The sequence below is a fragment of the Vulpes lagopus genome, chromosome 11 (genome assembly GCF_018345385.1).
Source record: "Vulpes lagopus strain Blue_001 chromosome 11, ASM1834538v1, whole genome shotgun sequence".
In the NCBI taxonomy this organism is placed as follows: Eukaryota; Metazoa; Chordata; class Mammalia; order Carnivora; family Canidae; genus Vulpes; species Vulpes lagopus.
The window spans coordinates 26180527-26248254 of record NC_054834.1 but is presented as its reverse complement, the minus strand read 5'-3'; the positions used below and the strand labels follow the sequence as shown (position 1 = coordinate 26248254).

The 67728-nt window shown below is 40.5% G+C and overlaps 7 protein-coding genes across 7 annotated transcripts; 6 read left to right on the top strand and 1 right to left on the bottom strand.

The window, feature by feature from the left end:
- Positions 1 to 8440: 8440 nt before the first annotated feature.
- On the top strand, positions 8441 to 9394 carry LOC121471519 (olfactory receptor 6N1). Its single transcript, XM_041722334.1, has one exon. The coding sequence runs from the start codon at positions 8441 to 8443 to the stop codon at positions 9392 to 9394; it is 954 nt and encodes a 317-aa protein (XP_041578268.1).
- Positions 9395 to 18759: 9365 nt separating this feature from the next.
- On the bottom strand, positions 18760 to 19719 carry LOC121471518 (olfactory receptor 6K6). Its single transcript, XM_041722333.1, has one exon. It carries the CDS (start codon positions 19717 to 19719, stop codon positions 18760 to 18762), a length of 960 nt encoding a protein of 319 aa, XP_041578267.1.
- An 11420-nt stretch (positions 19720 to 31139) lies between these two features.
- Positions 31140 to 32054, top strand: LOC121471517 (olfactory receptor 6K3-like). The gene has a single exon (XM_041722332.1). It carries the CDS (start codon positions 31140 to 31142, stop codon positions 32052 to 32054), a length of 915 nt encoding a protein of 304 aa, XP_041578266.1.
- A 10763-nt stretch (positions 32055 to 42817) lies between these two features.
- Positions 42818 to 43975, top strand: LOC121472287 (olfactory receptor 6K3-like). The gene is made up of 2 exons (XM_041723533.1): positions 42818 to 43718; positions 43926 to 43975. The coding sequence occupies exons 1-2, from the start codon at positions 42818 to 42820 to the stop codon at positions 43973 to 43975; spliced, it is 951 nt and encodes a 316-aa protein (XP_041579467.1).
- A 4057-nt stretch (positions 43976 to 48032) lies between these two features.
- LOC121471516 (olfactory receptor 6K3-like) lies at positions 48033 to 49031 on the top strand. The gene has a single exon (XM_041722331.1). The coding sequence runs from the start codon at positions 48078 to 48080 to the stop codon at positions 49029 to 49031; it is 954 nt and encodes a 317-aa protein (XP_041578265.1). The 5' UTR covers positions 48033 to 48077.
- A 4988-nt stretch (positions 49032 to 54019) lies between these two features.
- On the top strand, positions 54020 to 55503 carry LOC121471515 (olfactory receptor 6K3-like). Its single transcript, XM_041722330.1, has 2 exons — positions 54020 to 54028; positions 54520 to 55503. The coding sequence occupies exons 1-2, from the start codon at positions 54020 to 54022 to the stop codon at positions 55501 to 55503; spliced, it is 993 nt and encodes a 330-aa protein (XP_041578264.1).
- A 9201-nt stretch (positions 55504 to 64704) lies between these two features.
- LOC121472304 (olfactory receptor 6K2-like) lies at positions 64705 to 65670 on the top strand. The gene has a single exon (XM_041723567.1). It carries the CDS (start codon positions 64705 to 64707, stop codon positions 65668 to 65670), a length of 966 nt encoding a protein of 321 aa, XP_041579501.1.
- Positions 65671 to 67728: the final 2058 nt, after the last annotated feature.

The following is a 67728-nucleotide window of genomic DNA, read 5'->3' as shown; positions in this document are numbered from 1 at the left end:
TATGAAGTCATAAAAGTTCCATATATATGTATGTATGTACATTTTTTATATAATTTATATATATTTATATATAATTAATATATATGTTATATATATTATATATATATAACTTTCACAACTTCCACGGAACAAAGAGGGAGGAAAAATCATGACTCTCCTTTATGGATGAGACTGCATCACTATTTCTTTACCTATATTTTAATTTCTCTTCTTTTCTATTTCTGCATCCATTTTTATCTCTATATTACTGAATATTACAACTATTATTTATCCATAGGGTCCTTAGACATATACAGAGAGAAGAAAGCTTTCACACTATGTCTTCCTACTCTCTACTTCTGAGAAAGGCAACATATTCCTCTTCTCTCATCCCTCTCCTCCATACTTTCTTTAATTGTAGCAGAACTGGAATTTCCATGGAAAACAGCAAAGCATTCAGAAATTATAGAAGGGAGCATTTACCTGTCTTTTGTCTTTTTTCCCTTTTTATTTTGCACCCTCCATATGATTTGCACCCTCTATATGATTTGTTTTATTCTACTTCATTCTAATTTATGCACTTTGTGTAGCTATTATTTTTGGAATCACAACCCTTTATTACACAGAACCTACAATTCGGCAAAGAATTGAAAATGTGTAAGCTAGAGGGTAACTCTCGATCTTAGAAGATACTGAAATATCCATACAAAAACTCAGTGATGTGCAACTCAGTGAACTTTCACAGGTTAAACCTTTATGTAAAGAGCATTCAGAACAAGATGTTGGAAACATCTCCAAAATTTTCCCCATGATCCCTTAAATCCAACACAACCCATCTCCTGCCCCACATGTGACCAGCAACCTGACATATAACACTGTGGGTGGATTTTATGTGTTTTGGTATTTTATATAGATTGATTGTTTCTGCTTCCTTCAACATTATGTTTATGAAATTAACCTCTACTATCTTATTTTGTCGTAGTTCTTTTCCTTTCATGGCTATTGTAGGATATACCACAATTTCATGGTATTTATATACTTTATGCCATTTCTTACATTCTTCATTTCTTTGTGTAGTTTGAAATTTCTATATAGTATTATTTTTCTTCTACCTGAAGAATTTTCTTTAACATTTCTTGTAATGCATGTCTGGCAATAATTTCTCTTTTTCTGAAAATGTCTTTATTTCACCTTTTTAAAAATGTTTATTTTTTATTGTGATATAATTCGCATGCCATACACTTCCCTATTAAACTGTGTAACTCAATGACTTTTAGTATATTTACAGAGTTGTGCAACTCTCACCACAATCCACTTTTAGAATATTTGCATCATCGTATCTTTCCCCAATCCCTTATCCCTAGATATTTGCCTATTCTGACCATTGAACATAAATGGAATCATACTATATGCAGTTATTTTTCAACTAATTTCTGTCACTTAGCATGTTTTTAAAGTTCGTTCATACTGTAACATAGATTTTAATCCAACCACATCGATACTTATGTTGAATGTTTCCATTTAATGCTAAATAATATTCCATTGGATAGAGGGATATACCATATTCTATTTATCCAGGAACCATTGATGGACATTTAGATCCTTTCCACTTTTTGACTACTATGAACAGTGAGTCCATGTACGAGTTCTACTTCCATTCTCTCGGGTAGACATTCCTAGGAGTAGAATCGTTGGGTTGTTTGGTGATGGTATGTTTAAAATTTGAGAAACTGTTAAACTGTTTTCCAAAGTGACTGCACCATTTTACATTCTCATCAGCAGTACTGAGGTCCTATTTTCTGTATCCTTCCCTCCACTTGTTATTGTCCGTCTTTTGATCAGGTCACCTCAGTGGGTGTGAGGAGTCTTATGAGGCAAGTAGTATCCTCTCCATATGAAATCCAGGAAATCAAAACACTCCGTTGGGTAGCCAATGTCCCATAAATGGTTGGAAGAACAACTGAGATTTAAGTCCAAGATCCTGAGGCAGGGCTCTTTTCAGGTATCTTTTCAAGATAACAGAAGAGTAAAGGGGTGGCTCTTGTGTGTAAGAGAAGATAAAGCCACTGTATGTAGGAGCAACAGGCAGGATTAGGAGTCCGTATTGACAGTGTTGTGCCCTTGGTCTGTCCCTGTCCTCAGACAGGGTCCAAGAGGCCAGTCACGTTTTAGAAAACGCTAGTATCATTGGAAGGTATATGCTTTATCACAGGTCCCACAACACAGGAACCCATCTGAAACTCAGGCTCCTACCTCAATTATTGTATTGTGTTGAAAAAAAAAATCATTGCCCTGAGAGATGTTCTATCTCAACCAGGGCAGATAGTTACTATGGTTGAAGTGAACTCACAGGTGATGAAGGACCACTGGTTGATGAACTTCCTGTGCCTTGGTTCCCTCCCTGAGAGAGCACTTTGGCAACCCCAGGAGGGCTGCTCCAAAAGCCCAGGGGCTTCTGCCTCTATGAGGACCTATCAAGGCCACAGGCCACGGGAGAGGAGTCTGCTATGGTGCGATGAATTCCCACAGGCCCTTCAAAGTGCTGCACTCCCTTCCAGCCCCAGAAGTGCCCAATGTGACTGTAAATGAGAGGGGAGAAGTGATCAGAGAGTCGCTTCCAGCTCCAGACTCTGATCGGTGCTTGGATTCCTCACTATAAGCTCCGCAGAGCCTTCCCCACCATCGAGCACTAGGTAAGGACATTGTCACTCAGGTCCTTTTACCTTCTTATTTCTTTCTGGTTGGAGTATTGGGAAGAAACTGAGCATTCAGAAATAGGGAGAGTATAGAATAATTAGGTCCCACAGGCATATCATTCAGAACTCAAAAATATTTAAAATAAAACACAAAAATATTCTGCTGTTCTAAAGCTATCATAGAGTCTGGGTTCAGGACGAATAAACAGGCTATGTTTTAATTAGTGTGATCCTGAGCAAGATCACTAGTGTGATATCCCATCTGGGTCCTAGTTTTCTTCTTTTGCACAAGAAAGATACAGAACGAAATGATCTAAAATTGCATCCCCTCCTAACCCAGCTCTTCAGTTCTATTCCTAAATAATTAGGCAATATGGATAATGCAATTGTGGGAACTAGAAAATACATTTAAAAAAAATTGTTTTGAAAGTGTTCTTGAGTAAAGGGAATGCAATATGGTTGCAAAGGACTCAAGTGAGATAAATGTTAATTTATACATGCATTATTTTTTAGAAGAGCCCTGATTCCAATATCAGGAGATCAATGGGAGGAGATGAGTAGTTGGTGAGCTAAGGATCTGGACTAGTCATCCTGATTATCATCATTTTTTTTTCATTTTCTATTCACAACTGTGAGGCATCCAACACTGGACCAAGTACTATGGGAGGTGGGGCATAAAGTGAGATTTCTTTAATTTCAAAAACCTCACAGAAAGTTGCTTTGGAATGATAAGACATATGAAAGGAAAATATTGTAGCACCATGACAGGGTAGAGTTGGAAGCAACGTGGAGAAGGACTATTGAGAATTCAGACATGGGAAAGATTGGTGTTCACCATGGGTGGTCAAGGAAAGAAAGTAGGGACTTGAGTCCCCAAATTGTTGGATGTCTATAGACAGACTTAGGAGGAAGTGTGTTCTCAGGAGGGTACATTTCAAACAGAAGGGTCAGGACTAAACACAGAGACTGGCAAGCAGTGACATTTCTATGATGATGAAAACAGTGTTTAAAGCATGAATCTGGACCAGAACCACAGGGATTTTCCACAAAGAAGAACCAGGGATAGTAGGTAAAACTCAGGAAATTCTTTTCCTTTCCTTTCCTTTCCTTTCCTTTCCTTTCCTTTCCTTTCCTTTCCTTTCCTTTCCTTTTCTTTCTTCCTTTCTTTTCTTTCTTTCTTTCTTTCTTTCTTTCTTTCTTTCTTTCTTTCTTTCTTCCTTTCTTTTCTTTCTTTCTTTCTTTCTTTCTTTCTTTCTTTCTTTCTTTCTTTCTTCTTTCTTTCTTTCTTTCTTCTTTCTTTCTTTCTTTCTTTCTTTCTTTCTTTCTTTCTTTCTTTCTTTTTCTTTTCTTTCCTTTCCTTTTCTTTCCTTTTCTATTTTGGTGGTGGCTTTAAAAGATCTTTTATTTTTATGAATTGATGGGGATATCTATTACTTTTACAATATTGTTAATGATCCAATGAAACCCAAGATTATGGGAGTACAAAGAGAATTGATATTTCCTAAAGTTTCTTCCAACACTGATTCAATGTCTGTCAGTGTTGGAAAATGAATTACAATAGTAATTAGAAATAGTAAAAGAAAATGAAGTAAAAAAATGGACAATGTGAGGGGAAAACCATCAGTAATTTCCTTTTGACCCTGAGTGGGGGGAGTGTAGTGGCCAGAATCTCTGAGAATTATGACCTGGGGAACAGAGAGGGTGCGGAGAACTAGTTTCAGGGGGGAAATAATGCTTGACCTGGCCACACTGCTTTTGATGTGCCAGGTAGAGAATCCAGGGAACAAGGGCCAGCAGGACATCAGTGAGCAGAGAAGCAATGTACGGTAGCCCCCTTGTCTGTAGGGAATGCGCTCCATGATGCCCAGTCATTCCTGAAACCATGGATAATACCAAACCCTACATATACTATGTTTTGTCCTATACATACATACTGATGATAAAGTTTACTTTGTAAATTAGAGTTAAATTCTTAATTATAAACTAGTGACAATTACCAAAAATAACTAATAATAACAAAATAATTATAACAATATGCTGTAATAAAAGTTATGTGAATGTAGTTTTTCTCTCTCTCAAAATATCTCACTGTATTGCACTCAAACCCTTCCTTTAATGATGTGAGATGATAAAATGCCTCCAGGATGAGACGAAGGAGGCGGATGGTGCAGGCACTGTGACACAGCGCGAGGCTACTCCTGACCTTCAGATGATATGTCACAAGGAGGGTCGTCTGCTTCCAGACTCCAGTTGACTGCAGGTGGATAAGAGGGGCTACTCTATAGCTTGAGACGAGGTCTTTGGAGTCCTGTGGGAGCCCTACCCTCTGGGGAAGGAAAGGGTAAGACATTGCCGTCCAATGTTAAACCTTGAGGCCAGGCCCCCGTACATCTGGAAGTTTAGTCAAGGTCCCCGGACCACGCATCTGTGACTGCAGATGGAGCGGCAGCCCCGGGAATTCAGCTTTATATTCATACCGAGAGGGGAAGGGATGTAAAGCATCTTAGAATAAACAGGATCTGAGTTGGATAGAAATGTTGAGATAATCTTTTACAGGAGGCATGTCTGCACCTACGATTCGAAGGAGGTAGAAGGCAGAGGTGGACAATTGATAGACACGGATTTGAAGTGAAGAGAGTAAGGCAAGCGGGAAGTAGCTAATATTAAGATGGTTATTAAGGTCTTGCTGAAGCAAGAGCACTCATGGATCCTGCCCAGAAGTGGCCACCTGGCATCTTAGGAGAGAAACATCCTATCTTCAGACCAAGAAAACTTTTGGTATAAGACCAGGTTCTGGGGTCTGGGTTCAGATGACAGTGCAGCCAGGAGTGAGCAGAGTCCAGGGCGGACCTGGAAGCCATGAGAGGCCTCGGCAGGGGAAGAAGAGAAGCCCCTGGGCAGAGAGGACCCTGGAGGTCTTTGTACTGCTTTGCCTTTATGCATGTTTCCTTGTGCCTGGAATATCTTTTCTTTCTTTCTTTCTTTCTTTCTTTCTTTCTTTCTTTCTTTCTTTCTTTCTTTCTTCTTTCTTTCTTTCTTTCTTTCTTTCTTTCTTTCTTTCTTTCTTTCTTCTTTCTTTCTTTCTTTCTTTCTTTCTTTCTTCTTTCTTTCTTTCTTTCTTTCTTTCTTTCTTTCTTTCTTTCTTTCTTCTTCTTTCTTTCTTTTTTTTTCCCACCTGGCAAATTCTGACACTTCCTTTAATACGTAAAATAAAAATGATGTCTTCTGTGAGGAGGTCCTGCCCTCCGCTTCCAGGCTCCTCCTGCTTGAGCAAAGAAGCCGTTATCCTACCCAATTTTCTTATTCACTTAGCAAATAGTTATTGACTCGTTATCATGCTCCAGTCACTGTGGAGCTGTGGGCACGCGGGAGACCTGAGTGGCTGAGCGAACAGAGCTCACGGTTCCCGCGTTTCCCCAGACGACAGATCTCTGCAACAACAGGCAAGGCCCCCGCGATGTGTTAGGGCACCCTGTGTCCTGTGGAAAGGCCAACGGGGGTGATAGAGGCCGGGGCTGGCACAGGTGGGGCTGCGGAGGGGCTCTGCACGAAGGCTCCGAAGGAATGGAGAAGCTACCCGAGTGGAAATTTAGTGGGAAACAGTTCGAGGAAGAAGGAGCCGCTGCGGCAGAGACTATGACTGTCAAGTCACTGAAGAGGTTTGAGCAGGGACTTGACTTAGCATCAAAAGCCCAGTGTGGCTGCTGGGTTGGGATCAGGCTACAGACAGACAAACAGGGACAGTCTGCTAGGAGGTGATGGCAGTGATGGAGTTGAGGGAGGTCAAGGCTCTAACCCAGTGAAAATAGAGCCTGGATTTGAGAGAAAGACAGAAACAAGGGCTACAGGGAGGATTTGGGTCCATGAGCCTCAAGACCATGACTGCCCAGGTTGGAGAGGGGGCACTTGGGGGCACCCGCAAGAGTGGGTTTGAGATGGCCAACAGACGCCCCCAGGGAGGCGGGACCAGACAGTTGAATGGATGCATCTGGAGCGGGGAGAATTGATTTAGAAGGTCATCAACACGTATGCTTGTTTTCAGCCATGACATGGGACGGCATTGACAAAGGGTGAGTTTACAAAGCAAAGCAAAATGAAGAATCAGCACTGAGCTCTGTGAATTAGAAGCAGGACAGAGAGAAAGAGCGACAAGGCAGCTGAGGAGGAGTGACCCCTTGGGTAGGAAGGACCTGAAGGCTGGTGCCCTGAGAACCCAGGAGGAGAGCGTGTCAGGAGCCAGAACAGAGACCCCGCTCAGGGTTGGCTGATGGGCCGGGCAAGCCAAGGGCCGGGAACTGGCAGCTTAGCAAATCATGGATGACTGGTGTGAGCGAGGAGGGGCGATTTGATGGGCTGGAAGGTGGTGAAGGTCTGACTGCAATGGTTTAAGAGAAAACGGACCAGGAGGAACCAGAGGCCATGAGTGGAGGCAGCTCTTTGGGAGGGTGTTGTTGCAGGAACAGGAAAGGAAACAGACCAGGGGCCGTGGGAGAAATGAGTCAAGAAAAAGAATGGAGGAGGCGAGAGGGTGCTTGTTTTTTAATTGTTTAATAAGTGAAAATAGGAGCGTGTTTCTTTGACGAGGGAATGTTCCAATACACAGCTGGAGAGCAATCAGTTGCTTCTCTATTTTCTCTATTAGAATATTTGCATCTTCACTTCAGGTCCTCTGTATTACATAACTGTTTAGCTCCTGTGCTAAGAATAATGCCTCCAACACAGAAAACGTTCACTGAAGTTTTGTTACCTTGACCTCACAGTACGACTTAAATATTTACTATCTATGAAGAAAATAAATCTCAAAAGTGCCCGAGGTCAATGGAGGCAGAGAGGAAGTGAAAGAGGGCCACAGTTTGGCATAGAAATGCAAAGAGATAGACTGGCTCCTTGTTTTCTGTGACTCTCAGATTTACTCAACCCCCCTTCGCCTTGACTGAGGTTCACACCAGTGTCCAAAACGCTGAAACTCTGACCTCCGTGCCCCAGGAGGAGGCTGCTACAGCTAGGTCTCCATCAGGACTTGGGAAGGAGCCCAGTGGGGGGAGGACTGATTCTTGGTATCCAGAAAGTCGAAGAAGGAAATAAATGGAAATTACAAATAAAAATATACAATTGAGGGCAGCCCGGGTGGCTCAGCGGTTCAGCACCGCTTTCAGCCCAGGGCGTGATCCTGGAGACCCACACCTGTGGAGATCCAGTCCCACGTCGGGCTCCCTGCATGGAGCCTGCTTCTCCCTCTGCCTGTGTCTGCCTCTCTCTCTCTCTCTCTCTCTCTCTCTCTCTCTCTGTGTCTCTCATGAATAAATAAATAAAATATTTTTAAAAAATAATAAAAATAAAAAAATAAAATAAAAATATACCATTGAAATTATGTAATCTTGGTCCAGTGCACCACCAATACTTTATCACTATAAAGGATCATTTATACCCGAGACAAGGAATATAGATAAATAATAAGATAAACCTTAGCCGAAGAACACTTGGGTTTCTAAAACCTACTTAGTTTCCACGAGGCAAGATAACTGGGTTACAGAAGGGATGGTAGGGGCCAAAAATTGGGCTGTGAGAGCAGAGAACTGGTGACAAGAGCAGACCCTGTGAAGGAGGCTGCCGGCAGGGATCGAAACGCTGGCCTCTTAAAGCCCTTGCCGAGAGCACTTTACTCTGGAGGTGGTGGAGGGAGGACAGAGGTGCTCTGAGGGTTCCTGCTCACCTTCTGTGGTCCGACTTTCTTCGTTGTCCTTCCCTGCCTCACATCCAGGGACATGAGTGGTGAGCCATGGACCCCTGGGAACTGGAGCTGGGTGACAGAGTTCATCATCTTGGGCTTTCCTCATGTCCAGGGGGTGCAGGCTTACCTCTTCGTCTTGCTACTTCTCATTTACATCACCACCGTCCTGGGAAACCTGCTGATATTCCTGGTGGTGCGCCTGGACCCCCGGCTCCACACGCCCATGTACCACTTTGTCAGCGTGCTCTCGCTGCTGGAGCTCGGCTACACAGCGGCCACCATCCCCAAGATGCTGTCGAACCTGCTCAGCGAGGAGAAGACCATTTCCTTCTCCGGATGCCTTCTGCAAATCTATTTCTTTCACTCTCTTGGGGCTGCTGAGTGCTACCTCCTCACAGCCATGGCTTATGACAGGTACTTAGCCATCTGCCAGCCTCTCCACTACCCCACCCTCATGACTCCGGCGCTCTGTGCCCGGATTTCCATTGGCTGTTGGTTGGGAGGCCTGGCTGGGCCGGTGGCTGAAATTTCTCTGGTGTCCCGTCTCCCTTTCTGTGGCCCCAATCACATTCAGCACATTTTTTGTGATTTCCCTCCTGTGCTGAGCTTGGCCTGTACAGACACATCTGTCAATGTCCTAGTGGACTTCGTTATCAACTCCTGCAAGATCCTGGCCACCTTCCTGTTGATCCTCAGCTCCTATGTCCAGATCATCCGCACAGTACTCAGGATTCCTTCAGTTGCGGGCAAGACAAAGGCCTTCTCCACCTGTGCCTCTCACCTGACCGTGGTTCTCATCTTCTACGGGAGCATCCTCTTCATGTATGTGCGGCTGAAGAAGAGCTACTCACTGGACTATGACCGTGCGCTGGCTGTGATCTACTCGGTGCTCACGCCTTTTCTCAACCCCTTCATCTACAGCTTGCGCAACAAGGATATTAAGGAGGCCGTGAGGAGGCAGTTGAGGAGGTCAGGGATACTGCGATGAAGGTGGGGAGGGCAGGCCAAGTGTGAGGCCAACCTAGGGTGGCCCTGGGGGTCGGCAGTCCCCACCGATGAGATATTGGGCGTTGAGTGCTTTTCTGCATGGGACACAGAACTGGGGCAAGTGCTGCTCGGCTCTCAGTGCCAACTCGACCACCATACTCTCTGCTGGAGCCGCATGCAGCAAGCCACCAGACTGGAATAGACATTAGTGCGGTGATTTTCAAATCTTGGATATTTGTATACCACACATGGGATTTTTTTGTCAAATTTGAGCTTTACTATAAATAAATAAATAAATAAATAAATAAATAAATAAATAAATAATAAACGCAGTAAATTTGATACGTATTTAGTTGTTTCTGAACAATAATATTTGTGAAATAAATTTTAGAAGAAAATTAAATGGCTTTTCACATGCTGTTTACACTTGAATGGTATTTTATACCTACTGGTTGTTTATGGATCACCATGGGAAACACTGGCATAGTAGAGGAAAGCATGTTTTTATGACAACATAAATCCGGGTTTAAATCCAAGGTCATTCAGTTACTTATTAATTGCATGGTCTTTAGAAAGTAACTCAAACCCTTAGAGTCTTAATTTCGCCATTTGCTAAAAATACTTTCTTAAAGGTTGTTTTGTGAATTAGTGATAAGGTCTGTACATCACAGACAAATTGTCTGGCATGTAACTGATAGCTATATGTGTATATATATATATATATATATATATATATATTTTTTTTTTTTTTTTTTTACTTTTATTTATTTTATTCTTCCCCAAATCTCTCATCATTGCTCTGGGCCTTAGAACAAGATCCAGGAAAATGTAACTATGCAAAAATACTTCCCAGTTACTCCCCCAGAGGAAAGGAGTAAGGAGCCAGAGGGTGTACTTGAGAGGTGAGCCAGCCGTGGTGCTCGGGTTCCCGAAGTCTGCGTGTTTCAGTCTTGGCGGCCTTGACATCCGTTTTCTGTGATGGTGCAGGAGTTGTACCACTGGCAGGAAACAGGATTGCTCTTTACATTGGACTGCCTCTTTATTATGTTTCAAGCTAGTTATGTCCTTAAACCTATGAAAATATATGAGAAATAATCCTATAACTTAGCATATGAGATATGTGGTGATTTAGTTATTAGTTGGTATTAGGGATTATCATGAACCTGAATATGTACTATGAATAGAGAATCAAACACTGAGTATAAGAAAATTTGCAATTTTATAGAACTTTCTACAAAAATCCCCAAGTGTTTCTATTCCAACCACCCTATAGATACCCATTCACCCATCCATTCAGTCCATCAAGCACATGTTTATTTAGCTCTAACTCTGTATCAGGTGCCATGCAACAACCTACATAAAAGGATGAGCAAAACAGAATCAGTCCAGTTCCTGCCCTTAGGCTAATGGTTGGAAAGATTGAGAAGATAGATATTAACATCATAATTAATTTATACTTAATTATAATTACTTAATTAAAACTGGTAATTAATAATAAAACACATGCACTCTCTTCTGGAGGAAATGACATTTAAGCTGAAAACTCACAGAGAGATCAAAGTTGGCCATTTTATGAAAGCAATTTCAAAAAAATTGGAAGTTTAGACCCAAGTGAAACAGCTTGCCAACGTTACAGGGCAAGTCAGTCAGGGACTCTGATGAAGAAAACAAAGGCTTCAGCTTCCCAGCTGGGTTCCTCTAGGCTTTATTTATTTATTTATTTATTTATTTATTTATTTAATAAATTTATTTTTTATTGGTGTTCAATTCCTCTAGGCTTTAAAAGGTCCAGGAAAGCACGAGGAAAAGGAAAAAAGAAAAGATGAAAATACCAGTTAAAGCAGTTGATGACTAGGCTATGGGTCTGGAATGGAGTCGGCAGTGGCAGCCAGGGCTTGGGCACCTGAGGACTTGCAGAGGCAGGTGTGAAAGTGGGACTCACCTCCAAGAGAGTGAAGGACAACTCGCAGAATAAGAAAAATGATCTGCAAACCATGTATCTGGTAAGGGACTTCTATCTATCATATACAAAGCACTCTTACAACTCAGTAAGAAAAAGGCAAATAATACAATTGGAAAATGAACAAAGAATCTGGGTAGGTGGGATCCCTGGGTGGCGCAGCGGTTTGGCGTCTGCCTTTGGCCCAGGGTGCGATCCTGGAGACTCGGGATCGAATCCCACGTCAGGCTCCCGGTGCATGGAGCCTGCTTCTCCCTCTGCCTGTGTCTCTGCCTCTCTCTCTCTCTCACTGTGTGCCTATCATAAATGAATAAAATTAAAAAAAAAAAAGAATCTGGGTAGGTGCTTATTCAAAGAAGATATGCAAGTGGCCAATAAGCACATGGGATGATGCCCAGCATCATCATCCTTGGGGAACTGCAAATCAACCTCACAGTGAGATTCCACGTCACACTCCCTAGGATGGCTGGCATCAGAGGGCCAGGTAACCACATATGCTGCTGCTGGTGGAGGTAAACCAGAACCCTCACACACGACTTGTGGAAATGTAAAGTGATGCAGCCACTTTGGAAAACAGCCTGGCATCTCCTCAAAAGATTTAACAGAGGGTTGTCACATGACCCAGCAATTCTATTCCTCGGTATGTATCCGAGAGAAATGAAAATATGTGTCCACGCAAAAGTTTGTACGTGAATATTTACGGCAGCCTTTCTCATGGTAGCCAAAACACAGAGGCCATCCAGATGTCTGCTGATGGAGAACTGAGTGAACTACACGTGTACATACCTAAACAATGGAATGTAGTTGTACGTAACAAGAAATGAAGTCTTCATACATACCACAGCATGGATGAACCTTGCAAGTATTGTTCTATGTGAAAGAAGCCAGACCCCCCCCCCCAAAAAAAAAGGCCACCAACTCTATGATATCATTCACACAAAATATCTGGGATAGAGAAATCTGTAAAACAAAAACTGGATTAGAGGCAGAAGTATGTGTGTGGGGCAACTGGGTACGGGATGGTGAGAGGTAAAGGATACAGAGTTTCTGATGAATCAGTAAATTCTATCCCTGAAACTAATAATTCACTATATGTTAACTAAGTTGAATTTAAATAAAACCTAAAAACAAAATACATGAACCTAAAAAAAGGATGCAGAGTTTCTTTATGAGGTGTTTAAATGTTCAGAACTGATTGTTAATGATGGTTGCACATGTCCGTAAATATATTAAAAGCCATTCAATTGTACACTCTAAATGGATGAATTGTTGTGGTTTGTAAATTGTATCTCAGTAAAGATGTTTTTAAAAGCAGGGCTGAAGTAAGGCTAACTTGATGACTATTTGCTTTAAAACTGAATGCACTGCACTGTCTGGAGTTTTATGGGAAGCTCTGGGCTTAACAGGTGCATGACCACAGTCTCACCAGAACATGGCTAAGTTGGCCAGATAGACTTTGTTCTAGATGTCTCCACGGGGAAGAAGCCTTAATTTATTCGTTTATTATTTTTTAATTTATTTTTTTAATTTATTTTTTTATATTTTTTAATTTAAATTCAATTTGCCAACATATAGTATAACACCCTGTGCTCATCCCATCAAGTAGAGCAGGAGCCTTTAAACATGAGTTTTAGATTTAGGGAGACAGATAGATATGAAATGGGGAAGGGGAAAGACGAGGAGGGTAAGAGACTGTGAGAGAACTATTCTAAATTAAAAGACATCTAGAGGGGATCCCTGGGTGGCTCAGCAGTTTAGCGCCTGCCTTTGGCCCAAGATGTGGTCCTGGGGTCCCAGGATCGAGTCCCACACCAAGCTCCCAGCACGGAGCCTACTTCTCCCCTCTGCCTGTGTCTCTGCCTCTCTCTCTCTCTCTCTCTGTCTTTCATGAATAAATACATAAAATCTTTAAAAAATAAAATAAAAGACATCTAGAAGACACAACAATCAACTAACATGGATTTTGATTCAAATAAACCAAATGGGAAAGGACGTTTATGGGGTGGGTGAACACTTGACTATGGACCAGGTATCAGGTGCTTTTGAAAAATTGTTGAATCTTTAGAGCGTGACAGCCCATTGTGGTTAGTGAAGAAATGTGTTTAGGGGGAAATATCAAGATCTTTGGGATTTATTTTAAAATATTTTTTGGGCACCTGGGTGGCTCAGTTGGTTAAGCATCTGCCTTCTGCTCAGGTCTTGATCTCAGGATCCTGGGATGCAGCCCCTCATTGGGCTCTCTGCTCAGTGGGGAGCCTGCTTCTCGTTCTCTCTCTGCTTCTCCCCCAGCTTGTGCTCCCTCTCTCTCTCTGTCAAATACATAAAATCTTTAAGACATATATTTTTAAAAAGATGAAGTAAAAATAAAACTATTTTATTTTTGTATAAAATATTTTGTTTTATTAAAATTTGAGTTCTATGGGCTTAGTATTTTCTATACTTTCATTGATGTTTACAAATATTGCATAATAAAACATTTTTTAAGAAAACAAGGAAAAAAAGGCATGCTTGGGTGGTTCAGGGCATTAAACATTTGATGTCAGGGTTGTGGGATCAAGCCCCATGATGGTCTCTACACTTAGCACAGAGTCTGGTTGAGATTATCTTCCTCTTCCCTTTCCCTCCCCCCACTCATGTACTGTCTTTCTCTTCCTAAAATAATAAATAAATAAATATTTAAAATAAAAAAATAAATAAAAAATAAGGGAAAAGGATAATCATTAAAGGAGAGTCATTATCTGTATATTCAAACTAGCAGAGAAAAATATTTGTAGGAAAAAATTACTAAATTCTATCAATCTAACTAGAAAAGGAAGGAAAAAATTCAAGAGAAATGAATGAAGAAAGCAGGAGATACAAATATTTTGGTAGAAACACTTCCAAACCTATTTAGACCACAAAATACGTAAATGGTTAAGTGCACATGTCATATTGGATCTTTTAATCCAGTATTTGCTGCTTATAAGGGAATTGATCTAAACATACAGACACACAGATAACGCCTGGAAGGAAGGAGAGAGGAAATGTTTGATGTGGTAATATTAATAAGAAATAAAATAGAATTTACTATGAAGGAGTATTAGCAGCAACACAGAGAGGAACTCTTAAGATATTATAAAGAAAACATTCATTCTGATCAGAGTTACATCTAACAAATAGCTTTGAAGCATGTAAAATGACAAAAATATGGGAAGAAACTAATGCTTTCGGACATTTCTCTGAAAGAAATCAAAATAATTATACTAAAAAATAGTAAGTGCAGATATGGAAAAAGCAAACCAAAGCTTAAGTATATAACATATTATGTATAATTAAGCTTTAGTTGTCTACAACATATAAGTTAGATACATAAATAGAGAAGTTATATATACATTATATGTAAAGTTATAAAGTTCCAGGTGTATATGGGTATATAAATAAATAGATCCTACATATTAAATATATAGAGGAAATCATACATATGCAGCATTTATAGAGTTGAGATAACTTGTAAAGAAATCCTGTTTTGGAATATAGATATCTTAGTGACTACTTTCTCTGAACATAATGATTTTAGGTAGACAAAGATTATTTAAAGTAGAGAAATGCATCAAAATAACTATTACTTCCATGATTACTGTACTTTACAATAATTCCTGCATGGGGCCTGCTTCTCCCTCTGCCTGTGTCTCTGCCTCTCTTATAAAACATGGGAGTTGATTAGTCCAAAGATATAAGACACATGGAAGGTGACCTAGTGTAGCAAAACAATAAAACTTTTATTTTTTATAGGAAAAATATGCATGCAATTGTGGGGTATCACTGATTAAAATGACACAAACCAGGGGTTTGTGTGACCCGTACACGTGCCTTAGCCAGGCTTGGTGTTTCGTTCCTCGTGGTTTCTATCCCTGTTTGGGGAAAGGAAATTTAAACTGGGGTGAGAATCTTCTATCCTGGTCTCAGAGGAGTAGTGTTTCATCCCACGTTCTGAGAATATCCAACTCTTTTGCTAAGGGATTTAGCAAAAATCAGTCTGATCATTTTCTACTTTCAAAATAAAAAAAAACTATGTCTCATGAAAGATAGTTACTTTCCAACATGGGGAAACACCGTACATCCTAAACAGGACTCTGTTACCTACACGTGCAAAGCATTCTTCTGTTTCGTGCCAAAAGTCATAAAATGATAACTTTTGGTCCTGTGAAACCTAGGGGGTTCAGCATTTGCTCCTGGGATTCCAGAAAGCAAAAAGTAAAGATTGAATGGTGTCCCCTGGAGTGGTATGACATGAGGGCCCTGGAAGTAATTTTCAGCTCAGAACAGTAATAAAAATAACAAAAACGTTAAAAAATAATTAATATCTGATAAATATTATAGGCAGTGTGCTCAACATTTTATACACAATTACAGCATTTAATCTTCAAAATCCTCAAAGATCCCAAGTGACACACAGGCACATTGAGGCACGGGACACTTGTGTTAGTTCTCCAAATCATATTTTTGGAAAGTATGAAATCCAGATTCATGTTTAGACAGTATGACCTAGAGTCCTCAGCCTTAGTGACCATCCTAAGTTCACTCCAGTAAGGAGGAGCTACTGATAACCACCTGACTTTGTAGGAGACCATCTGGGTAAAGAGTCCAAGCAGAGCCTAGGTTACGTTTTTTTTTTTTTTTTTTCAGAAATGCTGAGGAGAAGTTCCCACATCAGGTGTAGAGATGATAACTGATGTCTCCCAAGGGAACTTCAGGTTTAGAACAAATGGTGAAAAGAGATATTTTCTAAAAGCGATGAGCTTACGCAAAAAGAAAAGGTACTATTATGCATAGGAGAGGCTCCTCCTATGAGCCTGGGGCCGGGGCTGGGGAACGAGCTGGATCTGGGGCTAGGACAAGATCAAGGAAACAAAGCAGCTGCCAGATGGACTTATTAGCTTAGCCTGGTTCCCTGGGATCCTGCCTCCACACAGCCCACAGAGCCTCCCTCCAGTGCTTCTGCTTTTGCTGCCTTGGGCAGATATGGAGCCTGTCTGTCATTGTCACCAAGACTCTTCTTTCTGCTGCCTTTGCTCTTAAAGGCCTCAACCCACCTGTAAGATTAGTTGGTCCACAAGTCAAGAAAAAAGTTGAGCTGGTTGACAGCCCGTCAACGGAACCCTGTGCTGAAGGCTGTGGTGTTAAAGACGAGGGACCCTTCTTCCTGCTGTCTGTGTGCCCTTAATCCAATAGGAGGCATGGGGGCAAGCAGGAAAGCAGAGAGAAGCAGAGGATAGAAAGCAAGTCTCACTCAAACAGGGCCCACGTTGGTCCTGACACCGGTGGTGGCGATATTAGTGTGAGGAATCTTTCTTGATGATTCCGATACTTTGGATTAATGTTGGGAAGTAGGGGACGACAGCGGCAAAAATAATCCCATAGGTTAAGGATGTCCTCGTGAAGAGAATCAATGCACCGAGTTGATAGAGCAAAGAACACAAAAGGGTGTGTATTCAAAGAGGTGTGGAACACAAGTAGCACATTTGGGAAGGTTTAAAGGAAGTAAAATAAGAGAACAGTGAGTGTACAAGGACCATTGCTTCTCGAGCCAAGAAAACCAGAGAATTCGACGGACAATGACGTTCTTATCAAGAGCAGCTACTGAATCGCGAGACTCTGAGGTCTCCAAAGGCCAAGCCACCTGTGTAACAGTCGCTAATGGATCCTCTGCACCTAGCACAGGACTAACATAGAATTGCTACTCAAAAGTTTTTTTAATAAATCAATCTTGAAATCTGGAGGAGCAAACCCTTATCAGCACTTCCTGGATAATACTTAGTAACCACGTTTCCTCTTCCTGGGTTTTTACAATTGGTTTTGGGATGAAGGCTGCGTGAAGCCAGCCCGGATTACAGTGAATAGGCCCTGGCTCTGGGGGCAGCTGCAGTTGTGTTTCTGCCCTGGATTCCTAATCATTAACTCCATGCGTTCGGACTCGTTATTGAAATTCTATGATTCGCATTTCTCATTGGGAGAAACCAGGGTTAATATTGCTTCCACAGGATTGTCATGAGTACACAAGAGACAGTGCGTGTAAGATACTTACCACAAGCTCGGGTGTTATTAAAAAATGTCAGCCCTTATAAATATGCAAGGGCCCCAGGGCTGGAGATGATCTTAGTGACCAACTCTGACCCATCCTCAGAAAGTTCGGGTCAGCTTTTCAGAAATGCAAATGCAGGGGCAGCCCGGGGGGCCCAGTGGTTGAGCTTCGTCTTCGGGCCAGGGCCTGATCCTGGAGACCCGGGATCAAGTCCCACGTCGGGCTCCCTGCATGGAGCCTGCTTCTCCCTCTGCCTGTGTCTCTGCCTCTCTCTCTCTCTCTCTGTCTCTCGTGAATAAATAAATAAAATCTTAAAAAAAAAACAAAAGAAATGCAAATGCATGCATGGGCTTCACTTTCAGATTTTCTAAATCATAAGTTCTGATGACCAACTGGTTTTGGGGAATCGCTGATCTGATCCAGCCAGAAGTATTACAGATACAGAAACAGCACAACTTAGTGGCAAAACAAGGTATAAAATCTGGTTTGGACGGTGTTTCTGTGATGCCACAGTCACCCCAGTGAGGACTGGAAGCCCGTGGAGGACAGAGTCAGTGACTCTTACAATCAGTGACTGGTGGGTTTCATGAAATTTTGGGGAAAGACATTGATTGGTATAATGTCATTTCTTTTTCTCTTTTTTAAGACTTTTTTATTTATTTGAGGGAGAGTATGAGCATGTGCAGGAGTGGGGTGGGGGGTCGAGGGAAAGAGTCTCAAGCAGACGCCCTGCTGAGCACAGAGCCTGACCCTGGCCCTTGATCTCAGGACCTGAGCTGAAACCAAGAGTCGGACGTTTAACCAACTGAGCCAGCCAGGCGCCCCGGTATAATTTCATTTCTTGAACACCAAATAGATCAAACAAAACTATGTGTTTACTGAGGACAGAGAATAAAGTAGAGCCCTGAGGTTGAAACCACCTCTCTCTCTGGACAAGGGGAGGGATGGAAAGAGGACTTGGGGCAAGTTGACAGTAGCAATGATCAGAACTACAATGTCTTTCTCATCCCTTTCGTCCCGCTGTCCGGCCTCACCAGCATGTGGGGCCGCAGAAGAGAAGGGCAGGAGCCCGGCTGGCCGGGCAAGGAGGAAGCCAGCCTGTGCCCAATAGCAGTAGAAGCCACGTGTACCGCTACGGTGACACAACACAGCAGGGGCACTGACACAAACAGGCCATGACATTGCCGCCCACAACCTGGACGAGGCGGTTTTTTTGTTCTTATTTGCAACAATAGAGCGAGTGGTGTTATTTTTCTGCAGTAGAAAAAGATCATACTCATGAACAAGTCAGGAAATGGTGAAATGCTGAACTTCCAGGAGGTTTTTCAGAGTCCAGCCTCCAGGTCTACCCCCTGACCCCACCAGCCCTCCTCCAACGGCAGAAAAACCTTCTAATAGCATCTTTCATGTCCTTGTTTCTCAGGCTGTAGATAATGGGGTTGAGGAAGGGAGCAAGGATTACAAAGCTGACAGCAATTGCTGTGTCCCAAAACACTGAGTAGGTGGCTGAGAACCGCAGATACATGACAGCCACACTGCCGAAGAAGAGCAGGAACACAGCAAGGTGAGCGGCACAGGTGGAGAAGGCCTTGCGGCGGCCCTCGGCCGAGGGCATCCCCAGAATCACCACGATGATCCGGACGTAGGATAGGGCGATGGCCAGGAAGGAGGCCACGATCTCCACTGCGTGGATAGCGTCCACGATGACCACCAGCGATGTGTCTGTGCAGGCCAAGCTCAACACAGGTGTGAAGTCACAGAAGATCTGCTGGATCTGGTTGGGGCCACAGAAAGGCAGGGTGGCAATCCACGCGATCTCAGGGAGCACAAGGAGGAAGCCACAGAGGCAGGACCCAGCTGTTAACTGGGTGCACAGCTTGGGAGTCATGATGGTCGGGTAACGGAGAGGACTGCAGATGGCGATGTACCTGTCAATGGCCATTGCTGTCAGCACACAGCCTTCCGTGATGCCCAGGGAGTGGAAGAAGTACATCTGCAGGAGGCAGCCGGCCAGAGAGATGGTCTTCTGTTCACTGACCAGGCTGGAGAGCATCTTGGGGATGGTGGTGGTGGTGTACCCGACCTCCAGGAAGGAGAGGACACTGATGAAGAAGTACATGGGAGTGTGCAGAGCCACGTCCAGCTGGACCACAATGACTATCACCAGGTTCCCAGTGATGATGAATCCATAGGCGAGAAGCAGGGGGATGAAAAACAGGAGGCCACCTTGATGCAGAGGTGGGAACACAGAGAACAAGAACTCAGTCACCATAGTCTGATTCCCCAGGGTCTCCAGCTGTGTCATCTGCAAGGGGAAGAAAGGAGACAAACTCCTGGAACGGGGGTGGTGCCCAGCCACTGAAAATCGCCCCACTCCTTTTCGCGGTCAGCTCCGTAAGCTGACTCTGGGGGGCCTAGATAGGCCAGTTGGAAATATCTCTCAGCTGTAGCTCCTGCGGCCAGAAATATCTGGAATATTTGCTTTGAGGCCCCTCAATGCATCTTTTGTAAACATCTTCGGTGGATGCCAAGAAAACACAAACCACACAACAAATTAATTATCTGGACATATTTTCTGGAGGTTCATTAATTTCTTGGTTCTTCCCCCCTTACCCTCTGTCCCTCTGTGTTTAGCTTTAAAATGTGTACTTTTCTTCCTTCTTCTTTTTTTTTTTAAAGACTTTATTTATTTGAGAGAGCGTGCATGCACGCAGGGAGGGCATGAGCGACGAACAGGGGAAGGGCAGAGGGAGAGGGAGAAGCAAGCTCCCTGCTGAGCTGGAGGCTGGACTCCGACTGGTGGCTCCATCCCAGGACCCTGAGGTCATGATCTGAGCAGAAGGCAGACGCCCAACTGATTGAGCCACCCAGGTCCCCCCAAAATGTGCACTTCTCTTTTCAACTATTCCCCCCCTCCTGTTCTTCAGAGTGGTTTAAAAAAAATACAGAGACGCTGTCAGGAGCCCTGGTCTCAATAATTCCTCCCATGGCTTTCCCACCTTTTCTGGCCCTCATCCACGATCTGAGCTGGCTGAATAGTCATCTTCATCTCTGCCCCATTTCTGTTCATTTCATGGTGACATCTGTTTCTTTTAGATGCTAAGTGCCCAGATGTTAGGAAATACTCCTCCTCACATTCCTTTGCTTCTCCTCCCTCTCCTCTCTCTCAGTAGTTGACATGATAGTTGCTCAGGCCAAGAGTCTCTCTAGAACCACTGTGCCTGTTGGTCACTGGATGTTGGACAAGCATATAACTCCACCTCGCACATCCCCCCCTCCTGGGCCACACCTACGGGCCGTGGAATTAAAAAAAAAAAATCACTTCTAACATAACTAAGACTGTCTTGGGAAGGAGACATCACACAATGCAGCTGCAGTAGAAATCAGACCCACATCTACTTGTCATCTACTAGACTTTTTGCAAGGTGAATTAAGGTTCGTGATAGTCATGTACAGTACCTCTCACCCTTGACTATTTTAACAACTTTTTCATGATTTTCTTACCTCCAACAAGCCATTCTGCAGATGAATGTGCCTAAGTATGGCTTTTACTGTCCCTGTTCTTTTCAAAATTATTCAAGGATAAGCCCCACCGATCTTAGCTTGATATTTATTGTCTTCTCTGATCTGATTCCAATCAAATTTTAGAGCCAAATATTTTTCTACATACTCATTAGCTCAGCCAAACGGGACGCATTTCCTGTGTTTCTATTTTTGCTTATGTCGTTCCTTCCCTCCATTCTCTCGCTCTCTTCCTATTGGAATCCTCGTTGCCAGCGTCCAACAGACACTCCTATCATCTTGCAGCTCTCATGGATCTGCGCCGCTGGAAGTGAACACTCTCTCCTCCGACCCCCATGAGTGCTTGGTATTCTCCTCTTTCGTGACTTCTAAGCTTCTCACACTTCAAATATTTGTGTATCAGCAGTATCTCCCCACTCCTGCCCCCCAACCACGGCCTGAAAGCTCCACAGGAGGAACCATAAAGGATGAATGAGGTAGTGTTAGTGAAGAGTTCCCATGTGATGGTCATGATAGCAGGCACATTACATATTTTATCCCATTTATTTTTACTATGACAGACATATTATTATTATTGTTTTATAAATAGAAAAACTGAGAACCAAAGATGAGGAACAACTTGTTCAAATCCACATTTCTGCGATCCAAAACAGTAACTGGAAGCCTGGTCTGTAGACCTTAAAATTCTATTATTATTATTATTATTATTATTATTATTATTATTATTATTATTTTAAATTCCACTATTAGTTTTTGCACCACAGTGGGAAATTTAGATCAGGAGCCACCAGTCACCCTGTCTACTTCCTACTCTGAGTACCACTATATTCTCAGGACTACCCCAAATCTGAAATGAGAGAGTGGAGGTTTGTTTTGTTCTTTTCAGGTCACAAGCAGATTAAAATAAATGCATTGCAGGTTAGGAAAATGAATTCCTATAAAGTGCTTCTTGCCTTGAGGAAGGCTTTGGGATGGAGGAAGCATCAGTGCTTGGCAGAAGGGCAGAGCCTGCATGGAGACAGGCGTGAGATCAGAGTGCCCTCGGGCTGAAGCAAGCACTTCTCCGTCCTTTCTCAGCCGAAAGCACAGAGAATGGCCATGCTGAGTGGTCCTTATGGAGAATGTTGCTGGACAAAACAGGAGGCTATGAGATTATAAGAAAAGACAAGCAAGTTCAGCACAAATTGTCTCATAAAAGGCAAGAGAGTGTCTACTTTGCTGCCCTGGGTGAGACCCTTTTCACTGGGAAGACTGCACCATTGTTCATCATTCACACATTTGTTCAGTTGACTCTCACATGTTCGTTGACCCTCTGCTAGGTGCCAACCACTGCCATAGGCTCGAGGGCTACGTGAAGGTAGAAAAAACATTACTCTTACTCCTGAGATATGTACAGAACACTTGAAAGATTCCTGGAATGACAAATAATCAGCTGTGCCCAAGAGGTTCAGCCTATAAATATCCCTTGTATAGTTAAAAAAAAAATTGAATTTGATTTTAGTCCTGGAAAAAAAAATAGTGAATTTCTCTGTGACTCCCCAGGAATCCATAATTCTTTAGGCTTCAACAAAATTTTAGTGTTGGGAAGACCTTACATATTATCAGTATTTTTACCTGGTAGCTACACTATGCTCATTTTAATGGCTCTTCTTGATTTCATATCTTATTATTTTAATCTTTTCACTCATGCAATCAAGTTCTAAAATATGAAGTTTTACCCCATGCATTGAGGAAACTTTACTCAGAAAACGAAGGCAAATCTGGGTCCAAATACAAGGAAAGTAGAGGAGGAGTGGAGGCAGGTGCACAGTTCGACTGGATAATTTCAACAATCTTCCACACTTACCTTGTCTGAGGCCACCACGACATTCCTTGGTCTCCGCAGCTACCTCCCCTCTGCCAGTTTGTAGGCAAGGATATTGATGTCTTAGGAGGCTCTTGGGGGAATTTGTAGAGTGGAAAACAATCCTTTCCGGGGACTTTCTCTTTAGATGATGCAGGATCTCAAGAAAAGTGGTGCGTTCTGCTCTCCTCTCTGAGGGTTAAATTAAGGGAAAAGTGTCACACAGTAATTAGACATTCCCCAGGGTCAAGTCTCAAAAGCTTCCCTAAGGCCAAATACCCCGTTCTCACAGGGGAGTGTAGAACTGGACATTGGGGACAAAGTAGCTGTGGGTGTCATACCAGACCTGTTGGGACCACAATGCTCTGGAAACACTTGGTAAAAGTAAACACTACTTTGCTCATTTTTCACTTTCCATTCCTTCTGCTGCTCTAAAAATAATAATGATGATAACTCATTTGGAATGTCAACAAAAACAAGGAACTTTAAAGGATGTGTTATACATAAATGTAGTGCTTTATAAAGTTATTAGAAGACATGGAACATCTAAATAAATTGGTTGATACGATGTATGAATGAATAGAATGTCTGAGTTGTGGAAACATGCCAATTCTACACAAACCAATCTGTGCCTTCAATGTAACTTCAATCAAAATTCCATTTGGGTAGGGGGGAGTGGAGCATGTCAAGGTGAGGGACAAGACTAAGATATTTTGAAGGAGAAGTTTAAAATGGGAAGGTTTGTCCTATTGTATATCAAACGTTATAATAGAGCAGCTTAACAAGCTAACGGAAGCCAGGAGACAGATGGACGCAGTATGGAGCTTTGACATATGGTGAGACAGAGACAGCAGAATGCTGGGGGAGCATGAGGAAAGTTGGTTCAAGGGGTCTGTGGAGAAAGGGCTGATTGTTAATAAATGGACCCAGAACCGTTATTTAAGCATATGAGACACATAAAATAGAATTTGTCCTGGCCTCATTACATTCCCACAGTCTACAGCTAGAACAAAATTTTAATGAGAAGTCAACTTTAATACTTTAATTTTCAAAAGATTTTATTTTTAAGTAATCTCTACACCTAACATGAAGCTCAAACTCAACCCTGAGACCAAGACTCATATGCTCTACCGACTGAGCCAGCCAGGCACTCCCTTTTATCCCCCCAAAGATTAAATATTTTTAAAATTGTAATACTTTAAAATAAAATTTGGAAGAATATTTAATCACTTCAAGTGGGGAAAAATCATAAACAATTCAATAGAAATATGAGCTATAAAGGAAAAAAGATCATTAAATTCAGGTATATTAATATTTCCAATTACCCAATGGTACTATAAAGAAAGTAAAAAAGACAAACTACACATTAGGAGTCTGTATTTATAAATTATGTAACTGAAAACAAATATTACTCAGAATATATAAAGAGCTCCTACAAATTAAAAATAAAATGATTTTTAAAATCAGGTGAATATATATATTATATATAAACACGTATGATACATACACACACATACATATCTGGACTCAGCCTCACTGATAAGCAAAGAAATGCAAATCTAAACAACAGGGAACTTTTTATACACACAGCCAAACAGGAACCAATGTGACAACTCAAAATGCTAGAAATGATATGCAATATAGAAATTCATGCTTTGTTGATAGAATACAGACCTTGAAAAACAGTGGACTTCCAAGGGCCTGTACCACTCTCCTGATCTACGTGGTGTTGGGTTTGGCAAGAGCAGAGCTTTCATAGTGAGTGGGGAATACAATCAGAAGGACTCCTTCCCTCTCTCCCTCCCCTCCCTCCTTCCTTCCTTCCTTCCTTCCTTCCTTCCTTCCTTCCTTCCTTCCTTCCTTCCTTCCTTCTTTCTTTCCTTCCTTCCTTTCTTCCTTCCTTCCTTCCTTCTTCTCCTTTTTAAACTAAATCTTGAGCCTAAAATTTACCCCCATGTGAGTAAAGCCAGAGAAAAAAGAAATATACAACACAAGTTGATTTTTATCCTTTTGCAAAAAGACATAAAACAGGCATGAAGTGTTAAATATCTAATGGTCTGGTAGACATGGATGTAGAAAGGAAACAGAATTTGAAAATGGATTTGAGTTTAAAAAAAAAAAAACAAAAAACCTTGATAAGAAATGGATATATGGGGGATCCCTGGGTGGCGCAGCGGTTTGGCGCCTGCCTTTGGCCCAGGGCGTGATCCTGGAGACCCGGGATCGAATCCCACATCAGGCTCCCGGTGCATGGAGCTTGCTTCTCCCTCCGCCTGTGTCTCTGCCTCTCTCTCTCTCTCTCTGTGACTATCATTAAAAAAAAAAAAAATTAAAAAAAAAAAAAAAAAGAAATGGATATATGGAGTGGAGCAGAGAGGACTCTATTATTCAATAACTAGTTTTTTAAAAGGTGATGTTATATTTTATTTTATTTTATTTTATTTTATTTATTTTATTTTATTTTATCTTATTTTATTTTATTTTACACAATGGAGTTTTAATTAAACACTTGTACATGCTGTTTGCAATATAAATCACCTTGTTAAGGTGTCCCCCATTAATTATAACAAAATTATTCATTCATTCATTTGTTCAGCAAAAAGGTGGTATTTTAAAACAGACCCCTGATAAGCATTTGAAGCATGATACATGGTTAAATAAATATAAATAATTGGTTAAAGAGTGAATTAACTAATTTTAAGAGTCAGATAGTGACCCAGTGATTGGCTGGTCTGTTGTCACTCTCCTGCTCACCTCCTGCACTCTGGTTCCCTAAAAGCACCCTACCAGCTAAGACACATTGCTTGCACCCCCAGCTCTGGGCTCATGTCATCTCGGACAGAGATGTCGCTTCTCCAGTTGTCCTACCTGTCTACAAAACCACAATGAGATCCCACCTCACACCCGTGAGAATGGGGAAAATTAACAAGACGGGAAACAACACATGTTGGAGAGGATGCGGAGAAAGGGGAACCCTCTTACACTGTTGGTGGGAATGTGAACTGGTGCAGCCACTCTGGAAAACTGTGTGGAGGTTCCTCAAAGAGTTAAAAATAGATCTGCCCTATGACCCAGCAATTCCACTGCTGGGGATTTACCCCAAAGATACAGATGCAGTGAAACGCTGGGACACCTGCACCCCGATGTTTATAGCAGCAATGTCCACAGTAGCCAAACTATGGAAGGAGACTCAGTGTCCATTGGCAGATGAATAGATAAAGAAGCTGTGGTCTATGTACACAATGGAATATTCCTCAGCCATTAGAAACAACAAATACCCACCATTTGCTTCGATGTGGATGGACCTGGAGGCTATGATGCTGAGTGAAATAAGTCAATCGGAGAAGGACAAACATTATATGGTTTCATTCATTTGGGGAATATAAAAAATAGTGGAAGGGAATAAAGGGGAAAGGAGAAAAAAATGAGTGGGAAATATCAGAAAGGGAGACAGAACATGAGAGACTCCTAACTCTGGGAAATGAACTAGTGGTGTTGGAAGGGGAGGTGGGCAGGGGGTGGGGTGACTGGGTGACGGGCACTGAGGGGGGCACTTGACGGGATGAGCACTGGGTGTTATTCTGTATGTTGGCAAATTGAACACCAATAAAAAATAAATTTATATTTATATTTATGAGGAATATCCCATTGTATACATAGATCACAGTTTATCCATCATCTTTCGATGGACACCGAGGCTCCTTCCACAGTTTGGCTATTGTGGACATTGCTGCTAGAAACATTGGGGTGCAGCAGTTTTAAAAGAAAATCACTTTTGTCTTACATTAATGTGATACAAACTAATCACTCATGGGGCATGAACATTTTGTGTTGTGGAGCACTCACATCTTCAGCTCCACGAGAGACTGCCATAGTGTATTCCCCACTCATTATAGGGGGAGCTTCTTGAACCCCAGGTCTTTCTAAGGGCTAGCTTATATGTGCTCATCAATACATCTTTCCTGTTGAGGAAAGGCTGTCCTCAAACCCCTTCCATTCCAGCCCCTCGGGGACACCTGCCGTTGGGACGCCCGAAGCATGCGACACATCATGGATGGGAGCCTCTCCTTCCTGCCCCTACTGCTAGTGGTTCTGTGACCCCTTGGGTCCCCGTGAGAAGTTCTGCTGAGCCATGCTGGGCAGCTGCTGGCGGACTCCTCAGCGATGCACTTCAGAGCTGCTGTGTGCCACTGAACCGCTGCTTCATAGCAAAGTGGAGAAACCCTTCTGCCTTGAACCACATTTTGTTAGCTTGGCCCTTCTTGTTCCTCATCCTTCCTCTGTCTCAGCAGATACTTTTATATGTAAACAATTCTCTCACCCCTTTAACAAAAAAGAAAACCAAGCATCTCTTTCCATTTGATGTCTAGCCTGACTCACAGACCCAGCTTCCTAAAGGTGTGCCAACATCACGAAAGGGGATCATGGTGACAAATGTTCCCCTAATTAACCAAATGGGACTTGGAGTTGCTGTCCCTGTGACTGGGGAGAGCCTTTCTGAAGAAAGCCTTTCTCCCCCTGGAGGCTTCCTGAGACACCTAGAGTTGTGGCTGCAGTTATAACAGTCCTGTTTGTTGGGCCACAGAACAATGGAGATGAAGACATTTGGCAAACAGAAGTGTCTCCCTAAGTTCTGAAAGAGGTGGCTATGGGATGAGGGGTGGACTCTGTGCTTTGGTGGGTGCACGGGTGGCGTTTTGCTATATATTAAGGAAGACTGTCACACGACCAGATTTTTTTTTTTTCTGTTGGTTTTCAGTGAAGACCTGTGGAAACTTCATTGAGGTTTTGCAGACACATGAGGTAGGGGGAAAAGATTCTTAGCTCAGGGATGAACGGGTTGGTGAATTTGGGTCTCAGGACTACTGGACAGCCATAACAAGCATCTATTTAATTTTGTCTGTGCCACTAGCTCTATGACTCTTTTGACCTCTGATTTCTGGGTTAAATTCTGATGTAGGATGCTTGCATTTTATTTAGTCAAGTCAGAAAATCCTCTTAATGCTGTGGCAACTGGTGGAGCTAAGTAGTTGAGATTCTGAGCTACCCATCCTTCCAGAAAACACAGGAGTCCAGTTAGATATGGTTTGAGGCCCAAGTATCTACTTCGAATTGCCTTTATATATATATTATATATATATAATATATAATATATAAACCCTACACACACATATATATATATATATATGAATATTCTTTCCTTCCTAAAGACTCAAGTTTCTGATGACCTGCCAATTTTTCCCTCCTCTGAGTTTCAATTTCCTAATTTGAAAATGTACTGGCCACTGAGCACAGTGCTGATTTCCCTATTTATCTCCTGGCTACCCCTGAAAGAAGAATTGAGAATATTATAACAGCGTTAACGTCTGTCATATGAGGAATTCAAATAGGGGATAATAGAACCAAGAGATACTGGGATGTCAAAATGAGTTAAAAATCTCATATACATCCATATTATTTATCATGCTAAGAAGTTCAGGCTTTATTTGGAAGCCTGTGTGATCCACCTCCAGGTCTATTTTCAGACACGGTATTGACAGCTTTGCATTTAAGAAAAATTATTCCAGGAGCTGGGTGGAGGGAAAATTGAGACAAATCAAGGTTGAAAACATGAATCTAGGTAGGAGTAATTAAGGCAAGAAACCATCAAAGCACACATTATTTTTTCTTGTGAATCTCTCTTTTTTTTAGGTAGAAGTTTTCTTACAGAAAAACAAAGGGAAATTTTATCTCCCATATTTCTCCTGTTTCAACACAGATTTCATAATCTGCTGCATCTATAAAAAGCAAGAACAAAGAATTTTTAAGAAACTATTTGGTTGTCATATACCAAGCTGACTTTTTGTCTGTTTAAATCCTCTGGTATTCTGATCTCAAAATAATTTTATCTATTTTTTTTTATATCTGTTGCCAACTCACAGTCATCTCTTTAGGGTAGATATCAGTAGCTTTCTCCATTTATGTTTTTACGTATTTTAATTTAAAAAAATTGAGATTTAATTGGCAGTTAACATTGTGTAAGTGAAGGAACCTCGGTGTCCATCGAAAGATGAATGGCTAAAGAAGATGTGGTTTATGTATACAATGGAATATTACTCAGCAATTAGAAACGACAAATACTCACCATTTGCTTCAACGTGGATGGAACTGGAGGGTATTATGCTGAGTGAAATAAGTCAATCGGAGAAGGACAAACAGTGTATGTTCTCATTCATTTGGGGAATATAAATAATAGTGAAAGGGAATATAAAGGAAGGGAGAAGAAATGTTGGGAAATATCAGGAAGGGAGACAGAACATAAAGACTCCTAACTCTGGGAAACGAACTAGGGGTGGTGGAAGGGGAGGAGGGCAGGTGTTGGAGGGGAATGGGTGTCGGGCACTGAGGCGGACACTTGACGGATGAGCACTGGGTGTTTTTCTGTATGTTGGTAAATTGAACACCAATAAAAATTAATTAAAAAAAAAAGTATGCATGTTGGCGTGATGCTCTGGTATATACCGGAGTCTGACTGCTGTCGCACTGCCGTCTCGTCATGTACACGTGGAGGCCCCATCATCAACACCTTCACCACCAGGTGTTTTCATGCAGTGAAGGCAAGTCTCAGAAATCTGCCTCACGTGTGGACATTTATGAGTCCGCTGGCGCCGAAGCATAGTCAAAGCTGTTCTTAGAAGCTCATGCAAGTCCCAACTTTATTTTTTTTTTCTTCTTTATTATTGAGGTATAATTGGCATATAATGTTATATGAGTTTGGGGTGAACAACATAAAGACTTGGCAATTGTGAACCCTACACATGTGCACCATGAGAACGGTGGCTGCCGCTGGTCACCATTCACGTGATTATATCGTTGATTTTATCCTCTATGCTGTACTTTTCTTTCCGGTGACTTATCTTATAACTGCAAGTTTGTACCTCTTGATCTCTTTCACCCAAATCTCTATACTTTATACTCTCCAATTAGAGGAAGGAATAAAAGTTTCTGTCAAAGACAAAATGTAACAAAATTCTCCCTGGAAGAAAAGCCAACCGAGTGATGGAGATCAGCTGGTGGATCCTCTGTTAGGGTGAGCACAGGAATGAATGCCTCATGGACCTATTGTGCCCTCTCGGGTTTAGGGGTGGCTTGGGTCACTGTCTTATTTTATCACTTCCTGGGAGGGTTTACGTGTACTTCTAGCCAATCCACACATCTTCATCACCTGGTTTTTCACTCTTCCCTCACCTCCCACAGATTCTCGTGTTCTGTATGCCACTAGTTCTCAACTGGAGCAATTTTACTCCCTCTCCTCCTCTGCTGGGACATTTGGTGATTTTAGAGACATTTTGGTGATCGTGACTAGGAGAGAGGTCTGTGCCATTGACACCTAGTGGGTAGAGGCCAGCATTGCTGCTAAACATCCTACAATGCACAGGAAAGTGTCCCACGTTTCACTTCCAGCGAAGAATCATCAGGTCCAAATGTTGGTTGCGAAGACCTGTTCCGTGCTAATTAAAGAGCCATGTGGTGTGGGTACAGATATGGATAGTTGAAGGTCTTGCCAACCTGCTGTTGGGCGTAGACTGCTGATCACTCTTTCAAATGTCACCAAACCCTCTTAGAGCTTGATTTCTAGATTAATATACTCCAACTATTAACTAATCATCTTTGGATCCAGGTAAGATTAATTTGCACATACAGACATATTGCATGGCTCTGAGCTCTTATATTTTAAAGTAAGTTAAATTTAGCATCATATTTGGCTTTATCTTTTTATTCCTTGGTTAATGATGAGGCTGGTCAAGGGAAGCCTGCACCAGCACTTCAGTGTTTCAGACACTCACAGTGAATGGTCTTACTCTTACCCACAGAGGGGATCATTCCGTCACAATTCATTTTGTGTCTCCGACATTTCACCTCAAACAATAAAAATGCCTACCTACCTAAGTTGCTTCCAACTTACTATTATAATGGATATTCCAATGCATCTTTGTACATAATATTTTAACATTCAAAATATTTTCCTTATGCTCTACGGTGAAAGTCAGGCTCTAAACAGTCTCAAGAGTCTCAGTAAAAAATCGCCAAAATGTCATTTAGGGGAGTTCGTACCAACTTAAATGTCCAAATAGCAAGATTGTCCGCTTAGCTAACAGAATAGTTGATACTGTAAGAGCTCAGGGTTACTGATAAGTATTTGCAAATCAGACAGGATCACTTTATCGTTTGCAAAGCAACTCACATACACATTTTACTTATGAACCTCATTTCCAGGCTGTTGAGCTGCTTGAAAAGAAAGGCCCCGTCATTTAAATGCAGGTGGGGCTCTGACTGTCCGTATTTGATTCCATCTGCTGACAAGCGGCCTTGCTGAAAACATGGATCCGGAGAATCAGACAGGGGTGGCCGAGTTCTATTTCTCCGATTTCCCTCCATTTGGGAATGGCAGCCTCTTACTCTTCACTCCTCTGCTCTTTATTTATGCGTTCATTATTGTGGGAAACTTCACCATCTTCTCTGCTGTCCGGCTGGACACCCACCTCCACAACCCCATGTACAATCTCATCAGCGCCTTCCCCAAGATGCTCTCCAACCTCATCAGTGAGAAGAAGACCATCTCTTTCATTGGCTGCCTCCTGCAGATGTATTTCTTCCACTTGCTTGGGGTCACAGAAGCCCTAGTCCTCACGGTGATGGCCATCGACAGGTACATTGCCATCTGGAACCCCCTCCGCTATGCAATCATTATGACCCCTCGGCTATGTGTTCAGCTTTCCACCGGGTCTTGCATCTTTGGCTTCCTTATGCTGCTGCCAGAGATTGTGTGGATTTCTACTCTTCCCTTCTGCGGCCCCAACCAAATCCATCAACTCTTCTGTGACTTTGAACCCGTGCTGCGCTTGGCGTGTACAGACACGTCCATGATTCTGGTTGAAGACGTGATCCATGCTATTTCCATCCTGACTTCTGTGACTGTCATCAGCCTTTCGTATTTAAGAATCATCACAGTGATCCTGAGGTTTCCCTCAGGGGCAAGCCGTCAGAAGGCGTTCTCCACTTGTGCGGCCCACATTACTATTTTCTTGCTGTTTTTTGGCAGCGTGGCCCTCATGTACCTGCGCTTCTCTGTCACGTTCCCACCTCTACTGGACAAGGCCATTGCACTGATGTTTGCTGTCCTTGCCCCGCTTTTCAACCCGATAATTTATAGCCTGAGGAACAAAGACATGAAAGATGCCATCAGGAAAGTTCTCTGTTTCCGATCAATGTTCAATGTCTCTGGTAGCCAATGAGAGTTCACAGGCATCTGTTCAAATATCTCCCTCCATTTAAAATGCTAACAAATCAGTTTCTAAAATTACCACGTACACTTTTCATGTTGCTGTTTGGGCATTTTTTTCCAGCTTTCTAAACTAGGAACTATTATTTGATCCGAGAGAGGAGGTCTTCTGTGATTCACCCATCGTTACATCATTTACAGAATATAATGGGATATTTTTCCACTTTGGAGCTCTACATAGCGTGGTATTATCTTCTTCAAATCAAAGGAGAATATGAGGCTGAATAATAATCATATTTATTTCTTACACATTTGAAAACTCTCCTTTCCTGCTCTTTTATTCTATATTCACAATAGTCTTACATCAGGGTGGTGTTTTTTTTTTTTTTCAGTTTAAAAAATTAACAAGAGGGGATCCTTGGGTGGCTCAGCGGTTTAGCACCACCTTGGGCTCAGGGTTGTAATCCTGGAGTCCCGGGATCGAGTCCCACGTTGGCCTCCTTGCATGGAGCCTGCTTCTCCCTCTGCCTGTGTCTCTGCCTCTCTCTGCATGCCTCATGAATAAATAAATAAAATCTTATAAAAATTAAAAAATTAAAAATTAACAAGATATGCAGCAGTGAGATGGATTTGGCCTGCATGAGAAACCCTAGTTCCTAACATTCATCCCAGAGACCTTCACCTTCCCTGGGTTGTGGTCTGACACATGACAGTGACAATGCAGCACATAGAGCCACTGGCTTCACATCTGTGTCATCCTGTTCTCATCAGCTCCTTTGTGGTTATGTTTCCCATTGCCTTAAAAATTCCAGAGCAGACATTCTTGGAACTTTGAAGATTAAATAGATGAGCTTTTTAGGCTTGAGACCAAAACAGGAAATATATGAATTATGCAAGGGTGTATATGTGTCCATTTTTTAAATTGACGTCACTATATTAAAATACTCCATGTTGTGTTAGGTTTTAATAAAATGTCATATCCACATCACCTTGGTGTCTTTGTTCTTACTGCTTTTCTGCCCTGGATTGTTTCTCCCTGCCTCCTCTGCCTTGGAACCTACTCAAAAAGCTCACACACATGCTATCCACCAGGATAAAGGTCTCTGCCTTCCTCCCAAACTGCACCAGTAGTTTTAGGGGCTGAGTGAAACGTCTCTGGGAAAAAGAAGTGTTGGCTAAGCTCCTGTGGGAAGCAAACCAAGGACACAGGGCAATTGTCAGTGGTTTCATAAAGAGAAGAAGTGAACCAGAAGGTGGGGGAAGACAGGAAAGTTGTCAAGAACGGAAAGTCAGTAGGATAGGGCACGAGAAACAAGTCTCGGTCAGCTCCAGCCTTGCTGCTGGATGAATTCTTGGACCCATTTGGGAGAGCTGACATGGAAGGAGAGCTGGCTGGGTCCTGGGGGCCCCAGGGGCATCTTTTATCCCCTTACTCCTGGAAATGCAAATCCCCTCTCATATTTTTGTGAGCTTTTAGAAACTCAAGAAAAAAATTTCTGTGCAAAGAAAGTTATACAGAAGTTTGTTTGGTTATAAAATCAAATTAAATTTATTTGAGGTAAACATTAAGGAATCTAGTTGATATTAGAGTTCCTGCTTAGAAACCTTAGTATTCTATTTATAAATCTAATAGATTTAATCATTTGCTATTAGAGATGTTTGATAAATATTTGCTCTGATTTATAAACTTGGCAAATAAATCCTTTTAAACGACATTTAAATATGGTATACAGTATTTTTTTGAGCTCCACAATTTTCTGACTTAATTAACAATGCCTCCACAGATTTTAAAAACAACCTTTATAATATGAAAAAAAATTATAAATATGGCTAGTCCTAAATTCTTTGAAATGTTTCCATACTGTGATAAACATGGTAAGACTTCTTTCTTTCTTTCTTTCTTTCTTTCTTTCTTTCTTTCTTTCTTTCTTTCTTTCTTTCGACTGAGTTATTTTCTTTTTTTTTCTTTTTTGTATTTTTTTTTATTGGAGTTCGACTTGCCAACATAAAGTATAACATCCAGTGCTCATCCCATCAAGTGCCCCCCTCAGTGTCCGTCACCCAGTCACCCCATCCCACCACCCACCTTCCCTTCCCCTCCCTTTGTTCGTTTCCCAGAGTTAGGAGTCTCTCATGTTTTGTCACCATTTCTGATATTTCCCACTCATTTTCTCTCCTTTCCCCTCTATTCCCTTTCACTATTTCTTATATTCCCCGAATGAATGAGACCATATAATGTTTGTCCTTCTCCGATTGACTTACTTCACTCAGCATAATCCCCTCCAGTTCCATCCACGTTGAAGCAAATGGTGGGTATTTGTCATTTCTAATGGCTGAGGAATACTCCATTGTATATATATAGGAGCCTTGGTATCCATTGAAAGATGAATGGATAAAGAAGATGCAGTATATAAATGTGGTAAGATTTCAATTTTAAATAGCAAGCCAAATATTTTGAATTTTATTACTATAAATTTTACCTCAATAATGTTGATTTTTTTTAAAGTATAAATTACTTGCTCTCTTACAAATTTAAAATTAAAATTACAAGTTAGTTTGGTATTCTAATCGGTCAAACTGTCTTAACACAAATACATAAAATAATATATATATATAAATTACTTAATGCAAAATATGAATAGTGGGTTTTTATTCTAATACCTATTTCTACAGTTAGCTGTAAAATCTTGCTGAGTTTAAAAGATGCTAACCCATTACAGAAATTATTATGTGACCCATTTCTGAAACAAATATTTTCCAAGATTGCTATGCCAGGTGCTGTTTCAGGTGCTTGGGATACAATTGAGAAAAATTTCCTGCCTTTATGTAACTAACACTGTAGTGAGGGGATATATTTTAAAATATATATTAGTAATAAACCAAAAAAACTGTTAAGTTGTATGAAACTGTATTCTGTGGGAAATAAAAGAAAATGTTGCAAGATAAGAGGGTCTGGTGTGCATAAGGAGATCATAATTTAGGTAGTATGGTCGTGTTGGACCTCATTTAGTAGAGGGTCACATTTAGACAAGGATTTGGACAAGGAGTTAGTTGTATGGATATGTGGAGGGAGAATAATCCAGGCAGCAGGAGAAGCTTCTGAGAGAGCCTCCAGGTGGGCAAACCCTGGCCTGTTCAAGGACTCAAGGAGGCCACTGTGGTTGAAGTAGAGTGGAAATGGAGGTAGACCACTGCAGTGAGTGCAGAGAAGTGTGGGAGATGGATCCTATAGGGCCTTGAAGGCCACTGTAAGGGTTTATATTTTTCTCCTTTACTCTGAGAATGGGGGCTATGGAGACTGGCTAAGTATGTAGGGCTTTTTAAGCGCTAGCTTCAGAACTGGCACATGATGTGTTCCACTGTATTTGGTGGTTAAATCACATCACAAGAGGGACTCAGAGGAGGGAAAGAGACTCCACCTTTTGATGGTAAGAGTTGCCAAATCACCTTGTAAGGAGCTTGGATACAGGGAGGAGTTTTATATTCCTTTGCAACGTAGAGATTGATATCCTCACATTGTGCTGAAATCTTCAATGGAACCAGTGGAACTAATCACATATATGGACTCAAAGAGTAGGGCAATGGTCTATATTTGGAAATGGTGGTAAAGGAGTATCTTCAGCAAAGAAAACAAACCTCTTATAGCACTGTCTCTTACTTAGTCAACAATGTTATTGCAATGGAAACCATGTGCCAGAGAAACTCAACACACCTTGAAAAATGCCACCATCATTTCAGAGAGTAGAGAAGAAAAAAATCCTTAATCCAGTTGAAAGCAATTCTTCATTAAAATGTGTATTCTGGAGTGACATCACCAAGACGATGACATAGGTTGTCCTTGACTTTGCTCCTCCACACAGGAACAAATAACAACTATTCAAAAATAAGTCACCCCTGAGAGAACCCCAGAACTCAAGGATGATACTGAGGCACCCCTCCACCATAAAGACCATGACAGACTGCAGTAGAAGGGGAAAAGAAGTGGCTATAAGTTGACCCATTACTCTTCCCCTAGGCCAGCACGTGAGGAGGCTTTCCCTGAGCCTTGGGTTCCTCTAGTAGGGAAAGAGAACCTGTGTTGGGGGAAAGGGGGACAAAACCATCAAAAGAAACCATCAACAAAGTGAAAAGACAACCTATGGAATGGGAAAAAAAATTGCAAACTATATATCTGATAAGATCTTAATATCCGAGATATATAAATAACTCATCCAACTGAAGAGTAAAAATGCAATTAAATGAGTAAAGTACCTAAATAGATATTTCTCCAAGGAAGATAAGTGGGAGGCCACCAGGTACATAATAAGGTACTCAATATCACCAGCCATTATGAGAATGCAAATTAAAATCACAATGAGATATCACGTCACACCTGTTAGAATGTTCATTATCAAAAAGACAAGAGATGATAAGTGTTAGCGAGGATGTGGAGAAAAGAGAACCCTTGTGCCCTGTTGGTGGGAATGTAAATTGGTGCAGCCACTGTGCAAAACAGTATGGAGTGTCCTCAAAAAATTAAAAAGAAAATGAAAGTGCCAACTCAAAAAGATATCTGCATTCTCACACTCACAGCTCCCATGTTCACAGTAACATTATTTACAAGCATCAACACATGGAAACAACCTAAGTGTCCATCAATGTGATATATATATATATATCACACTTTCCCTATTCATTCATATATATTCCCTATTCATTCATATATATATATATCACAAAAATATTCTGCTAGATATATATGTAATATTCCATTATAGATCTACATATATTCTAGCTATAGATCTATATATCTAGTGGAATATTACTCAGCCATGAAAAGAGGAAACCTACCATTTGTCACAACATGGATGGACCTTGAGGGCATTATGCTAGGTGAAATACATCAGAGAAAGACAAATACTATATGATTTCACTTATATGTGGAATCTTAAAAAAAACTCATAGAAAGAGATCTGACTCTGGTAGAAGTGATGGAGAAGAGAGGGGAACCTGAAGGAAGGTGGTCAAATGGTATAAACTTCCAATTATAATCTAAATAAGTCCTTGGGATGTAACACACAACATGACAATCAGAGCTGACACTGTTGTATGGTATATAGGAAAGAGGAAATTCTAAGACTTCTTGTCACAGGAGAACATTTTTTCCTTTTTCCTTCTTTGCATTATATCTACATGGGAAGGTGGGTCCTAACTGAACCTATTGTAATCATTTCATAATAGATGCAAATCAAACCATCACGCCATATGTCTTAAACTTATACAGTGATGAATGTCAGTTTTTTTTTTCAATAAAACAGGAAAAATATGTATTCACATAATCTATTTATTCTGAGCAAATGCCAAAGGAGACTCATACTTTCAAAAGACTTTTGGAGTTGTTCTCACTAAGGAGAACTAATGAGGGAAGATCAGAAGAGGGGGTCCCACTAATTAATCTGTGGGGAAATGGAACTGATGTTTTTCTCTGGTCATCAGGGAAATCTCCAGTAGAGAAATCTACCCAAGAAGGCTTTAGAAACAGACTCAGTGGTCCATCGGATGAATTGGAGGGGCTTCAGCCACGTAAACCCAGGAAAGGATCCCCTTCGTCTCTGCTGGAGGTAAGAGGAGAAGCGTGTGTGTCCAAGGTGCAGGCTTGCCCTGAGTCAAGGTGAACGTGAATTGCCTACTGGGTAGAAGAAAAGGACATTTAGCTTGTGCTCCTTCTATTGACTTAAATCGCAGTATTTGGGGACATGTTCTAGATTCCATGAATGGCTGCGTAGAATTAGTCTTGGAAGAGGAGATACACTTGTAGGATTAAAAATGAGTGATGATGCTCTGTTTTGTCTGTGCTGTGATAATGGAATAATAAGACTTGTACCCTAGCAATGATATTGTTCATCTGATTTCACAGCCTCAGGATTTTTCTAAATTAATTCTGATCCACGAGGACACCACTTTACATACTGATCTCTGTTCCCAGTCATGTGAATATAAACCAAATAAGATCATGAATAAAGGGGTCAGATACATCTATACGTCTAAGGAACTGATTCCTGAAAATCTTATTCCAAGGAATTGGAATCCAATTGGTCCAATTGAACACAGTCTATACCCCTCGCCGGGGCTAATTTTTATATTCACCGTCCTTTCTCCTGGTGGGACTGGGTCAGCTCATTTCTCTCCTTCCAGTCTCCAATGGATAAACTTCGAATTGGCACATTAATTTCTGTAAAGTATAACACCGATTTTGCTAAAACATAAGCACCCAGACTCTATTAAAAAGATTAACAGCACTCACTTAGGGGAAATAAGTAGAGATGCCAGAATCACAGTAAGACAGTAACTCCGACTGCTTTGGGGTTTGAAGTACCCCAAAAGATGCAGACATCTTTACACTGATTTGCAAATGGAGATAGTACGAACCTGCTCTGCCCCTTCCCTGAATCTCCTTGTGTGTGGCAGGGGTTCAGCTGAGTTAAGAGAGAATTGAATTACCGCGTGTCAGAGTAGCGGATTAAAACAACCCTGAGCCAAAATAAATGTAACCACGAAGCTTTTGAACACGTACTGTGAGAATCACTTACTATGATAGTCTGAGCAAAAGGCTGAAAGCAGAGAAAGCCCCTCTCCCTCCCCCACATCATATCCCCTGAGGAATAGCCCTGATCAAGGGTCTGATGCATCAGTGCAGACGTGAGGGTCATTTCACTGTCAAAGGACCCCTGAACCAAAGTCTCCAGCAGTTTCATGGACCCTGAGATAGAGAGGAGGATACAGAGTGGACAAAGTTAGAGCAGGGAGAAATGACGCCAGGGTTTCTGTCCCTCATCCCCTAAAGTAGCCTCAGAAGAGGACTTTGGCCCAAGGCTGCAACTAGCAATGTAGGCGTGCATTTGCTGGGGTGACTGGAGACATGCAAAGGGCATGAGAGGCCAGAAGAGCCCTAGTCCTTGCTGCAACTCTTTTAGAGGCTACAGGACATGAGCTGCAACCAGGTGCTGGAGGGTGGGGGGCAACTTTTCTGGGGGGCCTGCCAGGGAAAGTCATTGTAATCGCCCACAATCAGTCTGAAAATCATAGAGGTTTTCAGCCAGACTCCTTAGTGCGTATATATTTTAGTGGAGGGTAGATAGGAGAGATAGTCTGTTCCCTTATTATTTTATTCCTATGCCTTGGACTCTTAAGTCCTTTATTCAAAAGCTTTTGCATAAACTTAAATGTCTTCCCTTTCTCAACCACAATCTGATTCCAGCCCCTTGGGTCTTGGACCAGCCTAACATTTCTGGTCCTCATCCTTTCCTGGGTTTCTCCAAGCTCCTCCACTCACCTGTTCTAAGCTTTACAGGGTCCAGAAGACCAAGAAGGGCAAGTCTTTTCCAAAGGGCTTCCTCAGGCCAGCTCCGCTCTCCTGATCTCTTTGGTGTTGGGTTTGGCGAGCCTAGAGTGATGAGCCAAAGTTACTATTGATGATCGTCCTACAGATGTGAGTCACTACAACATTCCATCCACCTGGGACTGAGCTTTTCTTAGACACAAAATGCTTTCTCTTAAACTCTTCCAGCCTCTGCCTATTGCCCAGTTCCAAGGCTGCTTCCACGTTTTTAGGTATTCATTAGAGTAGTACCCTTACTTCTTGGTATGGGTTTCTATCTTCATTCACTCAGTCTGCTAGAAGAGAATTATGATGGACAGAGTGGCTTAAACAACATACATTTATATCTAGCACTTTTGCAGCCTGGGAGCCTGAGGTCCAGGTCAGGAAGACTTGGTGTGTGGTTTGTAGATGACTGCTTCTCTCTGTATCCCCATGTGGCAGATGACAGAGAGGAGCAAGTTCTCTCCAGACTCTTAGAAGGGTACTAATGCCACCTATGAGCTCATCTAATTCTTATCAGCTCAGCTCCCCAAAGCCCCATCTCCTAGAGCCATCATATTGGGAGGTAAGGTTTCAACGTGAGGATGTGAGCAGCAGGAAGTAAAAACATTCAGTCCATAACAGTCCTATAAATGGAATCTTACACCATGTAGCCTTTGGCTTCTTTCTCTTAACACAATGCATTTGAGATTAACCCACCTTGTGTGTATACTGTTCACTTTCACTGTTGAGTGATAGTTCGTTACATGGATGTACCAAGTTCATGGATCCATTTACCAGCTGGAGGCCATTTGGGCTGTTTACAGTTTTATAAATAAAGCCACCACTATAAATATTTGTTTACAGGTTTTGGTGTGATCATAAACTTTCATTTTTCCCCCCAAGTTTTTATTTAAATTCTACTTAGGAATGTATATGGTAAAATTGATTTCAGGTGTAGAATTTAGTGATATAAACTTTCACTTCTTTTGGGTAAATATGCTCGCCAGCACTATAGGAGACATCAAGTTGCTGCATATTCTCACGAGCACTTGGCATCGCCAGCTGTTTTGTAAAAAAAGAAAATGTGATTGTTCTCATAGATGCATTATGCTGACGTACCTTATCATGGTTTTAAGAGTTTTGAGTTTGCGTGTATTCTGGAGGTGTCTTTTACTGAATACGCAGTCACAAACATTTTCTCCCAGAATGGCTTCTCTTTTCATTCTCTTAACAGTGAAATTTGCAGAGCAATCAAAATTGGTGAAGTTCAATTTAGCAGTTTTTTTCTTTTACATATTGTGCTTTTGATGCCATAGCATATACATTTTTGTTGAACTGAAGGTCATGAAGATGTTTTCTACTTCCTGGGAGATCTTTTATCATTTTGGTTTTACACTTAGGTCTATGATCCATTTTGTGTGAATTCTCACGTATGATACAAGATTTTTTAAAAGCACATTTGTTTCCAGTTTTCCTGGTGTCATTTGCCAAAAATACTGTTTTCTCTCTGTTTAATTGCTTGGCCGTATATACGAGTGTCTATTTTTGTACTCTACTTGGCTCTATTGATCAATGTGTCTTGACTTTTTTTTAGCATTACAGTGAATCTGGAAATGTATATCAGCAGTTCTGTCCTCCAAATCTGTTCTCTTTTTTCAAGATGCTTTGCCTAGTCCGTTATCTTTTAATATATTTATTTTAGAACTAGCTTCTTAATATCTATTAAAAAACCCCTACCTGGATATTAGTTGAGATTGCATTGAACAAATCTCTGTATTATATATAACGTATAGTGTATACATTCATTTATATGCATATTCATGAAACAAATGTCCTATAGCCAGCAGAAAAATTAATGACAATTGATATCTGTATAATGACATTTACAATAATCTTATTCTATGAAAACCTGAAGGGTTTACATGTATACATGTAATAATCAATATTTCTTAATACTTTGTGGGCACTTGTTTTGCTAGAAGCTGATGAACTGCTGTTTACAAAATTTAGTTTATATAAAGCAGTTCTTAAAAGGACTTTCTCAAGATATATATTCAGTTTTGTAATGAGATCTCTGAAAAATCTCAGAATGAGTCAAATATTTTTCTTTGTCTCCATTTATATTTTAAATGCCTCATGTTAACTTGGAATTTCAAATGCCATTCTTCAATAAAGTTATAAGCTTTACATCAATTCTGCTTATAAGTAATTTTCTAATAGTATCAGCTCAGGGGAAATATTTGGCTGTGTTTTCCAAGGAATATTGGCATAAAGCATAATCAAGTGATCTAATTTAATCATATGAAGCTCATTTTTACATGGCTCTACATTATTTCCAAAGAGAACTTATCTTTCAGATTTCTTGGTGTTCTCAACATTTCTCTTTAACTGATTCTTCTCTGTTAGATCAGGTTTCTGAGTTGTCAGCGGACTAGATCCTGATGCACCTGATGAGTTTCCATGGACTACCTTTAGAGACCTCTTCATGCTTCATGTCACTTTCAAGAGACCCATATTGTGTTGGACTCTCACATTTTGGCCTTCACTTTCTCATTCCTTGATGGTCTTCATCAAGGTATAAATGATCTGTGTGGAGACACTTAGCTATTTCATTAAGATTCTTGGCTTCTTTCCAATATCTCTAATGGACTGACATTTAGAAGCCTGATTGAAAGATTTCAAGAACTAAGTTCTAAAGAGAGAACTCCCAGTTCACCCACTGGACTTTCTTTGTTCTTCCAGAACCCACTAAAGCGCAGTTTCTCACACGTCCCTTCCCTCTGTGTTGACCAGTTTCCACTAGTTCTATCTTTTCTGATCCTGGGAATAGTTTCCTACCATAGCTTCAGCTTGATAGATTTGCCTACAAGCCTTACCTTCTTCTCTAACCATACTCTTCTCTGGTCTGGAAAAGGAACATAATACTAAAAACTGGGGATTTTCCAGAAAATGCAGAATACAACTTTACAGTAACTATGTAGAAAGGAAACTAAAAATTGTAATTGCCTAATCCATAGTCAGGAAACATTAGAGAATTTATCTGGTATGGATTCAAAATGACTTGGGGAATTCTTATAAAAAGCAATGATTATTAGTATCCTTAATATCCTACTTTATTTTAGTTAGTATAGTTTTTAAACATGACATTATTAATAGCTTGTTTACTACTATTTGTCTTCTTTGTTGTAATATAAGCTCCATGAAAACAGAGTACTTTCTTCATTACTGAATTCAATAAACCTATAGTTGTGCTTGGCCCATAATGGACACTAAATGGATATCTGCTTAATTAACCCAAGAGTGATGGAGTTAAATCATCTACCTAAAGCATTTCTTTCTTTGACTCTTACATGAGCCAAGAGATCTAACTCTTTATATTTCATCTAGGGAGTGAGCTGTGTCTTTCTACCCATAAAATTAAGGCCATTGAGACCATGGTAGGAGCTAACCAAACTTCTATGGTGACAGAGTTTCTCTTCTCTGGCTTCCCCAAGTTTGAAGATGGTAGCCTCCTCCTCTTCATTCCTTTGTTCATCATCTACACATTTATCATTGTTGGGAATCTCACTGTATTTTTTGCAGTCAGGATGGATGCTCACCTCCACAATCCCATGTACAATTTCATCAGCACCTTCTCCTTCCTGGAGGTCTGGTACACCACAGCCACCATCCCCAAGATGCTCTCCAACCTGGTCAGTGAGAAGAGGACCATCTCCATGACTGGATGCCTCCTGCAGATGTACTTCTTCCATTCGCTTGGAAATTCAGAGGGGATTTTGTTAACCACCATGGCCATTGACAGGTATGTTGCTATCTGCAACCCTCTCCGCTACCCAACCATTATGACCCCCCGGCTGTGTGCTCAGCTCTCTGCAGGCTCTTGCATCTTTGGCTTTCTTGTGTTACTCCCAGAGATTGCATGGATTTCCACACTGCCTTTCTGTGGGCCCAACCAAATCCATCAGATATTCTGTGACTTTGAACCTGTGCTACGCTTGGCCTGTACAGACACGTCCATGATTCTGATTGAGGATGTGATCCATGCTGTGGCCATCATCATCGCTGTACTGATCATTGCTCTCTCTTATATCGGAATCATCACTGTGATCCTGAGGATCCCTTCTGTTGAAGGCCGCCAGAAGGCCTTTTCTACCTGTGCATCTCATCTTGGTGTCTTTCTGATGTTCTATGGCAGTGTCTCCCTCATGTACCTGCGTTTCTCTGCCACTTTCCCACCAACTTTGGACACAGTCATTGCATTGATGTTTGCCGTTCTTGCTCCCTTTTTCAACCCTATCATCTATAGCTTGAGAAACAAGGATATGAAGATTGCTATTAAGAAGCTTCTCTTTCCTGGATCACCTGGGTGGCCAGTTGGTTAAGTGTCTGACTTTGGCTCAGGTCATGATCTCAGGGTCCTGGGATTGAGCCTTCCTGCTGGGCAAGAAGCCTGTTTCTTTCACCTCCTTTTGCCCCTCCCCTACTCCCATTTGGGTTCTCTCTCTCTCTCAAATAAGTAGATATAATCTTTTTTTTTTTTTTTAAAGAAGCTTCTCTGCCTTCAGAAAGTGTTTAATGCATCTGCAAGTTGATGCTAGTTCTTAGGCACCTCTCACTATAGATGTTACTCTGACATACTAAATCATAAAATTAACATATAACTAATTCAATGTTACACTGATAGTTTCTATTTATTCCCATCTCCCCATGTACATGTTTATTTATACACATTTCATGTATCATGGACTTTTTGTTTTGACTAGCATAGATGGATAGATAATAGAAAGGAAATATAATGTTTAAATCATTAAAATAGATCTTGTAAATATTAATTTTATTGTTACTATATAAGTATTATTATTATTATTATATTATCCTTATTATTATTCCAAAGGCGTTAGTAACAACTACAGATTGCAAAACATAGTGGTAAGATCTATTGAAGAGGTTAAAATTCATATTTGTTACTTTAAACATGAAGCAACCCTGGGAGGCGTTGGATACACCTATTACCATCACTATGGTGATTGTATATGGTGTTTGTATATGTTCATACTCATCACACTGTACACATTAAATATGTTCTTTGTATACAAATTATATCTCAATAAAGTCGTTAAAAATGAAATAGACCTTTCCACACTGTGTTAAATCATTGGAAATGCAATTTTGACAATTAAAATTTTTTTCAGATCCCCTCATGTGATTTTCTTCTTTAGCTTGAGTATAATTGATGCACAATATTATAGTAGTTTCAGGCGTACAATATAGTGGTTCAACTTCTTTGTATATCATGCTGTGCTCCCCACAAATGTCGCCACCATCTGTCACCATGCAACACTATTACAGCACCATTGATTATGTTCCCTATGCTATGTCTTTTATTCCCATGGCTTACTATTTTTTAATTTCAAGAAAAAATATTATAAGAAGTTAGACAAGGAATATAGGCCCCCAAGTCACAGGAAGACTTATTAGACAAAACTCAAGAGAGAAAGAAAGCATGTCTTTCCATCCAAAGTCTGATACATATTTCCAAGAAGATTACATGATAAAAACAACTAGATGAAGAAAAAGAGAAGAGGAAAAAGAAGAAGAAGAAGAAGAAGAAGAAGAAGAAGAAGAAGAAGGAAAAGGAGGAGGAAGAGGGGGAAGAGGAAGAGATGAGGAGGAAGAGAAGAAGAAGAAGAAGGAAGATGCAGCGGAGAAGGAGAAAAAGAAGAAGGATAGGAGGAGAAGGAAGAAAAATACTTTGAGTTTTCAACAGAGCAGTGTATTGAGCACATGGAGTACAGAAAAAATCCTGTGAGACTTTTTCAAGGGAGAGGTGAGTAGGACCAATGTGAATTGTTTAAGGTAAGAGAGATACATGCATTGTCCTCACACTTCAGTATTGGCACAAAATCTCAATGACATGTCTGTTATGAAAAGATCTTATTTTCTGTTAAATATTTTCTCAAGTTTTTCTGGTGTCAGTACATTTCTTTTGAGACTTTCTGCACGTGTGTCCATGTAAGAAGAGCAGCACTGCCACAAACGTGCTCTTTGTGTGGCGTCCTGGTAGACACACATACTTGGGACAATAAGCACTTTGCTGGAGAAAGTAATTTGCAATGTTCGGAGTGATAAGTACAAATAGGAAAAAAAAATACGTTGATCCTAAAATCTAATGAGAGAAGAGTACAGTGAGGATCTTTCTGCTAATTAACCCCATGAGGGAAAGTGATCCTTTCCACTGTGGTGCAAGGCAGGAATCCCCTATGGCACCCACTTCCCTCCTTGCTATTCCCTGGGATATCTGTGAAAGTAGCTGTAGGTCCCCCTGTGGAGGGCTGGAGGGATATCAAGGATGCAGAGACCCAGACAGACAGAGGAGTCCCTGTGGTCTTTGGTAGAGGTGAGTGCAGAAGGCCAAGTCTTGAGAAAGAATTCACTCACCATGTGTAAGAATAAGAACGTCATAACCTGAGGACTCAAAAGCTTCAAATGTTGCTAAGGTGCAAAGGCACATATGGGGGAGACTGTGCTGGGTACACATGTATGTGAAGCCGGATACTCCCGTTATGATGCCGTCTTTTGAGAGGTCATTTTTTCCAGACTTGATTAGGACTCTTACTCAAAGTGGATTGTCATACTTCCCTTTCCAAACAGTCCTTAATTTTCTTTGTTCCCTGTCCATGGCTGTCTTGTGGGCTAAATGATCATTGCACCCAGTAGCTTGGCTCCAGGTTAATTTACTTGACACCAACCATCTTTTGCATGCCAACCCTCTTTTAGTTTACTGCCCTGAAGGAGGAACCCTGTTTAAAGAAGACAAAACAAGTAGTCGGTAATTATTATCAAATATGATACATACATGACAGAAACCCCAGGGTCATAGTGCCCAACATTCTGGAGTGTTTACTATATTCCTGACACTATTTAAGGCATTGAAAAGATGTCCCACAAATCTGTAGAGGCAGCCAAGTGTCTGGGTTGAAACGCATCACTAGAGGTTACAGAGCATGGATTTACATTCTGACTTCAGCTGAGAATCCCTGGGCCAAGTGTTTCATCTGTCTGTGCTCATGTCTTTTCATCTGTAAAGTGGGAATAATCTTACCTCTTTAGAGCATTAGGTAGGAAGTATAGCTTGCGCTTTGGGCATTGCTTGTGCAGTAAGTGACTTGATACCCCACCACACTCTAGAACACTGTTACTGCTATTATACAGGTCTCCCGTTCTTTGAACATTATGTGCCAGTATTAATATTTTCTCCATCTTACAAGAGAGGAATTAAAGGCATAGAAAAGCTAAGTCAGGGGGTTTATAAGGGGTGGGGAGCATGCAGAAACATGACCAGTATTAAGCATTATTTTTTGTAAGCAGAGGGGGAATGGCTATCCTACAGTCCAAGGACATGATACACACAGGAGCTATGGTGATCCCGCAAAGCAGTGTGCATGAGGGCACTCTGGGGGAACGGCACTGGGGATGCTAGGAGGAGAAGCCGGAGCAAGTTTGGAGTCAGATGTGTGGGCTTAGAGCTCATGAAAGACAGTTGGCTGGAGAAAAACAGCTGCAAGTAGTAATAATTGAGATCTTGTTAGTGGATGGGATCACCACAGGAGCAAATAGAATTATTGAGAACAGAGTGGATGCAGGAAGTGAGCACTTGGAGAACAGTTAGGTGGGAGAGAGAAGAGAAGAGTAAGGATGATAGAATGAATGAAAATAAGTGAAACAAAAGAAAAAGACAAAACCAGAACCACTTCTGAGAGCCATTGGGAATATGTAATGTAACTTCTGTTTATTTTTATTCATGCCCCTTACTCTTAGGGATGGAATCATAGAAGTGGAGGAGGAAAGCCTCAGGTAAAGGGATGAACTGTGTCCAGAGCCAGAGGACAACAGAGTCTCCATTAACATGGGCAGGCAGGGCGACGCTGAGCTTGGTTGGAAGAGCTTCAGTGCAGAAGTGGGGGAGCGAGCGCGCAGCCGTGCTGTAGGAGAACGAAAGGTGTGGGGAGTTGGAATTTACCACCTGTCCAAGAAGCTGCCTGTTAAGCAGTGATTAAGTCCTGTGAATATATGTACTTAATCCTACAGATTCCCTATTAGATAGGTACTATTGTAATCTCATTTTGCAAATGAGTACTTGAGCCTAAAAGATTAAGTAATTTGCCAAAAGACGGGTAGGTAGTAAGAGACTCGATTGGGGTTTCAGTGTAGACTACTGGTCTACATTCCAATCCCCTAGAACAGAAAGCTCCAAGGAAGAATGTGCAAGAATGTTCATTGGGGTAGAAAGAAAAAAATAATACAATTTCTATTGTGTTTATTTTTATTCTTGTCCCTTACTTCTAAAATTCATTATAATATGCACATATATTTTGAATTATTAGATCATAATATAGTAATTGTGTTTAACTTACAAAATTCCCATAGTTGTATTACAGGTGAAGCTGAACACACCTGGACGATCAAAAACACTTGGAGACACCTGTTTCTGTGATTGTGCCTCTGAAGGAGTTAGAAAACATGTCAAATATTAATCAATATGCACAAGCATGTGGCATCAGGAAAAAATAAAAACTTCCAGTTCTATCCTGTTATGCATTGGAGTTATTTAGCTGTACATAATCCTTTCTTCTCCTCCTCCCCGTGAGCTGGTATGTGCCCTCTCCTGCATTCACAGGGAGCTGTGCTGGGCACATGGAGGGTGCAAACCGGTCAGCAGTGACAGAATTTGTCTTCACTGGCTTCCCCCAGCTCCAGGATGGTGGCCTCCTGTACTTCTTCCCCTTACTCTTCATCTACGCCTTTGTTGTTGTTGGGAATCTATTGATCTTCTTTGCGGTCAGGATGGACGCCTGCCTCCACAACCCCATGTACAACTTCATCAGCACCTTCTCCTTCCTGGAGGTCTGGTACACCACAGCCACCATCCCCAAGATGCTCTCCAACCTGGTCAGTGAGAAGAAGACCATCTCCATGACCGGCTGCCTCTTGCAGATGTACTTCTTCCATTCCCTTGGGAATTCAGAGGGGATCTTGCTGATCACTATGGCCATTGACAGGTACGTGGCCATCTGCAACCCTCTCCACTACCAGATGATCATGACCCTCCGGCTGTGTGCTCAGCTCTCTGCAGGCTCCTGCATATTTGGCTTCCTCATCCTACTTCCTGAGATTGTAACGATTTCCACACTGCCCTTCTGTGGGCCCAACCAAATCCATCAGATCTTCTGTGACTTGGTGCCAGTGCTGAGGCTGGCCTGTACAGACACGTCCGTGATTCTGGTTGAAGATGTGATCCACGCTGTGGCCATCATCATCACCATCCTAATCATTGCCCTATCCTACATCAGAATTGTCTCTGTGATCCTGAGGATCCCCTCTGCTGAGGGTCGGCAGAAGGCCTTTTCTACCTGTGGGGGCCATCTCACTGTCTTCCTGATTTTCTTTGGCAGTGTGTCCCTCATGTACTTGCGTTTCAATGCCACCTACCCCCCAGCTTTGGACACAGCCATTGCACTGATGTTTACTGTCCTTGCCCCATTCTTCAACCCCATCATTTATAGTCTGAGAAACAAGGACATGAAGAATGCAATTAGAAAACTCTTCTATCTTCAGAAAGCATCGAGCATGTCTGGAAGTTCATTCTGAGCAGCAGCTCCACTTCCACTGTTTTAATGTTTCTCTAACAGATTAAAAAATGAAACTATATCTAGTTCTTTGTCACACTGAACTTTCCATCTGTTCTCCTGATTACTTTCCCTTATAGCTACGAAAACGCATCTGTCATAGCTATAACACCTGATATTTATATGGTCAAGAGTTTTATTATGGGGTTGAAAGCCTTGCTTGCTTTCTTGTGAAAAGTTGTAACTAAAGACAAACTTCAGAAGCCGGCTGCATGCTTCAGGTATTACACCTCAAGAAAGTTTTCTATTTCATTGCAAATCATGAGTGATCTGATTAGGTTTGTTGGGAAGCAGATGCCTTGTTTAAAAAAGGGAAAATAATAGTTAAGGAAGAAAACTATATTTTTAGTTGTGTAATTAGCTTTTCATTAGAATAATAGGCATCTACATTTAGTAAGACTAAATTATTGCCAGACTTGTTCATAAGAAAAGTCCTTTGTGGGACATTATTTGCACCAAAACACTTCAGTGCACTCAGATACACACAGATAGGGATCTTCATCATTGCTTGCCTCCCAGGGCTAAGCATCTTTATTTTCTTTAGCAGAAAAGTCTTTCATCCATCAAATGGCAGTTTTAAATAACAAACAATTCATTTGACTGCTTAACCAAAAGTTCTAAAAATTTTCCTCTTTTTGCTATATCCAATACTATTGCCTTAAGTTTCCATCATCATTTATGCACGCCCATTATAATTATCTTTATAAAACACAGGTACAAATTTCGGTATGAAAATAGGAATTTTATCCTACATGTTTAAATTGTCTTCCTCAATAGTCCAACAAAACAACCAAAACCAAGTTCGTATTAATTTCTCTAAACCCAAAAGACACACAGAACACAAAACCATCCTCCCAGCATACATCACACTCATTCTTCTGGAAAAAACAACAATAGCAACAACAAAAAGAAACAAAACAAACAAACAAACAAACAAACAAAAAACCCATAAAAAACAAACAAACAAAAAGACACAAACCCAACAGCTATGTAAGTCGTGAGAAAGAAGGAAAGGTGATTTCAATAGACAAAATGTAAATACTCTCTTAAAGTCATAATACACACGAAGCAAAATTTAAGGGAGTTCAATACAGGCAAGGGAAGGGCCTATTTAGGAAATATTTTGAAGTAATCTTTTTGATAAAACTGTTGGATTTAACCTGGATTTCCAACCAAAACCTGGATTTTGTTAAATGCATTTTGGGGCCTGTAAATACAGGTTCCTTAACAGATCCCTAGAATGTTTCTGTTCATCAAGTGATGGGTTTACCTATTCATCCCTGTCTTTTGGTGGATGGGATGTTAAGTAAAGCTGGAACATCTTTGCTTCAAAAGTCTGAGTTTAGGATTCCACAAGCAACAGAGAAAAATTCATTCCTACACGGCACCCTAAGCTATATGCAGTGACTTTGAACATGAGTCATAATCATCAAAAGTAAAGAAAACAAACAAAGGTCGATAAGGAAACAAAAAATTATCCAGCAAGACCTCTACATAGACTAAGGCTTGCGCTTCATGGTTTCATGGTAGCCTCTCCAGAAAATTTGTATTCCTGCTCCATGGCAACCAGCATTCACATCATTAGGTCAGCATTCCTAAGTCTGCAGCAGGTGTTGGGGAGATCAATGTACCACGGGAGCTGGAGAATCTACAGAAAGACCGTGGAGGATGCGTAACGTATTCAAGCTATGCTCCCACATACGGACACTCGCTGTTGTCGATTGAGTAATATATAACTCCCCATACCGAAGGAAAACAAACCAAAAGATTTAGAAATGATTCTGTTAATCTAAAAGGGTATTGATAAAAAAATTAAAAAAATAAAAAATAAAAGGGTATTGATTTCTCCAAGTGTCACTTAGTGTTTATATAGCTCAATGATTTACACTTTTCCTGTGGTGCAGTTAAAACAAGAGTGGGGAGGAAGAGTGTTCTAAAAGCAACAAACTTATTGGAATTAGAGAATAAAGAGACTGTGCAAATATGTCCTTCTGTAATGCTGCCAACTGGTGCCCATCTGCCAATGAGATGCTTACTTGAATTACACTAGGGCAACTCTAGGATTCAGTGATGGCAGGTCTGCTAGGTTAAAAAGAGGGCATTATTGTCATTCAGCCCTTTCAATCTCTAGGCTTCCTAACACCTGGATGAGGGCAAATACAGACCAATTAAGTATTTCTTTTTTTTTTTTAATTTTTATTTATTTATGATAGGCACACAGTGAGAGAGAGAGAGAGGCAGAGACACAGGCAGAGGGAGAAAAGCAGGCTCCATGCACCGGGAGCCCAACGTGGGATTCGATCCCGGGTCTCCAGGATCGCGCCCCGGGCCAAAGGCAGGCCCCAAACCGCTGCGCCACCCAGGGATCCCAAGTATTTCTTTTTCTTTTCTTTTTTTTTTTTTTTTTAGTATTTCTTTTTCTTAAAGCAAATTAAGTCACTCTTCTTTCTTGTCAATTTATGCATCTCCTCATAGAAATAATTTTATTTCTAGAAACAGTGAGCAGACGAACCACAGATTATATATGAAAAGTAAACTTACCAAATGTTACTGATACTAAAAACAGATTAGTTTCCATGGGGGGAAAATAGATAAATTAAATGAATTTGCATATTCAAAGGAGCATATAAAATATTGCTTAGCGATGAAATCCTGTAGTAGTACTACACTTGGGAGAGAAACACGAAGGAAAAAGATCTTCCCTGATTATTTTTTTCCCCTGATTATTTTCAATGGTTAAAAATAAATGTGACTTACACAATGGTAGTTAATATAAATTTATTTTTATATAGTATTTTAAGTCTCAAATTCCATGACTAGATAGGGATGAGGAGAGAGGTCCTTTTTCCTAAAGATATTTTCTTTCTTTTTTTTTTTTTAAGATTTTATTTATTTATTTATGAGAGACATGGAGAAAGAGGCAGAGACACAGACAGAGGGAGAAGCAGGCTCCATGCAGAGAGCCCGATGTGGGACTCAATCCTGGGACTCCAGCATCACACCCTGAGCCAAAGGCAGACGGTCAACCACTGAGCCACCCAGGTGTCCCTCTAAGATATTTTCTATAAGAATGATGAATAGAAAAAAAAAAGTTAATCTATGTTGTTTTATTTTATAACGTTTGCAACACCCAGTAAACAAAATGGTATACAAGAACTATGCACCAATCTTTCATATGTTTTGTGGAGAAAAATAGGAAATTTAAAGAGTTCATCAAAATCAATAGGAATAATTTGAAGGAGAGCCCCATGTACGTTATTGGAAGGAAAAAGTGGGCATTCTTTCATCGTCTTCTTTAGAACTGGCTCAGTTTCCCAAATGACATGGTTTCACAAAAATTGTTCTTCTTTTTCTTCACTCACTTATTCACAATACTTACCATGCCAATAAATCACCCTCAACACTACCCTATGTGATCTGTGTTTTTGTAAGGATGAGGTCTGCCCAAACTGTTCTTTGTATGGAACCCTCCCAATTCCATACCAAGATGGAGACTGACCGGTAAAATCATAATGATGACAAGAAAAAGGCAGTAGCAATGGTCACCAGGATCTGTGAATCTTCCATGAAGCACTGAATCCCCTTTGACCTGGAGATCTAATGAGAAGATAGTGCAGAGGTGCTCTGATAATTGACCCCATGAGAGAAAAGATTGCTTTCTACTTATTTACCAGGGGATACATCCTCAGTGGAGCTCATTTCCCCTCTAGTGTCCTCTGTAGGATGGCTATAACAAGTCCTCAGAGAGGGTGAAAGGACATTTGGAAATGCAGAGACCCAGGGAGAAGGAAGAGCCCTTCTGTATCTGTCAGAGGTAAGCCTAGCGTCACTGAGGTCTGGGGGAGAAAACATCCAATTCCTCCCATATTTGGATGAAACACACGCTAAAGACTCAGTGAAGATTTGAGAAGGCTTGAATTTGGGCCCTGCACTAGGGCTTCTGAGAAAGTTCCATCATTGGAGCTATGGGCTCTGCATATTTTCAATCAGAAATTATAACCAGTTATTTAGACTGTGTGATGCTCTAAGATATGAATGTTTATGCTTTCCTTCCCACCTGCCTTGCTTCTGGATTTTTCTGGCTTTAATGATGGTTTCAAATCTTATCCAAACCTATTCATTATAAAAGAAGCTACTCTCAAGTACTTAATACATCTTAGGGGGCATGAAAGACAAAAAGCTGATCCTGCCCTGATAGAAGTTCACAATACGGTGAATTGAAACAGATACAAGAATTGCAATGAAACATGGTAAGGTTTATGGCAGGGGCCCCGTGAAGGACACATGAGTAGAACCCAGATGTGTGTGTGTGCATGTGTGTGCACACGTGTATCAATGTCAGGAAGGAGATGAGAACACAGCAACAATCTTGAGGCTTCTGATAGGAGACAGTGGATGAGCCGAAACCTGAAGGAATCCCAAGAGTTTCCTAGTGAAGAAAAGTGAGTCTGAAGGCCTTCCAAGAAGAGGGTTGCCATTCACAAAGCCAACGATCCCAGGGAGGTGGCAGAGAACCATGAAAACCACCATAGTGCGGGAGAGAGTGGCAGGCAGGTGGCGGGGGTGGGGGCGGATATGTAGGTCTGAAGTCTGGGAAACACACCTGTGCTGGAGACAGAGGTTTGACAACTATGTGTTCATCAACAGAGTGTAGAGGAACATGATCTTAGGGGCCATAGCAGGACCTTGCAGTATATAGCCATGTACTGAATGAGCAGAGAAGATTGGTCCATAATACATAAAATTAGGAAACAATGATATAACACACAGCTGAGAGGAGGCTACTGTCTAGGAACAGGGCACAGCTGGAGTGGGGTTTCATGAGAGCCAAGGGAGAAAATCTTCAAAGAGCAGTAATCAGGAGTTTCTGGCACAAAAGTATGGACATAATATAATAACTGAAACTCTCCTTTGCTTTACAATTATCATGTCCCTGACACACAGGACAGAATGGCTTCTGTAAGCGCCAGTAAAGAGGGGATTCACACAGCAAATGGTTGAGGAGTGAACAAGATCTGAACAAAATGGTGCTAATATTAAGAAAGCTGATCTAGGAAGGAAATGATAACAGATATTAAGCATCAATGCCAGGGACTTTGAGACATTAATTCATTTAATACTCACAACTCTGGTTGCACTAATATGTTTTCAGCTATCGAAGGAGATGCTGAGCCTCGGAGACATTGTGTAACTGGCCCATTATCATCCAAATAATATGTGGCAGAATGAGAATTCAGGCTCATATGTTTGATTGGAACCCCTGCTATTCGTTAATCATTATGCTATGCTGTGTCCTAAATAAAAAGATCACAGATACAGGCAAGTCACTGGTTATTTTGAACCTGGGAAATGTTGGAACACAAAGCACCAGGCACTGAAATAGTATTTAGGGTTATACTGTATTGATTCCCTTCTCTGTTAGTTGGGCATAACCTCTCCTGCATTCACAGGGAGCTCTGCTGGGCGCATCAACAGGATGGTGCAAACAGGAGGGTGCAAACCTGTCAGTAGTGACGGAATTTGTCTTCACTGGATTCCCCCAGCTCCAGGATGGTGGCCTCTTGTACTTCTTCCCCTTACTCTTCATCTACGCCTTTGTTGTCGTTGGGAATCTATTGATCTTCTTTGCGGTCAGGATGGACGCCCGCCTCCACAACCCCATGTACAACTTCATCAGCACCTTCTCCTTCCTGGAGGTCTGGTACACCACAGCCACCATCCCCAAGATGCTCTCCAACCTGGTCAGTGAGAAGAAGACCATCTCCATGACCGGCTGCCTCTTGCAGATGTACTTCTTCCATTCCCTTGGGAACACTGAAGGAGCCCTGCTGACTGTCATGGCCATTGACAGGTACGTGGCCATCTGCAACCCACTCCGCTACCTGACCATCATGACCCCTCGGCTGTGTGCTCAGCTCTCTGCAGGCTCTTGTATCTTTGGTCTCCTCATCCTTCTACCTGAGATTGTGTGGATTTCTACTCTGCCCTTCTGTGGCCCCAACCAAATCCGTCAGATCTTCTGTGACTTCACACCGTTATTACATTTAGCCTGTACTGATGCCTCTGTGATCCTGGTGCAAGATGTGATTCATGCTCTGGCCATTCTGATAACAGGTCTGATCATTTCTCTTTCCTACATCAGAATTGTCACCGTGATCCTGGGCATCCCTTCTGCAGAGGGTCGTAAAAAGGCCTTCTCCACCTGTGCCGCCCACATTGCTGTCTTCCTGCTATTTTTCGGCAGCGTGGCCCTCATGTATCTTAGATTCTCTGCCACGTATACACCATTCTGGGATGGTACCATTGCTCTGACCTTCTCTGTCCTCGCCCCCTTTTTCAATCCCATTATATACAGCCTGAGAAATAAGGATATGAAAGATGCTATTAAGAAACTCCTTTGCCCTCAAAAGGTGTTTAATGTACCTGGTAGGTGACTTAGGCACACGTCCTCTACACAAATGGAGCTTTCATGAAATATCAGCCCCACAGACAGTAGAACTTAAAATAATTACACAATTAGTCCAAATTTCTTCTCCACGAGCTGGTAGGTAGACTGATGAAGTTCTCTGAGAACTCACAGAGATGACAAACATACCAATTCCACCCTTTACTTTTTAGGATCAGTGGACTGTTTTCTTTCTTGTATTCCCATCTTATTTGATGCTTAAGATTTTATGTATTGTTTATTTATATTTTTAGAGAGAGAGCAGGGGAGAGAGAAGGGGAGAGAAGCAGGCTCCCTGCTCCATGCAGGGCTCAATCTCACAACCCCGAGATCATGACCCCGGCTAAAACCAAGAGTAGGATGCTTAAATGACTAAGCCACTCAAGACACCCCATTTTGTTTGATATTAATTGATTTTAATTTACTCTTTTACTTTATTTTTATTTATTTTTTTAATTTTTTTTATTTTTTATTTATTTATGATAGTCACAGAGAGAGAAAGAGAGGCAGAGACACAGGCGGAGGGAGAAGCAGGCTCCATGCACCGGGAGCCCGATGTGGGATTCGATCCCGGGTCTCCAGGATCGCGCCCTGGGCCAAAGGCAGGCGCCAAACCGCTGCGCCACCCAGGGATCCCATTCTTTTACTTTAAAATGATTAATTTTATCAATATTAGTCATACAGGTATTACGTTTTAATACCATCTCTTTACAAAGCTCCCAGTGACCTGATGGAGCCCATGTAGCTCACTCCCCATGACATTAAGATGACTTGTCCAAGTTCTTTTAGGCAGTTACTGGACATTAAGCATAAACGACAGTTCCCGGCACCCAGATTGTAGACTTGATCCCCTACCTTTGTTTCCTTTCTTGTCAGGCTTGCTGGTATTCTGAGATCTGTGTATGTGTGTGCTCTGCATGTGATGCTGTCACGAACGGGAGCATCACAGACTGCATTTGGTATTATGTTAACTACAATAAAGAGCAGTTGAGAAGATCAGATCCCTACCTGTGGGAACTTACCATCTTATGTAGGATCAGTGCAAGAGTGTTAAGACTTACTATAATAAATGCATTTATCTACATTTATAGTCAATGAAATTTATTGATGATTTAATTCATCTCTCTAAGAAATCGTCTATCTTCCCTACCATATCAGAGCTAAAATATATAATTTATGTAGTGGTTTTAATATAATACCTATGTGACTTGGTAATAAATATTTTAGAACTCAAAATTATATGCTGAAATTTATCCATGGTACTACAAAGTACTTATATCAATCAGTTTAAATATGACAAAATATTTTACTGATTGGATGTACAAGTTATTTCTCTATTTTGACCCTCCATATTGCTTCCTATCACCATTCTTATAAATATGGCAACTGTCATTTTTTCACATAAAGTTCTTTTCATTTTCAAGTACTTCTTTTTCAAGATAAATTTCAAGAACCTGACTTATTAAAGTAAAATGTACAGATATATTTATAGCTGTTGGTAAAGATACTGTTTTTATAAAGTTTGCACTGGTAATGCATTAATGTGGCACTTTCAATACAACTCTAATAGTAGTTGATATAGATTAAATAATAAATCTTCTTATTCTGTGGAGCTGTCAATTCTATCACTGACAAGTTGAAATTGCACCATAATAGAGTGATAAATTTCCGTGGTAAATTGAGTTGGTCCTGGTTCTTCACACCCCTGTAACAGAATTATAACTCCACAAATTTGCAATGAGTGGATTCATGGTAGGTACCATATACTTCCCTGCCCCACAACACTGGATCAGCCTTTTTCTTTATTTGATGATTGGGATGCCAATGGACATTCTTAAGATCAAATCTGTGCCTTTATAGTTGGATTTGTCCTCAGTAGCTGCTTCCCTTGCAGCATTGGACCAATGAGGCCATGTCACTGAGAGTCCCTGGTTCAGAGAATGAGAGACATGTGGAGCAGACCTGAACCCAACCTGCCTGAAGCCTGGTGTCTAGAGTCCAGAACTGAGAGCCAGGAGTCCAACCTAACTCATCTTGTTGCAGCAGATGAACAGACTTATGAGTATGAGACTAAATGATTATTGTTTTAATGTCTGCCTTGTGGGCATTTTGTCATTGCACCAGCCTGGGATGGCAGAAATTTAGTAACTGGTGCTTATTATTTGAATCTTAAGATCTTCTTTTAGGTTGTAAGTATTTTAGAATTGTATTCTTAATTTTTTTTAATTCTATCATTTTCAGAAAGATTACTTGCACCAAATGTGTGGTTACTTAACCATGCTACCTGATTGTATGTGTGTGTGAATGTGTCTGTGTGTGTAAAAAAGAAATTTTACACATTAAGGGAATTTTTGATTATTTAGAAACATTATTTAGGTGCTGAAGGGGAGGTGAAGAGATATGGAGAGCCATTCTTTGGAAGTTACATTCTCTTTTCTATACCATTGTCTTCATCATTTTTGTGGCTTATAGTCACCTAGCACTTGGTCAGTGCTTGAAAATAAAGTTAGAACATTAAAAATATTTTAAGGTAGAATAAAAGTTCAATAGAAAAGCTCTTCAAGCCATGTGAAAATAAGAAATATGCACAACATATTGAGGCATTGTAGAAATTCTCCTTTTTTATTCTTATTACTTGCTGTATGTACATAAGCAAAATGTTTTGTGTTAGTACAAACATAATACAAAATTCATATGAACTCTCTATGATGCTTTCTAACTAGAAACTGCTATGTTAGGTAATTTGGTGTGCCTTTGTCTGAAGCCATAATGTCATTCCTTATTGTATAATTATTTAGTTTGTTTTCAGTGAGAAAAATCCTTATACTTAAATAAAAAGACTTCTTTAAAAAACCAAGAAAATAGAAAAAGAACTTAAAGAAAATCAGCAACTGATCTAGACAAGTAATTTAAAAGATGATAAATGCAAAAGGCTCCTGAGTACATGAAGTGATGCTTAAATTCTTTGTTAAGGGTCAGAGTTGGAGGGGATGCAGAGACAAAAAACACACATACCCAGCTGTGAATGTAAACTGGTGTAGACATTTTGCAGAAAAATCTGGTAGAACTTAAATTCAAGTGTATTTTGTCCTAGTAATCCTGTCCCTAGGAATATGTCCCAAAGAAATTAATATATGTGAAGATGTTGTTTGGGTTTTGGGAAGTTGGTAGCAATCTGTGACCTAGTATGGGAAAAGAAATACTTAAAATATGATGAGTGAATACTTCAGAGGGTCATATATGTGTTAGGTACTATAAACTTAATGAACACAAAGAAACATAAATAACTAAAAAAATAATGCTGACTAAAGAAAACAGCAATGCAATGAAATCAATTCAAAACAATTGATATAAACAAAAAGTACATGTACATAAAATACAAATGTATGTCTTTCAAGAAAACATACATACAAAAGATATCTTAAAGCTAAACAAAACAAAATAGCTGTATAGGAAAAAATAGAGGAAGAATGAAAACAAAGGAAATTAAAAATAAATTTCAATATAAATTTAGATATAATCCCTTTTCTTTTACAAAAGCAGATCACAGCCATTAGTGTTACATTTTCTGAGTTAATAACACATTTATGTCTCTCCAAGTCACAGCACAGAGATCTATTATTTCCACATATAATAACTGCAGCATGTTTTGTAGTTGTCCCATCTGTTACTTATTTAATGTCTATTTGCTGCAAATTTGAGTTTATTTCAATCACTTTTAATCATACAAAAGGCCACAGTGAAAAACTACATACAAGTTTGCACATTGCAATATTATTGTAAGATTAATTCCTGAAATATAGATGCAATATTTGATGGTATTCATGGTTTAAAATGAAATAGATAATTCCAAATCACCATTCTAAATATTGTAAAAATTTATACAGCCAGCAATATTGAGGGTTTATATTTCAACACATTACTCCATGCAATGTATATCACTCATTGTATTCTTTGTCAGTCTAAGCAGACAAAACAAAACAAAATGCAGACATACATTTATTTGAGAATCACTGAAATAATTTGTTTAATAATTTATTAATATTTAATAACCAGAGCAGGTCTTTTTAACTCTTAAATATTATGTGTCAACAGTTTTTCTATTGAGCCCTGTGTTTTATAAAATTTCAACCATTAAATAAGTAACTACATATTTCAGTGTTGTTGTAATGTTTCAAAATATTAAAAAATGAGATATACTTTCATATTATAATTTCATATAATTTATGAAAATAGGGAGGTTTTTTTCAATAAATCTCAAATGACTGCAACTATATAAGTTTCTTAGACATGACTTCATATACTATTTGAAGGTAATCATTACCTGAGTTTGGAACTGATGAAACAGAATTAAATGTCATTGTTGGTTTTCAAGTGTAAAAGTGTTTCTATGTAATAACCAATGTCTTTCATGGAGTCTTATAAATAAATACAATACTTAAAATTGTGTAGGATTTTAAATTACAATTTAATTTTCAGAGTAATATTTTAAGGTGAGAAAGGATATAGCAGATACTGTTGACTCAGTTGTTTAATGCAAGACTCATTGCTAAGCTTATTATTCTTTGCTGACCTCTGTTAAGGGGTTCTCACCATCAAGATGTTGGCAATAATTTGCTAGGATTTCTGCGAGAGCTTTTATTGATAGACTCTCAGTCACAAAATTTTCTGCCCTGAACATGCAAATGATGCTTGATATTTAGAGATCTATTTTGCAACCATAAGGAAAAGTCCAAGAGAATGACTTGTCAATTTGGGATCAGATAAGCAAAGAACATTCCTGACACAAGTATAAATTGTAGTTTAATTATAAAGTAAGAATCAGTAAGCAGTCATCTTTTGAAGTACAGTGTTAGCATCAAGTTGAACTTGTCAATGTGAACATGGAATTTTTAGGAAAATATATTTTTAGCTGCTAATTCCCACTTGAAATATTCCAAAAGAAAATATAATTTCCTAAAATTCAGATTTGGGTTTCCAATAGTTGTTTTCAATAACAAAACTAGAACTTTTTTTCTTTTATTTATTTATTCATGAGACACACACACACACACACACACACACACAGAGGCAGAGGCACAGGCAGAGGGAGAGGCAGGCTCCCTGCAAAGGAGCCCAACGTGAGACTTGATCCCGGATCCCAGCATCATGCATGGCAGACGCTCAACCACTGAGCCACCCAGGCATCTCAAAACTAGAACTTTTTAAAGAAGAGCTTATCCCATGACACGAGGAAGGAGAAGTTCAAAGAGAGAATGGAATATCTTATGGCTTAAAAGCAGGGCTGCTGTTTCCTAAGTTTGGCCTGGATATAAGTAATCAGGAGTTCAGATCTCACTTTTCACTGTTCCACAAATGCCCTGCTTTCTGTTGTATCAACTTCTTTCAAATCTGAGTCTTGGATTTTCAGCATTTTGATTCAATTAACAGCCAATCTAACCAGAATTACTACAGAAAAAGGAAGGTTTTAAAAATACATTTATTCCAATGCATCAGGCTCCCAGACTCTCTCATTTGTCCCCAGAACTGGGATTCTCCTAACTGCCAGGCTGAATTGTTTTTCCTAATTGGAGCCATCATGGGAACAATTGTTTTCTTATCTTAATTAGTTTATGTAAAATCCTCAAGAGAGTCTATCTTCCCATTCTAGTTATGATCAGGAAAAGATACACATATACACACAAATGGGAGGGTAGGGAGAAACACTAGGGAGCATCAGGTCTATATATATCACTGGCTGGTGAAGGAAATACAGTTTAGATGGAAGACTCAGAGTAGGGACATAGCAGGAGAGCAAGGGAGGTTGATGGCCACATCAGGGCAGGGAAAGATAGAGTCTTCATCTATGTTTGTCCGACTTTGGAAGCCAACAGCAGTGAGGTCAGTGAATTAACTAATCTGGGGGAATTGAAGATATCTAGAGAAAGAATAATCCATTGCATAAGAATAGATAACTGTGAATAACTGTTGAGAAGATTTTGAGCAAGGAGGAATTAGCACGAAAAATATTATAGGGCAAGTTAGTATAAAGGACAAAATTTTAAATATTAAAATTCCCCAGGAAATGGGGTCAAGGCTCAAGTGGTTGCTTTAAAACCACAAATGAGCATTGTGATTGATTTCTGAAATGTTTCAAGAGTCAATGTTTCTGGAATCAAGTGAGATTTACAGTCAGCTGTTCAGCACAAACACCATTAACATTTGCACTGGATTTACAATTACTAGTTTTAGATAGAGGAGAGTTCAGTGGGGGAAAGTCTAATGGTTTTCCTTTCAGGTTTAGATCTTCCTTATCCCTTTTTTGGCTTGACCATATCTTTTCAGGAGATTAGAGAATTAGGTCTGCGTCTGCTCAGAGGCACCTTCTTGAACTAGTAGCTTGGTTCAGTCCGTACAACCCTGCCTGAGGGCCACAGTTAGAAGATGTGGTGGTGATGACCACTGGGGACATCAAAACTCATGGAAAAGATAGATATGCATATGAAAAATCAAAGCACCTAAGGAAAAATATTTTAAAAGGCATAGATAGATATATGATAGATATGATCATCGATAGGCATATATATATATGTTTGTGTGTGTGTCAACTATATATATATTAGTATATTGTCACTCACATATATATATGAATATATATTTATATAGCAAAGGCAGTTTATGATCTCCTATTTCAGTGATTAGGAAAGTGTCTTCCTAGAGGACTTGATACCTTTTTAAAGCTGAGCCATCTTGGAAGAAGAGAATGGTGAGAATGTGAAACTCAATTGGAGGATGGAAGGAGGTCACACGAGCAAACTGATGTTCTACCCAGACAAACTTTGAGGGGATGGAAGCTTGTATGAGATGTAAGACCTCTGGAAACCTGTTACAAAGGTCGAAGCATTATGAGTAGGCATCAAATTTGGGTGACGGCAATGGAAATAAAAGATATTGATGATGGAACAAGAAAAAAGTTAAGCAGAGAGTGATGATTAATTGGGTTTGAGAAATGAGGGCACAGTCGATATAAAATGAGTGATGCTGGTATCTAGATAAATAAAAATAAGAAATTCAGCAAGGGACAATGGGGGCACACTCAGGTGAGGATGGTGCACTAGCCTGCTGGGGTTTTAGTAACAAAGCATCGCAGACTGAGTGGCTCAAGCAATAGGAATTTATTTTCTTACAATTCTGGAAGCTGGAAGTCTGAGATCCATGTTTGGGCAGAGTTGCTTTCTTCTGAGGCCTTTCTCTATGTTTTGTATGAGACCGCCTTCTCCCTGAGTCTTTCTATGGTCCTGCCACTGAAACTGAGTCTACAGTTTCTCTTCTTAGATGATCCCTGGTCAAATCAGATTGGGGCCTATGCTACTGTTCTCATTTGATTTAATTATATCCTTAAAGACTCTTTCTCCAAATAGAGTCACATTCTGAGGTACCAGGGGTTAGAACCTCAACATGTGAACTTTGGAAGGACATAGTTCAGCCTGTAACAGGTGGAGTCTGCATGTTTGGGTCAAGGTGAGGCCTCTAAGTGGGAAGGTTCTGAAGAAAATGTGAGGGTTCAGAGAGAGATCCAAAATAAGGAATACTGGAGTCACATCAGTATGAGAGTAGGAAGCCAATAGAAGTTGATCAACAGTTTTGAGTAAATAAGATCTCTGTGTAAAAATAAATGGAGTTAGAAATAAAAGAACAAAGATAGAAATTGGGGTGTGTGTGGAAGACAAAATAGCCACTGAGACAAATCAGGATAGTGTGGTGTCAAAAGGCAAAAAAGAAAAGATTTTCAAGAATCAGGTCAATCACCTGATTGACCTTTGGAGGTCAGTGGCAATGAGGAAAGATGGAGGCCATTGAGTTTTTAATCAGAAAGCCACTAATACACTTTAAGAAAAGAGATATGGAGCATTGAGAGCAGATCATTGATTTAAAGGGATTCAGGAGAGAATGAAGACAGTAAATATATATCCACTTATTAGGGGGAAATGATGTTGGTACAAAGGAGAGGAACTGTCTGTGTAGAGACAGTACTTCTCCCTCAAGATAAGATCTGTGCACATCTGATAGCAGAAGAGAGAATCAAAAAATAAATGAAAATAAAAAATAAAAAAGAAGAGAGAATCAGTGAAGAAAATAAAACAAATGATTCTGAAAAGGGAATAAATTAATAAGACCATATCCTGCGATGTGTTGTTTACATCGTATTCCACAGAGCCTGCAGCTTCTCTCTCCACCTCAGCACCCCCTGCAATCCCACTAGAGCACCTCTCTGCATTTTTGGCTTCACATAGTTACTTTCCATTAGTTATGGCATTTGACCAAAGCCTTCTGGTATAAAACATATTTGAGATCCATTTCCTAGAAAGGGGAGAAGGGAAGGAAATGAAGGTAGTATGGCCTACCTTAAAAAAAAAGAAAAGAAAAGAAAAGAAGAATAACATGTAAAAATTGCTATTATTTGTCTCCCCTGAATATTGTCTGAACAATTGTCACATATACATATTATGATATTATACGTATATATGGAGATAGAGAAAGGGGATGTGTTAGAGAAGAAAGGGAAGGAAGGGGGTGAAATTCACCAGTGATGGTTTGTCTTTGCCATCAAAATACTCAATTAAATCATATGTAAAGAATCAGATGAGGACCTGGGAGCTTGAAGAAAGAATCCTGAAACCATTGTGGGGAAGTTGTCAGGGAATCAGTGTGACTTGAATACAGGGGGAAAAAAATCACCTTCTTGTTCCTTCACTGCCTTGTCTAGTTCTTTGTCTAAATATAATGATTTTCAAATGATGTCCCCCTAACCAGTAGGATTAGAATCACCCAGAAATGTGTTAGACATGTGAATTATTTGGCCTTTTCCAGGATCTACTGAATTAGAAACTCTCAGGGTAGGGACCAGCAATCTGAGCTTTAACAAGCCCTCCATATGGTTCCGAAGGATCCTAAAATTAGAGACTCATTTGTCTAAAATACTGCCTCTACTTTCTGACTGGATATTTTCCCACACCATAACTTTAGTTGTAAACATCTACAGAGTACGGGCTGCTTCCTTCGTCCTTTGTCTTCCTCTGCATCCCCAGTGCAGGGATCCTCATAGAGCTGAGCTGGCATTTGGTAAGCACATTCCCTCTGGACCACTAGTAGGCATCTCCTACAAGGTTGAGTGCACTGGGAGTTGGAAGTCCTTGTTTTCAACTAGAAAATGGAGAGCCCCAATCAAAGCACCACTCAGGAGTTCATCTTCTCCGCCTTCCCTTGTTCCTGGGGAAGCTCTGTCTCCTGTTTTGTTCCCCTGCTCTTCATTTATACTTTCATTGTCTTCGGCAACCTGGTCATCATCATAGTGGTCCAGCTGAATGCTCACCTCCACAAGCCCATGTACTTCTTCATCAGCGCCCTTTCTTTCCTGGAAATCTGGTACACAACAGCGACCATCCCAAAGATGCTTGCCAGCCTGCTGAGTGAGAGGAAGAGCATTTCCTTAAATGGTTGTCTCCTGCAGATGTACTTCTTCCATTCCACTGGCATCAGTGAGGTTTGTCTGTTGACAGCAATGGCCTTTGACCGCTACCTGGCCATCTGCAGCCCTCTTCATTATCCCACTACCATGACCCCCAGGCTGTGTGCCCAACTGACTTTAAGTTGCTGTGTTTGCGGCTTTATCACGCCTCTCCCTGAGATTGCCTGGATCTCCACACTGCCATTTTGTGGCTCTAATCATCTTGAGCACATCTTCTGTGACTTCCTCCCCGTGCTACGCTTGGCCTGCACAGACACACAAGCCATCGTCATGATTCAGGTAGTGGATATTGTCCATGCAGTGGAGATTATTACAGCTATAATGCTCATTTTCATGTCCTATGTTGGTATTGTGGCTGTAATTCTACATATTAGGTCAGCTGAAGGCCGACGCAAGGCGTTTTCCACGTGCGTCTCCCACCTCACTGTTTTTTTGCTTTTTTTTGGCAATGTGGCCCTCATGTACCTACGCTTCTCTGCCACCTACTCCTTATTCTGGGATACAGTCATTGCTCTGGCCTTTGCAGTTTTGTCTCCCTTCTTCAACCCCATCATCTATAGCCTGAGGAATAAAGAGATAAAGGAAGTGATAAAAAAACACTGGGGTCAAGCTAAAACCTTTTTTTATAAGACCAAGGACCTCAAGTAAGATCTAATTATTGGAAGTCTACATAGGTGTTGGTGACTTTTCATTCTCAACTCTCTGTGATCTGCCTTTTCCCATCATCCTTTTACTCAAACTGGTCTTCCAGAGGTCACCAAGAAACAAAATTCACTAATAACTGAATTCAATAGTTTCTTTTACTCTTTATCCAACTTGACACATTGTTGGATCTGACTTTGTTAATTCAGCTTTCTGCCATTCAGTGTGGTCAATATAAATTCATTCTGTGGAAATGATCTGGGTCAACATTTAATTTTAATGTAGTCAAAGTATTTGTAAGATATAGTAATTGAAAATTCATCTTTAAGATTCCGTTCTCTCCTTGGTACTACCAATGGATATAGTTAAAAATAACACTATTCCTAAATTGAATGTTCATTGTTGATAAATAGCTGTATAGACCTATTTCAACAGGTTCTCTTATGACTCACCTGCTCTTTTTGTACCTTAGCAGTGCTATGCAACTGGAATTCCATGTCCGGGTCAGTAACGGGCCAAGGCCATCTTTGTGTGCTTGCAATCATCAGTAATGTGTGAAATGAGTGGAGGCCACTGGGCTCAAGACCAAATCAACCTCATTAATTTGGTGACCATAAGAAACTAAGAAAATGGCTAGACTTCTGTAAAATTGACAGGGGAGGAAACCTAACAAAGTAGTTGGCTACAATTGTGAGGTGGTTAAAGACTATGGCAAAGAATCTTAGGCCAAGAAGATCATTGAATAATACTTCAATGCAAAAAACAAAATTTAAAACTTGGCCTTAAAAAAAAGTAAAGCAATATCACTTCATTAATGAATCAGTATTTTTTTTTCATAATTAAAAAAAAAAGCCTCCTCTTTGTTCTCAATGTAATTAAACATATTGTGTGAATTAAGCAACAACATCAATAAATCCTCCTCGGATGAGTAAACCAATATGGCCATGCTGCGTTCTGAATGTTCCAGTCAGCTGGTCAACAGTATTGAATGATTCTACTCTTTTCGATCTCTTTTGAGGGTTAACTGTACTTTCCCAAGTACAATATTGTTAGAGAACTGATATGTACAAGTCTCCAGCAGGGGAAAGGGTTACATAGTTTTCTTGTCTGTTCTCTCCACTTTTTGTATTATTTAATCCTTGCCTAGATATTATCAGTGTCCCTAAACCTTGATATGGCTAAAACTATCTCTTGCTTCAAGCTGTTCTCCCAACTGAGGCTGAGCTATTTCGCAAAATCTAGATTTGATCACTTTATTACTTTGCTTAAAAGCTTATGTTTAAACCCACTCTACTGTAGATTATCAATGAAATTTTAGTAGGTAACCTCTGTGTGTGTGTGTGTGTGTGTGTGTGTGTGTGTGTGTGTGTGTGTGTTAAACAAAGAAAATTCCAAGCTGAGGGAAAAACAAAAGCATAGGAAACAAAAAGAAAGCTCAAGGTGTGTTGACATTCATGCATTATTTCATTATAATGCCCTTCGTAAATTCACAGGATTAAGGAAATGTGTGGCTTCTGACTTGGTGAGCACAAGAGCAGCTAATTCATTCTTCTTAATTTTAGATATATTTCTTTTATCAACAACTTCGCTGCATTTATTAATCATAGTTTTCCTTCTAATAATAAAACATTTTTATGTTCACAGTGGCAATTAAAATTACTGATAATAGCAAAAATACAATTTTCTATTTATTGGGCATGCACTATATAATAAGACATTGTAATAAATGTCTCCAGTATATATATATTACTTGATAACAATCCTAAGCAATAGGTATTATTATCATTCTTATTACATAAGTGAGAAAACTGTGACTTTTAAGGGTTAAATAGTTTGTCTAAAGACATATCTTTAGTAAGACGTTGTGCTGTGATTTGAACCACATTCTATTTTATTTCAAAAGCCTTGCTCTTCACTGCCATGCTATATTCAGAATATCATGTTGATATTCTTGAGAAAACAGAAGAGGACTCGCTTCTCAGCAGCTACACAGCATAGACCATCCCTGAGGTTCTTGTTAGTGCTATTGAAATAGTTCATCCATTTTTCCAAGAAACTTTTAAA

What these genes read in the sequence shown, in the direction of transcription:
- LOC121471519 (XM_041722334.1), top strand. Translation starts at nt 8,441, where the DNA reads ATGAGTGGTGAGCCATGGACCCCTGGGAACTGGAGCTGGGTGACAGAG.
- LOC121471517 (XM_041722332.1), top strand. Translation starts at nt 31,140, where the DNA reads ATGGATCCGGAGAATCAGACAGGGGTGGCCGAGTTCTATTTCTCCGAT.
- LOC121472287 (XM_041723533.1), top strand. Translation starts at nt 42,818, where the DNA reads ATGGTAGGAGCTAACCAAACTTCTATGGTGACAGAGTTTCTCTTCTCT. An exon ending in CAAGGATATGAAGATTGCTA is followed by an intron (nt 43,719 to 43,925) that starts TTAAGAAGCTTC and finishes TTTTTTTTTTTT; the next exon opens with TAAAGAAGCTTCTCTGCCTT.
- LOC121472304 (XM_041723567.1), top strand. Translation starts at nt 64,705, where the DNA reads ATGGAGAGCCCCAATCAAAGCACCACTCAGGAGTTCATCTTCTCCGCC.
- LOC121471516 (XM_041722331.1), top strand. Translation starts at nt 48,078, where the DNA reads ATGGAGGGTGCAAACCGGTCAGCAGTGACAGAATTTGTCTTCACTGGC.
- LOC121471518 (XM_041722333.1), bottom strand. Translation starts at nt 19,719, where the DNA reads ATGACACAGCTGGAGACCCTGGGGAATCAGACTATGGTGACTGAGTTC.